Source organism: Tripterygium wilfordii, chromosome 3, assembly GCF_013401445.1.
Source record: "Tripterygium wilfordii isolate XIE 37 chromosome 3, ASM1340144v1, whole genome shotgun sequence".
Classification (NCBI taxonomy): Eukaryota; Viridiplantae; Streptophyta; class Magnoliopsida; order Celastrales; family Celastraceae; genus Tripterygium; species Tripterygium wilfordii.
Genome location: NC_052234.1, coordinates 7,890,308 through 7,962,396, shown reverse-complemented (window position 1 = coordinate 7,962,396; position 72,089 = coordinate 7,890,308). Strand labels below are relative to the sequence as shown.

Sequence of the window (72,089 nt, the reverse complement as noted above, 5' to 3'; positions counted from 1 at the left end):
GCACAAAAAAAGGGATATCACTGCTATCATCCTAGCACGAACCGGACATACATAACTATGGATGTCACTTTTGTGGAATCTGATAATTTTTTCTCCTCTCAAAAATCTGATTCTCCTCTTCAAGGGGAGATCCGAGATGAAGAGAAAAATCAGAGTTGGTGGAATTGGCCTAGTGAAGAGTCAAATATACCGACATATCCTCAAGAATATAAGAGTGAGGGTGGATCTGATAGCAATCTGAGTATGAACAAAAATGAAGAATCTGATGATAAATCTGGAGAATTTGTACAAGAAGTCAATACCCCCCTCTCTTCAGTATCTACGGACCCAGCTCCTGAGAATATTCCCGAGGTAAGTACCACTATCCAACATCTCACTGATAATTCTAATGACGTGGATAATTCTGTCAACTACAGCTTACCTCTTAGACATAATAGAGGCAAGCCACCAGATCGATACTCTCCTACTTTTGAATCAAGAAGGTCCAGGTACCCTATTGCAAACTATGTATCAACAACAAGGCTATCAGAACCTCTCAAGGCATTTACACACAATTTATACTCGGGTTACATTCCAAGTAATGTCCAAGAAGCCTTGACAAATTCAAAATGGGTTCATGCGATTCAAGAGGAGATGATGGCCTTGCAGAAAAATAATACTTGGATTCTTGTTCCTTTACCAATAGGAAAACGTACTGTGGGGTGTAGATGGGTTTTCACCATCAAATACAAGGCGGACGGTACCATTGAGAGGTATAAGGCGCGGTTGGTAGCAAAAGGGTATACACAGACTTATGGCGTGGATTATCAGGAGACTTTTTCACCAGTGGCTAAGTTGAACACCGTCAGAGTTATATTGTCTCTTGCAGCCAATTTAGACTGGCCACTACGTCAATTCGACGTAAAAAATGCGTTCCTGCACGGTGATCTTGAAGAGGAGGTTTACATGGATATTCCACCGGGATATACTACATCCACTGAGAATGGAGTAGTGTGTAAATTACAGCGAGCTCTCTATGGGCTAAAACAATCCCCCCGAATGTGGTTTGGTCGTTTTAGCTTAGCCATGAAGAAATATGGATTTCAACAGAGCAATGCCGACCACACTTTGTTTCTTAAACATAGATGTGGTAAGGTAACAGTGCTTATAATCTATGTTGACGATATGATTATTACCGGTGACGATGTGGAGGAAATTGCAAGACTTCAAGAACAGTTGGCGAAATAGTTTGAAATGAAAAATTTAGGAGGACTTAAGTATTTTCTGGGCATTGAAGTACTAAGATCAAAACAGGGTATATTTCTATCTTAAAGGAAATATGTGCTAGACTTACTATCAGAAGTTGGCTTGTTGGATTGTAAGCCAGAAGACACTCCAATTGCACAGAATCTCAACTTAAGGGAACATACAGACTCAGTACCAGCAAATAAAGAGCAATATCAGAGATTAGTTGGTAAGTTGATTTACTTATCCCATACCCGTCCTGATATCGCTTATGCCGTTAGCTCTGTGAGTCAATTTATGCACTGTCCACATAAAGTTCATATGGAGGCTGTATTAAGGATTGTACGTTACTTAAAATCCTCACCAGGAAGAGGATTGATGTTCTCAACGAATAATCATTGTAATATTGAAGGATACACAGATGCAGATTGGGCAGGAGATATTGACAATAGAAAGTCCACATCGGGCTACTTCACATTCGTGGGAGGTAATTTGGTGACTTGGAGGAGCAAGAAGCAAAATGTAGTAGCATTATCAAGTGCTGAAGCTGAGTTTAGGGGGATGGCAAAAGGGTTGTGCGAGCTTCTTTGGCTTAAAAGACTGTTAACTGAAATTGGCATGGCTCCTCGATCTGAGATGAATCTATTTTGTGACAATAAGGCAGCTATCGCAATTGCACACAATCCTGTCCAGCATGATCGTACAAAGCATGTAGAAATAGATAGACATTTCATCAAACAGAATCTTGAAGACAAAGTCATTAAGTTTCCGTTTGTGAAATCAGAAGACCAACTTGCGGACGTTCTTACTAAGGTAGTTTCAAGTAAAATCTTCTTCAACTCACTTGACAAATTGGGCATTAGAGACATCTATGCACCAACTTGAGGGGGAGTGTTGGCATGAGTTGAAAAGAAATTATGGGCATTGACTTGATTGGAGGAGATAATGCAGAAAAAATATTTTATAATGCAATTAGCCTTCTGTAAACACGTAGTTCCTACCTACCATAGAAAATGTAGTTTATTTGACTATAATGCATTTAGCTTCCTGTAATCACGTATTTCCTACCTACCATAGAAAATGTACACATACCAAAAATAGTTTATTTGACTTTCACTTGTATTGATCTATATATAGGTATGTAAATCATTAAATTGAATTAATGAATGAAAAGAAAAGATCTCCTCCCATCTTCCTCCCATCTTCTCTGTTTACATTATTATGGCTAGTATATATTGAAATTTATTTATACTAAATCTACAATGTCGATAAATTATAAACACTGCAGATAATTTTTATCAACGAGTGATCTTGTTTGAATGAGTTTTTTTTTTTTTTTTTTTTTTAATTCTGATTGAGAAATGTAAGAGTGCGTTTGAATGAGTTTTCATTTTCGTTTTCAGTTTCTATTTTCTATTTCTATTTTCTAAGGGGTAGAAAACAGGTTTGGTTTAAAGTAGTGAAAAATTATTTTCTATTTCTGTTTTTATTTTCTATTAATCATATCATTTTTAACTAAATGTAATAAATAAATAAATAAGACTTTTTCTCCCTCATTGACACTTAGTACTATATCAACATTATTTTGTTAATGATAATATGAATTGATGACGTGAATTTATCATTAGTTTATTTCTCGGAGTTTGCGTACGTCTCAATTAATCAAATAAGGAATCTTTGGTTGATGTTCGCTGCACAGATAACATACGCGAACTACGGGATCCCCGAGGTTTTCCTCAGGGGAGACACTCTGAGGAATACCTGGTTAGACCGAGGTAATCTCCGGCTTAGAATTTTGTAAAATAGATACATGTTGTCTTATTGAAGGGGTATTTTGATATTATAAAAAATCATTATTAAATGTTTTGAGCGACATCACAAAGACATTTTCTAAAATGCTAGCCTAAAATAAAGTCTATTTATATATATATATGTACACTAAAGGAAAATAGAAGTTAATTAAAAACAAATATATATATTTGGATGTTCTTTCTTTGATAATTGGAAAGGAGAGAGGACATCAGATGTGTCTCTTTTTACATCGCCATATGCCCATCCAAATGCCTCTCTTGTTCTTTCTCCGTTAATGGAAATAGGACAATGGATGTGTCTCGTTTTCCAAGATATGCCCATCCAAATGTCTCTCTTGAATATTCTTTCTTCGATAATTGAAAAGGAGAGAGGACAACGGATGCGTCTATTTTGCATCGTCATGTCCATCCAAATATTTCTCCTGGATGTTCTTTCTCCGTTAATGGAGAAAGGACAACGGATGTGTCTTGTTTTCTAGGATATGCCCATCCAAATGCCTTTCTTAGATGTTCTCTCTTCGATAATTGGAAAAGAGAGATGACAGCGGATGCGTCTCTTTTTGCATCGTCATATGCCCATCCAAATGCTTCTCTTGGATGTTCTTTCTCCGTTAATGGATATAGGACAATGAATGTGTCTTGTTTTCTAGGATATGCCCATCCAAATGCCTCTTTTGATGTTCTTTCTCCGATAATTGGAAAGGAGAGAGGACAGACGATGCGTCTCTTTTTGCATCACCATATGCCCATCCAAATGCCTCTCTTGGATGTTCTTTCTCTGTTAATGGAGATAAGACAATGGATGTGTCTCATTTTTCGGGATGTGCCCATCGAAATGCCTCTCTTATATGTTCTTTCTTTGATAATTGGAAAGGAGAGAGGACATCGGATGTGTCTATTTTTACATCACCATATGCCTATCCAAATGCCTCTCTTGGATGTTGTTTCTCCGTTAACTTGAAAGGAGAGAGGACAACGGATGTGTCTCTTTTTACATGGTCATATGCTCATCCAAATGCTCTCTTGGATCTTCTTTCTCCATTGAAATTGCCATTTAGCATAAAAATTGACTAGTTATTGTGGTAATAAATTTGATACCAGTGTTATATAAGTATTTATTTATGTCCAAAGTGCTATTTTGGTAAACAAAAAACTCTTATGTTCAATATCCAATACTGCCTGATTTTGACACAATATTTTCGTCGGCCGAGAATTTTGGTGACCCAAATCTTTTAAGGATAATGCTTAAGACCCCTATTTAATGTGGAGTGTTAGATGTAAAGTGAACCCTATATGTGTGTTTTTAATTAATGACTATTTTAGTGCCACATAGATTTGGGGGTCTCTAGCATTGTCCATCTTTTAATTGATTTTGAATCTATATTATTTCACAAATTCCCAATGCCATTCCATGGTACTCTACTTCTGAACTCTCGATCGTAGGGATGACAATGGTTCGAGAACCCTTTCAATTAAGGAATACCAAAACCATTTTCATTTAAATTGCCTTATACCAAAACTGTTTAAAAAACATTTAAATTTTCAGAAACCTAAAACCGTTTACCACTGGATATCCGTTTACCATTTAACTTTTACTATCTTTTTAAAATTTTTTCATAATTGGTCGAATAACTGTGTCCAAATCAGCAAATCCAAACCTAATCCGTCCCAAACTTAAACCCAAAATTATAATCATGCATTAAAAACAGTCAATAATTTAAAATAAGTTTACAACTAAGCAACTACATTTAAATTACAATCACCAACAAAACAATATGATTTGTTACAAACAAAAATGAATATATAACTCGATTCACTTTTTATGATATAGTTTGATTTATCATGTTATTATAATAAACTCTCTATTATTCTATTATGTTGTTTTACTTAATATGATTTATTATGTTATAATTTACAATTATAACAATGTACTTATATAGGATGATTTAGAATATTATTACTATAATTAACTTCTTTTATAATATATTTAATAAGATATTTTATCATTAGTACAATTAAATGTATTTATTAAATGATTCGAGTACCCTAAACCCGACATCCAAAACCGACCCTGAATCGTGACGGGTTTGAAAATCAAAACCAATTCCAAACCCTACAGAATCGGTTTTCAAGTTTTAACGGATCAAGTACCCTACAGGTATTGTCCAAATCAATTTGTTTTGCCATCCCTATCACATTTTGGTTCTTGCTCCTCCTTGTAACTAAGTTACCTCCCACAAATGTGAAGTAACCCAATGTGGAACGCCTATCATCAATCACTCTTGCCCAATTAGCGTATGTATATCTTCAACTCGTAGATGGCCATTATTCTTGAACAATATGCCTTTTCCAAAAATTCCCTTCAAATATCTCAATATTCTCATCAAAGTATTATGCATGAATTGGCTAACCATTCCCAGAACATATGTCAAATCTGACCGTGTATGTGCCAGATACATTAGTCTACCAACTAATCTCTGATATCTTCCTTTATCCACTGGCACTTGACTTGGATCAATTCCAAGTTTTAGAACCCCCCCCCCCCCCCCCCCCCCCCCCCCCCCCTCCAATGGCATATTGACTGGCTGGCAAGCAGATATACCAATTTCACGTAATAGATCCAAGGTATACTTCTTTAAGAAGGAAATATTTATGATTTATTTTGGGATACTTTAATGCCTAGAAAGTACTTCAATGCACCGAGATCTTTCATCTCAAATTCTACAAACAAATATTTCTGAAGTGCCAATCGTTCCTCGTCATCTTCTCCTATGACCACCATATCGTCGACATAAACTATGAGTGCTGTAATTTTATTTCCTGTTATTTCATAGCTTGTGTAAATCTTCCAAATCACGCTTAATGTGACTGCTTGATACCGTACGCACTTCTATAATCTACAAACTTTCTTGCCTTTTGAATTCTGTACACTATATCCAGGAGCAAAAAAGTCCATACAGAATTTCTCTATCAACCCTCCATGCAGGAATGCATTCTTCACATCGAACTGATGTAAAGGCCAGTCAAAATTTGCCGCCAAAGATAATAAAACACTAACAATATTAATTTTCACAACCGATGCAAACATCTATGTATAATCAATCCAATACGTCTGTGAATATCCCTTCGTCACCAACTTTACTTTATATCGATCAATTGATCCATCTACTCGATACTGCACTGTAAAAATCTATCGGCATCCTACTGGCTTCTTATTGCTAGCAAGTCAACTATTCGGCATGTAGCTTTCCTATTTAATGAATTTAACTCCTTCATCGCAGCACTCCATTTAGGATCGGCCAAAGCGTCAAGGTTATAAGGCAAAAGATTCATTAAGATAAGATCTGGTCCATTTAGAGTAACCTACTTCAAGGTTACTTCACTGCAGATAGAAAAAGAAAAAGATAAAGATAGTAACCAAGCAATTGTCATTCACAATTAGAATTAAGAATTCTACAATCTTCCCCTTGACAATTGCAAGGTCAAAACCAAAAGATCAATCTGATGTCATCAGACACTATCCGGCAGACATAATGTTCAACCTCTCACACAACCTGATTAAATAAGCAGTCAAACCACAAACTTTGTGGTCAAGAAAGAACCCTGCAGAGAACACACAGATCAACATACATACCTAGACAGATCATACCATAGTTTAAAGACCAACAGTTCAGTTCAAAATAAAATGTCAGAACTTGTTAGAAGAACTAGAGGGGTGTACCTCTAGAGAGAACCAAAACCATAATTAAAACAAATTTCCCCTCAGTTCAAGCAATAGTTCAAAAATAAAAACCAACAAAAAGACAAAAGAAACCAACACCACTTCAACACCAGATAAAGCTTCAGACAATATAACATCACATCAAAGCCACTCCCCCCTTTTTGATCCCCAATTGTCAAGCTATCATTAAATCTTAGCCTTCTTGGTAATGGCCTTGAGAATCTCATCACCATCCTCCTATGTGCTCCTAATTACAGTAAGTCTTCCTCGAGGATCTTCATGTTGTATCTTTTGTAGACTAATGCCTCGGTCTACCTGTGCAGCAATATAATCCACGGCAGTGGCAAACTCCAACCTAGCAGACTGCAAATCTTGGAACTTTGTAGTGACTAGAGTATGAAGTGCATTAATTGAGGTTTGAAAAGTCTTGAGTTGAGCAGTCAAAGCAAAGATGGCCTCAACATTGAATGTAGGAGGGATAGGCATAGAGGATGAGTGGATGACAGAGGAATGCCAGATATACCAGGAGCCTGTTGTTTGCTACGCAAACCAGTTTTGACATCAATGGGTGGCCTTAGAGGAATAATTTCCTGGGCTTCAGAAGCCCCAGCAGAAAATCAACATTTTGGTTAACAGAACCCCCATATGGTAAGTTGATCGGGCGTGCTTGGTTTTCTTTAACACTAAGACCAGAATCCAAAAACATTACTCAAGAAAAGCCACTCAATGCTGTAAGAGTTTCAGTAACTTCCAGAGTGTGGAAGTTTTAATCAAGTGTATCAAGAGAATGTGAAACTTCAAGATCTAGCCATGTTAATCTCAAGTCTCGACCAACTGTACCAAAGACACGAACAGAAACCAGCAATCTTCAAACCAATATTGGGGGTAACGTGAGGCTTGGATAAGGTAGGCTCAGCTTAGGATGAAACTGGGAAAGTTTCAAAAATTGATGTTCACTCCCAAAAAAAAAAGCCTGAACATCAACTAAAGAAAATATTTTCCTTAAATATAAAATTAAGAGAACAGACAAAAGGAAGTCCACATCCAAGTTAACCTTGGCCTAAAAAAACTGGCATCTCTCAAGGAAAATTAAACAAATCAATAGATGCATATGTGATATGAGTGACTGACATGGTAACAAATTACATTGAGAATTGTGCTTATAGATATTTCATGTTTGTCACAGAAAATGAATGTAAGTTACTACACTCACCGTAACTCATCTGAACCATGGTGGTCCGTCCACACAAACTCAGTAAATGGCTCAAGTAATGTAAATTTAAATAAAGCTGTATGAGAACATCAAAAAACAAGAGTATTGAGATGAAGTGCCCATCATTTTCTCTCATATCATTTTCCTTGAGTGAAATGATTGAAGGGATTTTCAGAAAGGGATAAATGATTATCTATGTTTTCCCTTAACATGATAATAATGACAACCTTGAACATGACAAGAATATAACATAATACGCCAAAGAAAGCAGCCTATTTATAACAACTTAAAACATAATGAATTTGAAAAATATAAAGAAGCAAAATTATTGAGATACCACTAAAATACATTTAAGATGTCTCAAGTGTCTAAAATTATTATGTATAATGATCATTAAACAAGAGATCAGAGGGGATGCCAAAAGAGTTTTGTATAGATCGAGACGCAGTACTTGATTCTTTACTCATTCCATACTGGTAAGAATTGAAGGGGGGATCATCCAGCTTGTGGGCATGTGAGGCTACCTAAGATTTTCAATATAATTTGTGAAGGACTGTTTTCCTTTTACATTCTAATATATTGTAAAGGATATTGATTCATTTTAGGCCATTAAATAAGGGCAGATAGTTGAATTGGCTGACCTTCAAATAGAAAGAAATATATGGCTTCTGTAGTTAAATATTAAGTTACTCATTATAAGCATATAACTAACCCAAAGGAATCACCACCACTTATTGTTACACGTTCCGACTTCCTAACTGGAATATACACTAGTCACTAATTGACAACAAATGAAGCATACGGAATATAAATTGAGAGCAATGTGTCAGCATTCAGCAACACATTACTTCCATATTGTAGTTTATGGATTCGAATACAATCTCTTTTGGGATAACATTCATAAATCTTTATTGCTATACTGCAACCTGGAGACAATAGAAAGTTAATTCAAATTTCCCACATAAAGTCAAAAAATTACATAGTGCCATATTCTTCTCCTCTATAAGTGACATAAAACTAGGGCCTAATCCAGAGAATGGGAAGCTTTGCAATCAATTATACTTATGCAGGTTTCAATATCAAATAGAAACACAAGGACTCATCCCCAGATATAGAAAAAGAAGGAAGAAGTCCCCCTGCCTTATAGTAATGACACATTGCAATTGATTTCCTTCCACAACTAACAAATATATCAAACGAGAAAAATAGACAGATGCATTAATCTAGAAACACGGTATGGAATGCAAAACAAAGCTTCCCAACGCCAAACGTCCAAAAAGAGACAAATCTTCCCACTAAGATTCATCTCCCCCATATCAAAAACATAATTATCAGAAATAATACGCTCGCGTGATGAAGCTAAGTACACTCTTGTTCGACATCGAAATTAAACATCTCAGTTAACTACACAATCATAAAACACACATTCCCAATAATCGACGCGATCAGTATTGATCATCAACATATAAGATCTTAACAAACAAAACGCACTTATCTGAGACAAGAACCCGATCTAGTCCCGATTTTTAAGCCTCTCCACGCGCTGATTTAGCTGCTCGATCCTGACCACCAGATTAGTAATTGAATACAAGAGCCAGTAGAAAATCAAAGCGGAGGCGATCAGTAACGCGTTACGCTGGCTTTTCATGATTGACTTCTGGTGGCGGAGATGCTCTGAAGGAGTGCAGGAGTCACCCTCGCAGCTCGGCCGCGTCTCGTACTTCCAATAGATGTCCATGAGAAGAAACAAACAGAACGGCACCACCGAAAGGAACGGCTTGAGGAGGTTACGAGTAACAGCTGTGAGGCCCCTCCGGAGGCCGTCGAGGCCAGGGATCGTGAGGAGGAGGACCATGATGGCCTCTGCGGCCGCGGCGTAACCTAGAACAACCCACTCGAGAGCCATTAGTGTGAAATGGAATCTGAAAACCCTAGATCTGCTTTTCTTAGCAATTTCTTAGCAACGAAGTAGTAAATATTCGTTCGAGGAGACTCGGGAGAAATTGTGGGGAGAGAGAGGGGTCGGGGACGGTCATACGTGGCAAAAGCTCGCTGTTTGTATATTTTTTTATTTATAGTTCTTCGCAAATCGCAAATCGCAAATCGCAAATCTTTCATTGGATTTGGATTTGGTTTCTCTTAGATCCATATCCAGGCGAAGCCCACGTAAATCTTCCATACAAACACAGGCCCAAAGAAGTCATGGATCAATGAACGAGAACTCCTACCCAACAAAGTACTGCCCAAGACCCAGTGCCCACTTAAGTCTTCCCGAGAGATGCAGGCCCAAATCCCAAAGAAGTCATGAATCATTTGAGAATTTAGAAGGCTCGGCCCAATAAATAGAAGGCAAGATGTTTTGGGTTTCGTTTATGTTACTTTCTATCTGTTTTTTTCCTTAAAATTTTTTTGGCTTCTTAACCTTCTTAGTACTTAATAGAAGATGGAGACTAGTTGCACCCCAGAGTTAACTAAGTACACCCCAAAACTCAAAAAAACCTCAATCTAATAACACCCCAACTGACCCTACCATTATGCCCCAAATTCTTTCTTTTCTCCTTCTCTCCCTCATCTTCTTCCCTTACATAAAGACAATGATCCCATCTCCACTCATCCTTCAAGAATCCCAGTTCAATCAATGATCCTACCACATCTTCTCTTCTTTCTCCTTCTTCCCTTCCACATAGAAAGGGGTGAATAGGGAGTTTCTGTGCAGCAACAGGTACTCACCTGGATTCCATGTTCAAGGCAGTAAAGCTCCCAACAAGCGTTGCCGACTTGGATTCTGGCTTGACCGATGTGAATTGAAATGCACTCTCTCATTTTTGATATGTTTTCGAGTAGTGATGGTGGTGTTCAGATTGAATGGGGTGCTTTTTGATTGAGCTTAGATTCGAAGGGAAATTTGGAGAAGAAGTATGCAAGAGTATAAAGGAGAAGAAGTATGCAGGTGTAGGAAAGGGATTGTGAATTAGGGTTTAAGGGGTGTAGATGGTATTTTTGTGAAAAAACACAAATTAGGGTATACTCATAAATGTTATGTTTTGTTGGGATTTATTTAGAGTGTGGTGTGATTAGTTAAATAAGGGGTTAAATAAGGGATGTAAATAGTCTTCATCTAATAGAATGTGGGATACCGAAAGATTTGACTTGTTTTAATTTGATCACCAAATGTTCAAATGTTCCAATCATTTTAAGGACATGCAATTAGTTTTGGACTCTTTGCCGTAGGGAAAACAAAAATTACTAATGTCGCATCGGATATATTAGGCGAGTTCACATACTCTGGGTCCATTTAGGAATGCTTTGTATTTGACCAACCGAGGTGAGGTGTTGTCAGGTAAAAAGAAATGGTGCTAAACCCCACATGTTCTTTTCTGGAATAGAGTTTTGTCAAACTACTTTCATTGTGAAAGTAGCTCTTCAAAGCTTATACTTGGGTCGAGATTTGGTGGGGCGTGACCCCACCGAAACTGATTGCCAAACAACTTAACTCTTAACGTGGTGAGCTCAATACCAACACGTTCGGTAAATTTGTCTCAAACGGGCCCTCAATCTCTACTTTCACGCGGCCAGAGGTCACCAAAGATTTACATGAAAACAAAGGAATTCGTCCAACTAGAGACAAAAAGTGATTATGGAGTGTAAGATAATGGAATTGAGTAGGAGCAAGACTACATGAATAGGGGCGGAGCCAAGAAATGATGTTGCAGTAGGTTAATATTAAAATAATTATATCACCTTCTTTCTTTCTTTTTTCTGAAGAGAACAATGGATTTTCAACTGATTTTTTTAAGATGACTTTATTTTTATGTGTCTAAAGTTCGATTTCAATGAAAAAACATATTTTTTCAACGGTATTTTAAAAAAAAAAAACTTCCATAATCAAGTTGACTTACCACAAAGAAGGCCTTTTTTTGCCTCTTGGGCTCTTCTCTAGAGTCTAGACCCGAAATATCCTCTCTCTCACTACTTATATTACTTTGCATCTTTCATAGGATCCTTTTTAGCTCTTTTTTTATATATAATTTATTTATTTTTATGTGAGCATATATTATTATTTATCACATAAATAGTATAACTTTCTGTCCTCACCCTCCATTATTTAGTTCTTGAATAGTTAAATTCAACAACCAGAGACCAAAAAGAAAGAAATGTCAAAACCTAACCGCTATTATTCCATCCTTTTCCCTTATATCTTAATTGGCCATCATCACCCACCACAAACTATTTATATTTAGTGCTACTTTTCAGAATATGAAAAAAAAAAAAAAGAAGAAGAAAGAAAAGTTGTTGTTGGCTTGCTGTCATTTTGACATACAATGGTGGTGTTGAGTACATTGTTTAGTGCCCAATACCTTTCTTTTTCTTGATTTAACAAAAAAAAAATGCTATAGAAAGACAAAACCACCATTAATAAATAATAACCCCACACATAAATACAAAAATTAAAAATATAGTTCTAGTAGCTTCTTTGGTATCTGTCTCCTTTTTGGATAATTCCAACCATATTGAGCCAAGGCAATAAAAAGAAAAACTTTTACTATTCCATCAATCTTCAAGTATTGATTTAAAAGTAATATAATAAGGGTTTTATCAATTTTTAAATACAATTTTATTAGGTATTTGATTAGTGCATTTGCCAATTTGAATATTTAGCTACAATCAGTATACTATTCATATAAATAAGATTTTTTCTCTAGATAAATTGAAGGGTTATGTACTTGTGTTATTAGCTTTTTAAAAGTAGGGGAACGACCACTTTACTTCTCTAGACGAACCACCACTGCAAGAAGTAAATTAACTTGCAAAAAGAGTGTTTATGCCACAAGATTTAATTTTACAGGACCCTATTGTATGTTTTCAAATAAAATAAAACCATATATTATCCTGAAATCACCCAAAAAAGGGTGTTTGCCACTTATGAGATGGCAATTAATTTAAATTTTAAAGAAGGAAATTTTTTTTTGTGGGCATAATTTGAGCAACCTAACAATATTTGTAATGGGACAAAATTATATCATTCAATTATATAAAGTCTTGGGTTCAACTTAACATATTGAAAATGATCTTTACAATTGTTTTTGCAATATTATAAGTGTCCTCCTTAATCTGCCCCACAAAAATTGTCTTGTCTCTTGTCACTTGCATGTGCATGCAATCATACCCACCTATTCTCTTCTCTCATATTTCTTAGAAAAAAATAGGTAGGCTTTTGGGTGAACGTAAGTACTCGAACTACAATCAAGGGAAAGTTGAGGTGGACTACCAACAATTTATAGAACACGTAAATAAAGATGATCGAAAATCTCTTGATACCAAAAGGTACTAGCCAAAAAGACATTGACCGTCAAGTTAGTAGGGGGAGAAAGCCAAAGTATTTGTTTATGAATGAAAGTGTGAGGGTCTGACGGTGTTAGAATGATAGACGAAAGATAGTGTTTGGGGATTGAAGGTCTAGCGTGGACTTCGTCGATCAAGATTGTTTGAGTAAGGGTAGTGATAGAAAGAGTTTGGAGTTTTTGTCAGAGTAATGAACTTAGCTCTTTTAGTAAGGAAGTGAGCTATTTATAGGTTATGTGAAACAATGCTAATGATGTAAGGTGCTGTAAAGATGAATTACGAGGATGGGCTCAATAATGATGATTTGCACGTGGCGTGTGTCAGAAGAGAGATCTAACATGATTGGTTAGTATGGAAAAGTCCATAAATACAAGCGTCCCTGGAGATGGAACGAGTTTAAGTCTCAAAGCAAGCTCAAGTTGTGTGACAAAATAAATATACGATTGAAGATCAACTTGTGATTGGTCAAACTTAAGGTCGAGACTAAGGTCAATGCCAGAACAAATGATGCGGACGAGACGGGAGGAGCAAGCTAAGTAAAGTAACAAAGTGACAGAAGTAGACTATCTTGAGCAGAAGGACTATGCACGTGAAATGTCATGATTAATATTCGAAAGGGTGGGAATTGAGCTGTCATACCTGAGACGGGTCTTAGGCTTAAGCCGTGGGACCGCGGAAGTGGGCTATAATCTTGAATAATAGGCAAAGTTCCTGCATACAAATACTGGGCCAGGGACTTATTTAATGAAAGAAAATTGTCTGGGTTTCGTCATACATAATAAAGTGGGCCAAGAACATTTTTATCACTACAGTGAACTAGTGGACACCATATCTTTTGGGATATCAATATGTATATATGGTGCCGAGCCAGAAGTATCCGTCATTTGAGGAATGGCTCAAAAATTTGTGCTGGTCAAGTCCACAATCAAAAATTTCTTAAATAGAAGTGTGACTAATGGTTACTACAAAATTTAAAATTGCACAGAAAATTGAAACAATTGTGTTTGTTGTGAAATTGGGTTCATACTCCTTTGATTTGGATTCTTTTCACGCGTCATCATTTTATTAACGGTTGGAAAGACTTGATTTAATTTGAATTTGGATTAATTTGCCCTGCTAATGGTACTTGTTACAGACGTAATATTGGAGGGATTCATGGCCTTGAACATGGGTGTGGGTGCTGCAAACACTCAATTTTATTAGTGATAACTAATATTAGTTTCTTGTTTCAAGATGCACCTACTTTCGTTTTATTTCAAGTTGACTTGAGTGAATTGACTCTATGTGTAATTTGTTTCGATTTTTAGATCAAGTTGTATTGTTTGTAGGCGTTATATATGTAACGACTCGCCTCTCTTTGAGCTTAGTGAATATTGTTTGCTTTCTATTGTTTATATCTCTATTCATATATCGAGTCTTGTGACTCCCCTCTGTTTGTCGATATGTTTTATTTCAGATACAATATCTTTTTTAAAATGCCCTCTGATTTTGGTGAGCATATTTTCAATAATTCCTTCTACTTTAAGACTCTCTATCAAACTCTGTTATTATAAAAAATCTACATTTCTGTACATGCTAAAATAATGTCCAATAAGATCGAATTGCTCACACACCATATTAGAAATCCACATCCTATATACGCTAATAATATTGTCCGCTTTCGGTTATCCAACTCTCGTGGATACATCAGGCCCTGCACGACTTTGTTCCTCCTTAGCTCAGCTACTACAAAACGAAACCTAACACACAGGGTCAAAGTCCAACTCACTAGATTAGGAAAAAAATTTATTAGTTAGTAAGGAGGTGAACTTAGTTTATTAACTCATTCGTTGGGATTTGGCCTCATGGGTAGTTTTAAGATTAGTATTGATATGAAACTTATCACTTTAATCGAAATATACTTCTGTTTTGTTAGGCATAACCCAATTAGTTTGTGCGTGTAATTAAATTAAAAATCTAATTAAAAATTGACCAAATCAGCTTGATATCTACAAAGAGATACGCGGAGCCAAATCCTAAATCACAAACTTGGATGCGGGACCTCCACATTTCGTTTAAAATTATAGAATCTAAAATTTGAATCTAATGGTTTAGGAAATGTGTCAATCACATTCACACCACATTTTTTTTTTCATTTTTAAAACTTTTTTTTTTTATTATTAGATGTGAATTATAGACTTTTTTTTTTGAGTACAAGGACAAACATAATATACGACACACCACCAGATCAAGCCTATGAAAGTACAGGTGTCAACAGGCCCCACGCAGGAGGCACAAATCAAGCCCACGCAGAGGCAGACTATCAAACCCACGTAGGGCAGACGAAGCTCACACACCTCCTTGTAAATATTCGGAGGAGGTTAGACTAGAACCCACGACCTCAGTCAGGGACATGCAAAGTCATTGCCACTCAACCAATGACTCATTTGCATGAATTATAGACTTTAAGGAATTGCGTAACCTCCAAATCCTATAAACTCTCCACATATGAGAGAAATAATATGAGTTTTTCTTTATGAAAGAGAGAAATAATATGAGTTTTTTTTTATGAAAGAGAGAAATAATATGGTATCCACGATTTTGAGAGGATTAAAGTAATAATGGGCCACGTTTATGGATATATAATGGATGAGAGAGAGAGAGAGACGTGAATATGTTTAGTCACTATAGTATGGTCGTCATTATTGAATTTTAGTCCATTCCCAAGTGTCCCCTTTAGGCACCAATCAGCAGTAACTTTACACATATAGCGTACAAATATAGAGAGAGTATTGGCCAAATCATTGTAATCATAATCCAACTACAAAGTGCTTAAAATACTATGTTCAGCAGTAGTATTATTCATTCACTAATGTATCTCCCTTGCTTTTCGGTCTATCAAACAATTTAGTCAAACACATTAGTTGGCACCGCTAATCATAGATTAGTAGACCTTACAACTGCTTAATTTCAAGCTTCTATTATGGTTTGATATTGTAAAACTTGATAAATTTAATTAATTGTTAGAAGATGTTAAGACATAATATATATCACATCGGTAAAGATATAGTCTTCCAATGGGTAGATATATGTAAAGTCCACTTCTAAACACTAACTAGACATTTTTCTTAGTTTGGTGAGTTGGGCTTAGCTTACTTGTTAAGTTATGAAGGAACAAAGTCGTGCAGGCCTGATGTATTCACGGAAATCGCACAATCGAAAGCGAACAATATAATTGGTTATTTACGGTGTAGATTTCGGATAGAAGAAAAAATAAAATAGAATCTATGAACAAATTATGAAATTATCTAAGCCTGTTTGTGTTTTGTTGTGCTAAAAAAACAAAAGTACGATCATAGACTAGGTAATTTTAATGCAAATACAAATTAAAAAAAAAAACATTGAATTGACATGAAAACTATCATATAATTTTTTAGGATCTAATCAAACTTTGCCAACTCTAATAAAAAAAAAAAGCATACCAAAAGCTTTGACAACACCCCCCATCAAAGGCACTAACTATATATATATATATGTAGAGTCACAAGCATCACCTTTTTTTAACAAAAAGTGTTCACTATTTGTACAAAAAATAAAAAGACAAAGCAAACAATGTTAAGTGGGTTCATGTAAGGATGATTGTGGAATCTCTAGAGCCTTTTCTTTTCTTAACCCTTTTGCTAGTTTCAAGGTAACTTTGTCCTGTCCATGAACATGATCATCTTTATATCTTCTCTTTGAGGGAAGTATTGATAAACCACTTAAAAAAGGGAAAGCAAAAAGGCCACCAATTGAAAAGCCAATTTGATAGATGCATGACTATTTACCTGCAAAAATGAAACCCACATAAGAAAAACCCATAATTAGAGTATTAATTCAATCTTTAGACATGATTGTTAAAAGAAAAAGACAAAAGAAATATTGTTACATACCTTTTCCTTTCTCACACAATTTTCTTAGGCAAGAGAGGAACACAATGAGCAATGCAACTGCAACAATGAGTCCAATTAAGATTGCAAGTGTCTTCTCAATCTCATCATCATTGTTGTTCTTGTCTACACATCAAAAACAAACCAAAACAAATATTACCCAAATAATGAGAGACTAGCCAATATATGATAACAACGTGGTTTTCATAAATCGTTTATATCTCTTTTACCTAGGAAATTAAATAATTAACTTATCATTTGAAATAGCACCTAACTCAATTAGCATTGGATTCTTGAATGTGGGGCCTTTATAGACTATCCATAATTTTCTAACCACCACAAATGTAGCTAGCTTTTCTTCTGGAAAGGAAAAAAAAAATATAAAAGTGAATAATCATCAATTTCAGAAAGTTAAGGGGGTATTGCATAAACAATTTAGGTATTCCATCTTTTCTTTCCTTCTTTTATGGGGTTAATTTCATATTCATCACATTTACCATAATAATAAATATTAATTAGAAGATTTCACAACATGCATAATTACTTAACATATAGATTCTCTTATATATATTGCAAAAAATAATTATTTGAGGCAAAGCAATATTATGCACTCCGGATCTAGCAATTAAACGTAGGGGTGGTCACACAACCAATATTTTGGCTAGGCTTGGGAAATTAAACCACACAAAGGTGATATAGCTAGCTAGATTACCATAATTGAAGAGAAATCTACACTCAAATCCTTCACTTAATATACACAAACAATGAAATCATAGATATAAACAGAAAAAAGAAAGCAAACCCATTAATCTACAGACTTTCACATGAGGGTGGTAGGTAGATTTCAAGACTATTCATGGCTAATATCTACTAAAATTCAATTAATTGATAATTTAACAAATACAGGCCACCACCGCCCGTCATCCACGGTGGCGACACCACTTACCATTTCCGTCGTGCGAATGAGAGCCACCTTCCGAGAACCGCACGTAGCACTTAGCCAAGTACATGTCCCCCGCAGCAGTGGGCCCACAATCAGTTTTTAATCGTTGGATCGCCTCCGACAAGCAATCTTGGCACTCGCTCCCGCTCAAATCCCCAAGGCACTGGGCGTAACCGTACACGTCACCGGACCCACCGTTCTTGTACGGTCTGTAAGATCCATCACCCGCCGCAAGATACCCCAACAGCGCATCACGCCTGGTCAACGCATCAGAGTCATATCCGATCGACCGCCCACATTTCTTCAACACCACAGTCTTGTCCTCCACGCCTAAAAAGGTCGCGTTCTCGTATTTGACGAGACAACCGTCGAGTTGCAAGACGCCCCCTGTTGAGTCGAGGCAGAGTGTGCCGAGCTGAGTCACGGCGCGTGCGACGCAGCGGGAGCAGTCACCGCCGCCGACGTCTCCCCGACATTGGAAGAGGCCATAGAGGGTGTTGTCTTTGGAGGAGGGGGATTGGATTGTGAAATTGTTGTAAGTGGTGAACGAGGCGGAGTTGACCAGGGAAGCGAGGAGCGAGTTGAGGTTGTTCTCGTAAGGTGAGCTGGGGTTGAACTTGACCTGTGAACAGCCACCGTAGACGAAGGAGTCTATAGCGGAATTCGATGGTTTCGTGTAGATTGTGAGTGTGAATACGAGAAGTAGAAGAAACAGAGTGACTGCAGACATGGTTGAAGAAATTGATATTGGTGGAGTGTCTCTGCTATGCCTGTGTGAGAGAAGGAGCAAGGTCTCTGTAAAAGAAGAAGGTTTTGCTTAGAAGAGACAATACGTCAGGAACTCTCAAGTGTCATGATCATGTCTATATATGATGGTTTTTTTTTTAATTTCCAAATTCCATTATTTGTATCTGAGTTTTTTTTAGGACAAATTAATGAATTATAAAATGAATTGAAATTTTCATTTTCAAAAACTTTTTTTTTTAATAAACATTTTCAAAAATTAATGAAACTAGTTATATGAATTTGGATCCAAAATTTTGAAATTAAGTATAAATATATATTATGGTATTGGTGAAATTATGTGATGTTTTTAATTGACATAAGTACCTTGTGTTTTTGTCAATGTTTAAATTCCTAATTAAATATTTGAATTGTTCCAATCTCCTACATCTAAAGTTTTTCTCCCCTTAATTTGATTATTGATAACCATTTTTTCTTCGTAACCAAGAACAACTCAACAAACATGTCATTTGAATAGCCCAATAAATTTAAACTCCAACTGGACTAGGCAACAACAATCAACAAATCTTTTTGACAGATTAGTTGGGTTGACGCCCAACGCAAACTATTTAAAAATAGTTACGTTAACCTAGTATCAAACTTCTTCTGATCTCGGTCAAGATTTTTTATGCACTAAATCGGGATAGATAACCAATAAGCTATTTGTGAAGTGGTTGATTATTGACATCCAGCCAATGATACAAAATGTTCCTCCTCCATTGACTAGGCACCACCTTAGTCTTCACAATTTAATAGTATCCGGTAGTTCAATATAAAATAATATATTGAGGAACTAATGCACATATTCTCCTACTAGAATGGCAAAAATAATTCCTGATAAACAAAAAATGGTAAAGCTAATTGAAATATACTTAATTTGCAATGGTTCAGTTTGGTATTAGTTATTTTACCTTTTTTTTTATTATTTTCTTTTAAAAAATATTTGATATATTAAAAAAATAACCAACCCTTCTGTATTTTTTCACCAGCCGACCATAGTTGCCAGTCTTTGGAGCGTTTGAATTTTTAAGTAGCACAACTACTTTAGTTGACCTAACTTTGTTAAATACTATTGCAAGTCATAAAACATTGGCCTACACAATTTGAACAAGAAGAAAGTAATGGCACCACAAAATCTCAAGCCAATGAAGATTGGTCAGATCACTACATGATATAAGTGTTTAGTAACTGTGGTTTTTTTTTTTTTGGCTCAAAATTGGGCTATCTAGAGGTGTTGTCTGGACAGTATACTTGAAACAAGTGACTCAGTTCTTTTTCTGAACTAGACGTTCGAGAAAGCCCAAGACCTGTACGTCCGAACAGGACTCCTGCTGTCCGGACAGGATTCACAGTTAAGCTATGGAACATTTACTTATAAATAGTTTTATTTGTAGGGTTTCGTGTCAAAGTGTTATATTGAGTTGCAAACATTAGGAGAGTGTCATCGAGATTTAGAGAGGGGTTTGAGTGTTGAAGTCCGAGACAAAGGGATTTGTGTTAGTTATTGAGTTCAAGAGCTCATCTCTTTTATAAATCTTCTTTATATTTGTGGAATTCTACGTTGTTCTTCGCCCGAGAACATAGGCAAGTTGTGCCGAACCTCGTTAAATCTTGTATCTTGTTTCTCTTTTTTTTTTGCAGATTTTCTATGCTCGAGTTTTGTCGTCAAATTCATAATAGTAACTTAAGAAGTTGAAAACTACTTGGATGATAGTTTAGTGGTGGTGAATCTCTATGGGGTCAAACCATATAGATTCAGAAGGTCCTGAGTTCGATTCTCACTAGGAATAATACTCTCTTGGCCAAAGTCCAATTTATCCTGTCGTTGTAGTAAAGTTATGTGTGTAGGTAATTCTCGGATAAAATTATATGATGTAATCGTCGGTTACTAAAAAACCGTAAGAAATTGAAAAATAATTAAAGAAGAGAACCAAACAATAATACGCTCTAAAATATGTCCACAAAAAAAAAAAATGGTTTCGGAATATTAATGGTTCCCTTATAATTACCTGTTTATAGTGTCAATGGTAGTAGCTGGAAACTTGCATATATCCAATAACAACACATTTACATGCACCACAAAGGAACAAATTGAGAAAGCACACAGATTTATAACTTATGAATTGGGTCAATTGGTGACCAAGACTTCATTTCTAGAGACATAATTGAGATATTGATTGATGCTACTATATGTGAAGGTTCTAGGAAATTTTACTTCCCTTTAATTTTTGACAAGTGTATAGCATACACATTCCTTGTTAAGATGGGTTGATTGCATTACAATATATACAACTTGTATCATGTGGAGTCAATATAGTGTTAAAAACTAATTAAATACATTTGATTAATTAAGTACTGCCGTAATGGAGGAGATAAAACGCAACAAGAGTTAGATTAGCTATCGTCACCATGACAATCCAATCATACTACCACCCACAAAAGTCTCGATCAAATTAGGAGAATAAGAGGATAAGATCCTATGAACTACGACAATACAAATAAAAGTAAAATAGATTTAATTAATTTTTAATCTTAGCTATTGTTTTAGGAACTAGACAAAAATTAATTAATAATATTCAATTTTATATTAATAGTTTATTGCATGTTTTGATTGTGAAAGCTCCACCTCTTTAACCAACTCTCTCCATCTATATAGAAAAAGCACATAAAGAATATATTGTTTCAAGCAAGACCTATAAACACTTATCCGACATCACCAAATGGTACTTTTTTTTTTATTAAATTTCTTTCTTGACAAGGGAAATTTCTTGGTTCCTGCATGATTCCCACTTGTTTTGTTTGCTCTTCTTATGTAGAAATTATCAATTTCTAGAAAACTTTTTTGTCAAGGAATTTAGCAAATATTTTCTTTCTAATTTCTATTTTCAATCCCATAAACGTTGTGACATTCTAATCCAAGACCGAATGATTTTCTTAATAAAAGCTAGTGATTTGGGATTCAAGAAATTGTAACAAGATGATATCTAATTAACAAAAGGGTTCTGAAGTTCTAGGTTAGAAACTAATGCCTGTTACGATCTCAAGTCTCACATCGGATGTATGAGATTCCTCTATGAGGTTTATATGGGCATTCGGCTATCCAACTCCAACCACAAAAACTAGATTTTTTTTTAAAAACGGAGAGGGGGATTCGAATTCTTGTCACCAAGATGATACAAACTATTTTTGGGGGTGTGATCTAGGGTTCAAATAATACTATATCACAATTTGCAAAAACAAACTGGAATGGAAGATCCCTAGGTAGGAGGAAGGATCCTTCAATGCTCTCTTGAGAAATAATACAACTAATGGCTCCATTAGAGCTGCCAAAAAATACACACACATGTTCTGGTTGGAGGGCTTGGGTGATATGTTGTGGAAGGTCACATTCAATGATATAATGATTCTTGTATCATACACATATAAAAAAAATGTCATGTAAGAGCTGTTTTTTTGGTTATATATATGTGTGTGTCTGTGCCCACAAACACACTATGAGGCTTCTACATTGCGCACACACACACATATATGGCTTTTAACTTCCGACCAAATCTTTTGTCATCTTGCTTTTCGAAGATAAGGTTTTATCTCATGACCACCGAATAAACAAAACCTCGATGGCCTTTTTTGTTTTTGTGAGTGGATCATATGCAATGTCTGGTCTATGATTTATATGAATTGGGGATGGCCAAGAAATCTATATTAGGCTTCTCCATCACTTCATGTTTTGTACAAATTATATATTGACAATAATTAGTTGTAATTATAGTCGTGGTGGAAAAAAATTCCCCACAATATACACGTCAGTCCCATTTCCATTTAAAGGCATCTTGAGACTCTACAACAAACAGGTGATTTTTGACGGAATTATCCGTCACAAAATAAGAAAATTCTGTCAGAAAATGGATTTGTGACAGAAAAAATTCAGTGACAAAAATCCTCGTCACAAAATATTAGTGATGACTTTTTGTGACGGATATTTTGTGATGATGTTAGTGAAGGATTTTGTGACGGAAAATGTTAGTGACAGACTTTATGACGGCGGATCATGCTTAATTAAATAATAAAAAATACATCTTTCAAATTAGTGACGACGAAAAAATTCCGTCACTAGTAAAATAATATTTTAATAATTATTTTTTCATAACATTTTATTTAATTATCAATTTTTATTTCTTTATTATTATATTAATGCAATATTACTTTTTAATTTATATAATTGTATTTAAAATACAATAAAAAGTAATTATATAAAAGTTTTAGCAAGATGTTTGACAAAGTTTTCACAAAAGAATACAACCCCAAAATCTACTCCTCATCGGAAGTGTGTCCACCATCTTCGCTATCATCGTCAATGTCATCAATAGGTGGTTGTATCCCAAGCCGAGCAAAGAGTCCCTGCATCATTTGATTTTGTTTTTGAATCATCCGATTATGTTTCTCCAACCTCCGGTCTTATCGCTTTATCTTTTTGCTTTGTGTGTCCAAGGACAGCTTATAGAACTGCAACTCCTCCTACAATGTACTAATCGTAGTGCTATGTGATGAAAACTGATCATGTAACTCGTAGCTTATTCGAACCACGCGCTCCTCAATCTCCTGCTGCAAATAATCAGGACACGATCCAGATGGTCTGCTATAAGAGGATGAAAAGCGCATATGTGACGCCTCTGATCCAAGACCGTAGATATGACATTTCTTATTGACCCACTTAGTCGCCTCCATGAATATGGAATCATCATCCTGAGGTGACTCTCCAGAGGTCAATGCTTGACTGGAACGGGCTTCCTTAAGCTTATTGTAATCATCTTGTATCAATATTATAAAAGTTATATATCAACTATCATGAATGACGATTTAAATATCATAGAAATTTTTAAATTTAATAAAATTTAAATTACTTACATATGTAGTGGCTGCTCGACATTCAACGAATTCTTGGGTAGCCTTTTTGATATGGCAATGACGAAAGAGCTCAACCTTAGTTGGAGGCCGACCCAATTCTTTTTCCTACATTCGTGTATACAAGACAAGTTTCAAGCAAATAAACAATTCAAGAGGTAAACTTGATTTAAAAATATAAAAATTTACCAATTTCTTCTTATGTTCTGAGTGTGGAATAGAGCCACCAGCATTAGTGCATCCGCCAGTCTCGGATGCTCAGTTTATCTTTGGCTTCTCCCTTTTCCTCACATAATCCGATTCCGCCCAAAGCTTTTCAAGCGCAGCTTTGGCTTCCTCTTGAATCCATTCACCATCATCCTCCTTCTTTGGAACCCTTTGCATAATTTTCTGCAATATTTCTCCATTCTTCTTATTCCATAATTTTTTTACTGCATCATCATCAGTGGGGTCCAACCTAAATTGATTCTATAAAATATAAATATAAATTTATGATAGGTAGCAATTAAGACATTTTAAATTTAGGAATATGGTAAAGAATATGAACTAGCAAGTTTTGTTCCATGAGTAAGAGAAAGTAAACCTCTGCCTCACCATTTTAGTGTTGAGTTCAATGCATTGTAACCCCTAAGTTCTACATCACACAAAGAGCACATAACATTGCTAAACATGCAAAGAAAACACCCAACCATTATCATCGAAGCCTTTTTCCAAACCAACGAAACACTCAATAAGTGACAACTGACAATTAAATTCCTACAATGATTTCTCAAAATCCAAAGATCAAATGAAAAATTCAATAATAGAGCTCCATTCTAAGCAGTCAAATACTAAAACTACAATGCAACCATAATAAACTCCATTCTAAGCTCCATCCATAGCATTGCAACAATAATAATAACTATAAAGACTAATGCGGCATTCGATCAGATAACAAAATGCATAATCTAAGAATTCGACTTAAAGAAGAATAACAATTCCAATAGAATAGTATGAGAATAATTTATCCATATGATTGAACGAGATTCAACGCCCTACCTCAAACTGCGAAAAATAAAAGTTCTTGGCTGACTTAAGAACACTCTTCCATGTATAAGCGACGTGCTCGAACTTGGACTTAATGATTGAAGTCATCTTCCTGTGAACGTCATAAGGCTCGAATCTAGGAAAATATAAATAAGAACATATTATTGACATATATGTTTATTTAATTAATGCATTTAAAATAATAATGATGAAAAATGCACTTACTCTGAGTTTGAATATGGTCGTATCCAAGTTTTGTTGGCCTCCGCATTGGTCGATGGAATTTGCTGGGACGATTCCGATAGCCTGCGTGTCCCTCATAGGGATGTTCGATGTGGATGTAGGTGGGGTATTGGGCAAGTGAGTAGTGTTCGGGACCATCGAGAAGAAGGGCGATGATGAACCTAGTACCCACATCTCGCGATAATATTGGGGAGGTGACATGATGGGTGGCAGCACCTAATTGACAGACGAGAGGGATGAGGTTGCGTTGTGAGGGGATTCTTGACTCTCTATAACTCTGTTGCCACCAATTCAGACAAGTAGACGTCGATGTCTTCCTTGACCTGATGTAGTAACATTATCTCTGCTCGATTGATTACCAGACATCTACCATTTAGGCAATAAAGACAGATAGCAGTAATGATAGCCAAATGATATCTAAAAGAATCAGCACTCTAACAAGAATATTTTCCAATAAAAATCAACTTCAAAATAGCCCAAAAACTTTGCTCAAAGCATGCCCAAATTCAATAAATATTGCCCCAAACACAATCCACAAAATTGCACTAAAACTGTCTCCAAAAACTGCACATATCAGACCCAAACCAGCCCCCAAATAAGAACCAAAACAGCCCAGCATAGGCAAAGTTTCAGCAATCAACAACCATTAAAGCAGGCTTCAACCTTAACGTAGGCTAGCAGTATAAAGGAATGAATCTTGCAAGGAAATAGCTCTAAAGCAAGCATAAGAAGAAAAACTGCTAGTTCAAACATGGCACATGTGTACAACCAATCATACAAGACCAAATCACTTATCGCATGAGCCAATTAAGTGGTTCAAAGCATTAGAATACCACCAACGTTTCAAGAAACAATTAAGACAGACTAAACAAACAACTGGTGTAAACTGTCAAATGGTAGCATATTCTAAAAAAAAAGCCACATTCTTGCCCACATTTATATAATTGTAAATACTCGAGCCTATCCAGTACATACACATCTAAATGTAAAAAAATCAGAATTCAATCAAGAACTGACATCAGATCAGGAAACCCCACCTTAAAGCAGTAATGAAGCCAATTTGTTTTGCAGCACCACTAATGATACCATTAGGATTGCAATTCGCATAGATTTTTTTAAAACAAATTGCAAATAAACTTAATACAGAGGGATACAAGACTAAAATTAGGGAAAACAACATGGGAAGATGCACAATCTAGATAGTTGGCTAAAATAGTAGAGCACAAAAGGACCAATATAATATTGTGCATCCAAGTCTTCTAGTAAAGCGAAGCTCAATTTCCCAAACCTAGATACCCAATACCTAAAGATTTAGACTAGGAAAGAAATTTGGATGCAACCGACAATAACCCATAATCTGACTTGTTTGTGTCAAAACCGGAACTTGTGATCACGAATTCGATATAATCTCAATTGAGTTCACAAACACCATAAGAAGAAGAAAAAGAAAAAGAAAAAGGAGACAGAGAGAGCACCCAACGGAGTAACCATGATGAATATATATACACTCAACGAGTTCACATTGAGATCAATAGTCGTAGATATAATACATAATAACCCAAATTACACATACCTTAACCTGATTCCTTCGATTCGCAAAGCAAACACAGCAATCAAGCGTAGTCTCCGAGATCAAGCGAGTAGGGAAAGACTAAACAGAGAAGGAAAAGAAGTTTCTCTGTCACGATTTAATCGAAAGAAGACAAGAGAGCAATTTTACCGTTGGAGGCAGAGCCGCTTGGAGTAGCGTTGTGGAGGAGTACCATGTGGCACACAAAGAAAGAAAAGTAAAGGAAAAAAATAAATTAGGGTATTGTGTAGTTCAAATATTAAACGCAAATTTTTTTCATTTTGGCGCAAGTTTTAAGTTTCCTTACTATTTTTCTTTTATTTCTCTATTAATTACCTAAATATTTACTTTCTAATTATTTTCCCTTTTTCTATTTATTGTTTTCCTATTAATTAGTAAAATAATTAATTTCTATAATTAGTTTCTACTTATTTTCACTATTAATATTATTCTACTATTAATTAGAAAAATAAGCAAATATGGTAATTAATAAGATTTGTACATAAATATTAATAATCATCTTCATTACATTAATCGTAGTCTCCGAGATCTCCCTTTCTTTGAATCATACGATTCAAATTCTTCGTCGTCATCATCCTTAGTATCGTCCTCGACCATTAGTTCTCTTGTGGAGTTTTCTACAACTACTTCCTCGGGTTCAACATCATTGTCAACTAGAGAATCGAGTTGCTGATCAGTATCTACTCTAACTGGCTCAAATAAAACTTCGTTCTTTTGGAATGCATCATCTACCTTTACTGATTGTGCAGTAATTATGTTCCTCGTTTTGTCTTAATCACAACCAACCAATCTTGTCGATCACGTATCCCTTCTGGATAAGGAGCAAAATAGACTTGCTTTGCTTGTTGTGCTATTATAAATGGTTCATACTTTTTGTACCTTCCCCTACATTTAACCACAACAAGCCCATACTTGTTATTGATTCATGTACCTTGATTAGGAGTTGGGTCAAACCACTCACAATTGAAAAGAACAATCTTCTTTATCGGTAGTCTTGGGAATTTGAATTGTACAATTTCTTTTAGTATTCCGTAGTAGTCACTTTCTGATTGTTCGTAATCGGTCCCCCGAATGTATACACCAATGTTGATTGTTGACTTGCCTCGCCCACCTCAATCTGATAATTGACATCATCATCATTCAATGTTGGTGTTGATGCTCTAACATAATCTGTGTACAGGCTGTAACATATATACAACTATCATCCGTTAGCCTCAAATAATTAAAGTATGATTATTTAACAAAGTGTGTCAAAATTTGTAAACTCTTACTTTATAAACGGTTGGACAATGTTGCAATTCAAACACATACAATGTGGTAGCATCGTATTCTCTGTCAGTGAGGTAACGCTTATCGGCAACACCAGCAAGATGACCAGGTTATTGAATATTGAAATTCTTGGGATTTTCGTGTTGAATGTACCCCAATTATCATTTTGAGGAACTTTGGTTCATTGAGAGCTCACATGTGGTCGAAAATAATATGAAGTAAATGACGATGTCTCTTCGACTATATATGCTTCACAAATAGATCCTTCCATAGAGCTTTATTTAACCTTCTTCTTCAGGAAATGAACGAACCTATTGCTTCATTTAATTGAACGTGTTATTAAATAACATAATTTATATTATAACAGTATTATAGTAATAAAGAATACCTTTCAAAGGGATACATCCATCTGTATTGTGCTGACCCATCCATCCTTGTTTCGAATGATAGATTGTCCATCATGATACTCAATTAATTCTCCCTCAAAGTAGTCAAACATATATCTTTAAAAAAGTGACTGAGCTCAGTAATTGTAGCCCAAATAGGCTCAGGTAATGCCCGAAATGCAACCGAAAGTAGTAACTACATGAAAACATGACAGTCATGGCTTTTCATCCCAAACAACTTTCCTTCTCTCATATCTACGCACCTGCCTAAATTTGATGCATAACCATCTTGCAACTTCAAATTGGAAACCCAAGAACAAACAACTCTATTTTGCTCCATGGTGAGGCAAAATTGTGTTTTCAGTTTGAAGGATTTGTCATTGTCATACTCCAACTCTAAAGCTCTACGCTTACAATAATGTGAAAGATTCAATTGAGACTTCGCATTATCCTTTGTTTTTCCCTTAACATCCATACACATATTGAAAATATTATCAAACACGTTCTTTTAATATGCATGACATCCAGGTTATGTTTTATGATATTGTTGCGCCAGTAAGGCAAATCCCAGAAGGTGCTCCTTTTTATCCAATTATGTTCTTGGTCATATCTGGGGAATGATAATGGACATGTCTCAATAATCTTTGGAAAGTTCCAAACTCGTGTCAACACTTCTCTCCAGACAAACGTGGAGGAGGTTGTGATTTCTCCAATCGATTCTTGAAAAATGCATCCTTATTCCGCCAAAACGCATATGTTGTAGGAAAAAGTTGTCTATGACAATCAAACCATGAAATTTTTCCTACCATTTTTCAAGATAAACGCCTTTGAACACTCCATGCAGTAGGGACATGTTAACTTCCCTTGTGTCATCCATCCAAATAGCATACCATAGGTAGGAAAGTAGTTGATAGTCCACATCAACGCAGCTCTCATAACAACATTTTCTTTCATGAACACATCGTATGTATGACACCTTCGCAGCACAATTGATTGAGCTCGTCTATCAGTGTTTAAAGACAAACATCGATTATGCTCTTTGGATTATGAGGACCCGGAATTTGTCAAAAACATAAACTCTCTTTTCATGCAAATCCCAGACAGTAAATTATAGGGAGTCAAAATGACAAGCCAACATGAGTAGTTCTTACCAGATTGTCCGAAAGGAGTGAAACCATCTGCACACAAGCCTAATCTTATATTACATAGGTCTGAAGCGAAATCTTCAAATATTCTGTCAAAATATTTCCATGCTTCTCCATTAGATGGATGACACAAGAGGTCGGACTCACTTTGATGCTCATAATGCCACCTTATCTCATTTAGTGTAACTGTTGAACTAAATAACCTTTGAAGCCTGAGAATTAGTGGCAGGTACCACATACATTTAACCAGAATATCCTTCAAATTTTCACGTCCAATTCTCCGAGGTTTATAACGGTCTATCCCGTAAAATTTGCATTGCGTCAAATTTGCGTCATTCTTATAGTATATCATACAACCGCCTGTACAACAATTGATTCATTGATATCCAAGTCCAAGTTTAGACATTGACTTCTTGGCTTGATAGAAATTTTCAGGCATACTATTATTTGCAGGCATCATCTCTTTTATAAGTTGAATGACGTCATCGAAACAACTCTGCGACATATTATAGTCAATTTTAATGCTTAAAATCCTCAGTGTGGCTGACAACTTCGAGTATGACTCACATCCATCCCACAGTAGAGCTTGGGCAGCCAACAACATGTCAAAGAAACCTTGTGCATCGGAATTAGGTGGTTCTGGCACTAACTATTGGTTGTAATTTTCTTCTTGTAAGAGCTCCTCTCTAATCGACGGTCCAGCAGCGTCCATTACCATCTGCTCGTATGGATTGAAATTAGTGTTATCACTGCTTTGCCAGTAATAATTTACAGCATTTGTTTGCACATCAACAACCGCCATATGGGGAAATATTCGACATTTCTTCACCATGATTGGTCCAGTAGTGATATCTAGGCTGAAAACCTTTTTGGTATAAGTGCATCCTTCTATCATCCGACCGACAATATCTTGTGCATTTGCACCTAACACATGAACACCTTATTTTTTTTGTATTTTGAAAATTTGAACTACTTCGACAAGCAAATTCAATGAAATCCTCAACCCCTTTCAAAAACTCTTCAGTAATTCCAACTCGATTGGGGTCAATTTTTTTTGTACATCCACTTACGAGACTCAGGCATCTCCATTCTGAATAGAAACAAAACCAAATGTGATGGAAGAAGTTGAGAGAAGTAGCAAGAAAGATAGAGTAGAAGTTGAAAGAGGTAGCAAAAAAGATAAGAGTAGAGAAATGAGAGAATAAACCAGGGAGAAGTAAAAAAAGTGAATTGGGTCAAAAAAAAGGTTGCAAAGTAGAAAGTTTTTATTTTTTATTTATTTCTTTAGTGACGGAATTTGTGATGGAAATGAAATTAGTGATGAAAATGAATTTCCGTCGCTATCAAAAAGTTGAGAGTAGACCCGTTCTGTAAAAGGCGTTTTGTCAGAAACTTTAGTGACAGAATTAGTGACGAACCTTTCTTTTCGTCACAAAAAATTAGTAACTAGTGATGGAAGTACATTTTTGTCGCTAGCAAAAAGTTGATGATTAGATATTTGATGCAGAACTTTTTGTCAGAAAACTTCGTGATGGAATTAGTGATGGAAATAAATTTAGAGACGAAAACTATTTTCCGTCACAAAAAAGCTACCCCTCTGACACACTACGTGGCAGGCGGTCTTCTCGGAAATATTAGTGATGGATTCAAGCACGAAAATTTTATTGCCACTAATATTAGTGACGGAATTACGCTACCGTCACGAATCCGTCACTAAATTATGTCACTAATCCAGCACTAAATTTGGTGGGATTTTGCGCTAAATTGTGTCACAGAATTAGTGATGAAATATTTTAGTGACGGAGACTTCCGTCACTAAATCCGTCCCAAATTGATCATTAATAACACTGTCACTAATTCTGTCATTAACAAAAAATATCAGTGATGGAATGAAATCCTTCACTAATTTCCGTGACAAAATTAACAGTTTCTTGTAGTGAGACCTACAAGCATAAATAAGAGACTTTGAAGGACCGTCTTTGATGAAGGCATTCTCTAATGCCTAACTAAGACAAAATTCAAAGAGAACTTGAAAGAAGTAAGAGAGACAATTATATTTCATTTAGAGCCACTTCACCTATAGAACTCTTGATGCAGAGCACGGTGAAACAAAGAGATTTCGAAATCAAAGACAAGGTTCTACTTGTTTAATTTACAAATAAACTAAACGAAATAGAGTTAGAGAATAATCTATGGTTTTCTTATTAAATCAATCAAAAGTCCTCTCTTTAGTGAGAGTTTACAACCTTAAACTGACGATTTTGATTGACCTGCATCAAAATCATTAATTTTTAATCCTGACTCTCACCGTCTTGGATCAAGATTTATGACTTGTCTCCTTTCCCTTGCGCCCACTTCGCCAAAAATGGCTTGAGAAGACTTCGTCATATTCGGCCTTGTGTGCCTTCTATAGATTCGGTGGTGGGTTTTTGGTGGAGATGCAGCGTGGCCTCAAGGCGTTGCACGAAAAACTTCATCTGTCTCGTAAATCGACCTTCCAATCTTTGCTCCAACTACTCACAGGGTTGATCCAGATTTTTATTCTCTATTGCATACACCTCCTCTAAAGTCGTGTGCTTTCCGACACCTTATCTCTTTGGAGGCATAACTACGAATGTGCAGAGCTCTGATACCAACTGACGCATAGCATGGTGGAACAAAGAGATTTTGAAATCAAAACGAAACTCTAAGGAGATAAAAAGTAAACTCTTATTAAATAAAAAGAGATCGCAAAAATGTTAGCCTTTCTCGAGGAAGGGCAATTTGCTTTCGTCCAATCTTCCTCGAGCTCTTCCTCCAACAAGAGCACTCAGATCGCATTGCATCACCTCTGGGGTCTTATATACTGTAGTCGTGTAGTAGACACATTCTTGAACTATAATTTTGTTTTAATTACGAAATACATGTACAATACATAGTGTTGAAAATGAAAGTATGCATATAATAATATACAACCATTTATAGATACATCTACATATAATTACAGTACATCAGCAACATAAGATATAATAAAATTGGTTGGAAATAACAGTATAGGGTTGGAATGCGCTTACATAAATAAATCAAATGGAGAATAGATTGAGGCAAGGTTTACATCTTTGGCCTTAATACGATTTATCGCCTATCTCTGGTGCTTGCGATTTGATTACGATATTGTCTCCTAGATCTACTCAATCTCTCACCCTTGTAGCACAAACAAAGATGAACTACAAACCAATTAATCTTATGACCAAGTACTCTCTCAATCACAAACAAATTGACAAGGAAGAAACAGCTCCAACGAAAAACTCTGTTTTGAACTCACATTTTGACTCTCAAAAAGACTCATTTTCTAGGATTTTTAAAACCTTTCACAACATGTAGTTTACACCCTTTGTAACCACCAATCCATTTAACATTATAATAAAAACCTTTGCGATTACAACTTTTGTAACTAAATTTTTGAACAAACAAACCATGTTGGTCCATGGTCAACTAATGACTAAATAGTCAATAGACTCGTAACAAGGCCCAAGACCACTGCCTGACCTGACTAGACCACGGTCCAGCCCAGCGTGCAAGTGTGGTTTGGTCTAACCTAAAGATTATGTAAGTCTCTCTGATCCACAAAATTTGGATGCTCCTGGGCCAAAGTTAATACTGTCAAGAAGGGAGCTTGTAAACTCACTTTAGAGCTCATTTTCTTTCAATGTGAGATTTGATTTATTTAACCAATGTATCCTCACTGCCCGACACGTTTGAGAACAATTTCTCCTTCATCCGATATCGGATTTTTAAATGTACACATATTATGATCATCTACTTTTAAAGATGAGAATTTTATAACATGGATCCGTCCCTAAGGACATGTGAATTCCATCTCGATTTGTGCCCAAAGTAAGCCCATTGCGACTCTGATATCCAAAATATAGTTGTGTAGTTTACGTTAAATATAGTGAACTTGATAAGTTGTAAGATCTTCAAGTAATGGGATAGTAAAGTAGGCACTTCACATCTTCATAGTTATTGAGAGTAGTGAAAGGCTATGTAACAAGGACATGGGACACGGATACGAAACTACGTAGACACGCGGATACGTGATTTCTCAAAAGTATAGGATACAAATACATTAGGGACAAATTGAAAATAATTTTTTTATATTATATATATATATATATATATATATATTTCATTTCTATCAATATATTCCAAAAATAAGACATTAAAACCTAGCATATTTCAATCAAGAATTCAAGATAGTCCAAATTCCAAAACACCAATACTTTAAAACATAACATAATTCAATCTGTTCTGACTGTTCATGAAGCATACTGTACCTCTTATTTCCGTTAATAACATCAGATTGTTTCTTTTAAAAGAAATTTGTTCAACATTTTAACTCATTCACACCTTTAAAATATACGTCAAGTATTAATAATGTGATAACTAAAAATAAAATTGACAAGATTTTAAAATGGGCCACAAATTCGATGTTCTTTTCAATGTTGGCCCAAATGGTAATACCCTTATTAGGGCTGCACATCGGGTCCGGGTTTCCGGCCGGACCCGACGCTTATCGGGCTGACCCGGACCGGCCCGAATATCACCCTGGTTAAACCCTGCCCAAGCAACACTTAACAGGGCATGGTTTCAGGTGCTTTTTTTAGTGATTTTCGGGTTATCGGGTCACCCGATAACCCGAAAAAGAAATTGTTTTATTATAATAAATATATATTATATTATAATACTTGTATTATAATAAATTTATTAAATGTTAAAAGTTAAAAATATATGTAGTCTGTCTCTGACTCTCTGGTCGACCCTTAACTGCTTCTTCGTTTTCAACTCTACGATAAAGACGTCTTCATCCTCGCAGTCGCCGCCTCACCGAAGAGGGAGAGAGCATAAGATTTACTCGATTCCAATGGGTCTTTGATTTGGTATTGCCTATTGTCTTGGAGAGTTCCACGAATTTATAAGGTTGAAATTAGGGTTTCTGCCAGATCTTCGAATCGAACAAATTTCTTCTGACTCTCTGCTCTTTCAGGTAATTGATTTTCATTCTTTCTTTTACATGTTGTCATGAACTCTTGTCCTGTGAGTTTGAGATTTTGTTTGCTTTTTATTGATTTATTAAGTTACTCTCACGGATAGTATGGCAAGATTTCCAACTTTTTGAGTATTTTTTTCACAGTTGTTGTAATGCTATTGATTTTGTGTCAGTAAGACATGATTCAACCCTAATTTTGTTTGCTTTTTATTGATTGTTGTTAAATATTTTTCTATTATTGTCTTTGCCGATTTAGAGCATGAACATCCTGCCTAAGGTCAATTTAAATTTGTGAATTACTGACTATTCAACATGTCTTTTAGGGTGTAATCCTTGGTCAATTACCTATTGTTGAAAAGTATTGTACATGTTGGTTTGTTTAATATAGTTGAGGGATGAGAACTTGATAACCTTGCTGTTTGCATGCTGCTGGATGAATTGCCTTTCCAATGTGCATAGTCTACTCTTAACAGGGGGGAAAAACTTGAGATGGGAATAGGATATTAAAACATTTATAGTTGCTGCCCTGTTGTTTTTCTTCTCTGCTGGTTTCTACATATGTTGAACTGTTGATATTCATAAAAAAAAGATTCTTTAATTTTAGGTGTGCGAATTTGACCATTAAATTGTTCTCTTTATTCTTTGCAGAAGGCTAGAAGCTGGGAGCTCACTGGACTTTGTTAAGCCTGTCTACTGTCTACTAATCTATATTAGTAATTTAGTATATTAAAAATTTACAACCTTTTTTTGTGAAGCCATCAACTTCTTTGTCTAACTTAGTCTTTAATGTATCGTCAATTGTCAAGCTATTTTGCTAAATAGATGGATGCTGCTATGCTGGTGTTTGAATATGTTTGCTTAATTTTGTTAAGATATTTTGCTAAATAGGTGGACGATTGGATGCAAGTGTTGTTTGGGTATTGAATATATGTTTTGCGCCTTTGACAGTTTTGCAAAGCTCAAATGGATGCTTTTACTTTGTTTTTTTAAAGAGAATTTAAATGTGAGCCTGTGGACAATAGGTTGGGCCTACACCCAATTAAAGGAACCCAGACCCAATTAAAGGAACCCGATAACCCGAGACCCGAACCCGGTAATCCGGTGACCTGGGATCCGATAACCCGGTAATCCTTGACAGGGTTACCGGTCAGGTGACTTACCTATTAAAAATTTTCGGGTCAGGTCAAACCCGGCCCGATAACCTGAGACCTGACCCGATGTGCAGCCCTTACCCTTATAAACTGAGTATTAAAATCCAATCCACTTTCTATTGATTAATCCCCTCGTTTCCTGAGACAAAACAAGGAAAAAGAACAATATTGTAATATTTAATGGACAAAGTAAAAAAATTTAAATTAATGTCTTCTATTTTTCAATATTATATTACTATAAAAACGACACATAAAAAGATAAATTAGACATAATGAAAATATTTTTAAAAAAAAACACAAAGGTACCACCTCCAATATATGCAGAAGGGTACATTTAATTATATATTCTACTTAATTTTCTTTTTTATTGGATTTAGTTTCCTCCTCCATACGCTGAAAGAGACTTCCATCATAAACACCCCTGATTGTGTCCTTGTGAAGCAAACCCTTCTTGTCCTTGCAAAGAAAATACAAGATTTTCCATTCAGTCAGGCCACCAATCCTGCATAACATATTTAAGCAACAATTAAAACTCTTAATCACAACATTTAGAATCATAATTAATAAAAAAAAACTGATTAATCAGATTAAAATCATGTCTTCTTCAAGAAAACGAACCATCCGCCGTAATCTTTTGGTTCTCTGTTATACTTCAACATTTGCTCCAGTTCATCGGAGGTCAAGGCGTCAGGGTGTGTGCGCGCATGCTTTATGAATATCTCTTCGAACTTCAATGGAACAAACCTGATAATCATACAATTACACTAACATCCTGTTTGGTTTCAATATAGTGCAATTATAATAGAAATCCTATTACGCGTAATCAGAATATAAAGTTTTGGAAGGTATTGTGAGTACAAATTTATAATATATGTCAAGTAATGTGACTACCAAAAATTAAAAAAAAAAGTTAAAATTAAACCAAACATTATCATGTAATGTGAATACAACTACAATTCCAATGCAAGGATAACCAATCCTAAACAGAATTTTATATTAAAGAGAAATATATATATATATATATACATTTTCTCTTCATATATCATATACATACCTTCCTTCAGTGTCGTAGACACCAGAATCACTCCCATGTTTGCCTCTCTGAATGTTCTTAACCTCAATTGGGAATAGTGGGGAAGGGAACTTTCCCTGCACCAGATATATAATAAACTACACCAATCAGGGACAAACATTTCAAACATATGTCCCCAAACATGCTAAAAATTTATAATATGCCTTTCCTTAATTAATTTCACTTTAATATGTATTGATAATGGAGTCTACAAACTTGTAAGCAACATTTAACACCAAATATGCTTGTTGTAATGGAGTCTTGACGTAGTGTGGAAGAACAGATTGATTGGCTAATTCACTTTTAAGCCAACATAGCTTGGATTCCACCGAGAAAATTGACAAACATTTCAAAATATTATTAATTTATCAATCCTCTTTTTTCGTTGAAACGGTTATAACCCTTTAAATACTAAAAATCAAGAAATCCTAATTTGACCAAAATTCCTATTAACTATTAAAATTCCTAATAATTCTATTACAAATAAACTTCTAATAAGTAGATGCAATAATTAAACTAACTCTCCTAATTAAAGAAAACTAGTAAGTAAATATTGTCGTATTGGCAACCTATGATGTATGTGAAACACGTTTGGCATCCAGAAATACTTGTTGATGAGGATTAATGCTGTATTCTTGTGTTGCTTACAAGCAACAAAAGTTGGTTCCCAATTTTATTCACATTCTAAGGTTTCGTTTGGCTTAGAGTTTGGATTTCCGCTTTTCATATACTGAAAGTTTAATTGTTCTAAGCTTCTGCTTGATAGCGGATCGGAGGGATCATCAAGAATCATCCCTTACAATAAAAACATAATAACTCTTTTCTAAACCCCTCAAAATCGAGTGTTCGAATAGGTTTAATTTTACACAAACACCTCTAAACCCATTACTCTACCAAGCAAGGATTTGTACTCATAAACTCAACTCCTCCAAACCTCTCCTGACCCTATTTCTCCTTACCTAGCCGTCAACCAAGGCCTAAGTGACTTTTTTTCTAATAACCTGAGAAATATCCCGTGTAACGGTCACTTTATGATCCTTGAATCATATTCAAACCCCGGGCCGCACATTGATGAAAACTAAAAAGCAGAAGTAATTCAAAAACAAATAAAAATTAAAAGAGGGTTAGAGAATTACGGGGCGAGTCTTGTGGCTAAGTCCGACATTGATGAAAATGGAAGCCACAGTCGATAACAGAACACCACATCCTATTGCACGAAATCCTGCTTCATATTCCAACCCAAAATAAATAATTAAATAAATAAAATAACCATGTTATATTTATTAAGAAAAAAGAAGAACAAATAAAAACAAAAAATTAGAAAAAAGAAAAGAAAAGAGAACCTTCATAGGTCTCCCATGGATAAATCAAGCCATCGTGATTCCGATCAAAGAAGGCGACGTGCTTTTGCAGAACATTCTCATCAGACGATGTATATTCAATACCCTTCGCTGCACCCACCCACACCAAATCAAGCACAAGAAGAAGAAAAAATTGTTGGCAATACATACGTATACACATAATTATAAATTGAATATATAAAAAAAGACATACCATCTTGAGGATTAATATTGCTTGTAGAAGCCATGAGAATAAAGGAATGAATTGGATATATATGAGCAAACGTACAAAGCGTACTGAAAGTAAAGGAAACTTCGGGTTTTCTTGTGCGGTTGCCGCCCAAAGGAGAAAACAACAACTAGTGCAAAGACTCAATAATATGATAAAGAAAACCAACCCCACCCACGGCCACTATATATATATATATACTATTTGGGTTGCTTCTGTGTGCTGCTTTATATTGTGTAAACCGGACACCTAGTTGATTAAGAAAACTAAAGTTTGATCCTTTTTCTTAGGGATTCTAGTTTCACACTTTATGCTAACATTCAATGATTTATGAACAAGTTTTTCGGAAGTATGGTGTTACAACTTTAGGGTTCAAAATTTTTTGAAAACAAAATTGAAAAAAATATATTTGTATGTTGATCGGTCTTAATAATCCGACGATATATTTTTTTGTTCGAAAAAAGAATCTAATTTAACATGAAAAATGCATGATAATTCTGGATCGTTAGATATAAAACAAATAAACATTTTATACACTTTTCATGTTGAATTTGATTTTTGTTTTTACAAAAAATATATCATTGGGTTCATAAAATCGATCAAAATACAAATAAATTTTTTTCCCAAATTTTTTTTAAAGAAATTTGAACTCCAAAAGTGAATACTAAAAACTTGTTGTGCAAATTTGAGAGTGTACGAATCGAACAAAGAGTAATAGTGAAAAGTAGAGTGTCAAACCCACGAGGATTGATTGAAATTTACTAAGTACCTGTCGCAACCGGGGTCACGACGCGGACCGGCGTTTGAGGATGAAAAATGTTTAGAGTCGCCACCAATTGATTTAAGGTGCAATTGGACACCGAAAAGACCTGCGAACCAGAGAAAAGGGTACGGGGATCGATTGAGTGTGGGGAAGGTGTTAGGCACCCCACAACTCCCGTTTGAAAACGGTTACCCGGATTAATCTAATGGCTATCTTATGGAAACTTGCTCTTTGCAAGGTGTGATTGTTAAAGTTTGAATTATTACTTTCAACACACTTATCAACTTATGATAGTGTTTGAAAAAAAGCTTGGAATATTACTATCAATTTATGATGATTTTTATTTGGAAATAGGTTTGAAATAACACTATCAACTTATGATAGTTTTGGGAAAAGATTTGTAAGAATACTATCAACTTATGATAGCATTAAAAAAAAATTGTAATATTACTAAAACTTATGATAGTTTTTATTTGGAGCCACACTACCAACTTTTGGTAGATTTAATTTTAAACACCAACTTATGGTGTTAATGATAAAATGTCCTACCAACTTTTGGTAGGTTTAATTTTAAACACCAACTTATGGTGTAAATGATAAAATGTCCTACCAACTTTTGGTAGGTTTAATTTTAAACACCAACTTATGGTGTTAATGATAAAATGTCCTACCAACTTTTGGTAGGTTTAATTTTAGATACCAACTTATGGTTTATTTAATAAAATGTCCTACCAACTTTTGGTAGGTTTAATTTTAAACACCAACTTATAGTATAAATGATTATTTGGAAAAGTGTCATCTATCAACTTAATCTATTATTGCCAACTTATGGCAAATTAATAAATGAAATCAAATAAGGTCCATAATTCGAATAAAGGGAATCAACTCATGATTTTCTTAATTGAAATGACCTATATTCAATTTTAAACTCATATACTTATAATAAATAAATAAAAATCCAAATAATTAATGTCCAAGTTATACATGTTAATGGGGGTGATATACTCAACATAAGGGCCAAATATACATACTTAAACAAAGAATAAAGAATATCTTAAGCAAAATCCTAAAATTATTCAAGTTCTCCTTGATCCCGGCCCAAATAATGTTCAACTCAATCCAAACCCAACAAATAAACACAAAAATGGGGGTCAATATGGGTATTCAAATATAATATCAAACCAAACACATACTTAAAGATTTACATATACATATAAACATATATACAATATATGCATATACACACATCCAAACCATGTATGAATACACACATACCGTACACATATAAACATAAATCTCTAAAAAAACCTATACAACTTATTCCTAATGTTGCCGGGTTTTGAACAAAAAAACATATATACAAAACATCAATTATACTCAAACCGGACATCAAAATATACTCAAACAAACAACAAATATATTCAGTATATTAGCATGCCATATTGACTGATTATGAATGAGTCAAATCCAAATCCAGTATTGCAAAACCAAGTCCAAATCCCGTACCAATACCACCGATTATCATTCTATATAGAACTTGAAAATTACAAGACCAAATCCGGCACAAAAACCAGCAAATCTATTACAACTAGCAGGGTAAAAACAAGGAATAACCTTAGTCAATCATCATCAATATCGAACAAAACAAAAACCCACATCATGAACCAAATCTATGAGCAAAAGGTTTGAACAATAACGTAAACATATTGGCAACGAGTCCGAACAAACACATAGAATAAAACCAAATTTGAATCAAGGAATTTGAGTCATTACCTTCTCAAGGAGACAAAGAAAACCAAACTTCTTCTCTTCTTTTGCTCGGTTGCTTCTCCAAATCTCCTCCTTTCTTCTTTCTCTTCTTTTTTGTTTTTGCTTCACCAAAAAAACCAAAGTCTCCTCCTTTCTTCCTCTCTCTCACGCCTCCTCTCTTCCTCTCTTCTTTTTTGGTTTTTTTTCCTCATCAAAGTCTCTTCTCCCCTCTTCTTATTCTTTTTCTTTCCCTAATTTGTGCCACATTTCTCTCTTTGTCTCTTTCTTTTTATTCTTTTTCTTTCCCCAATTTGTGCCACATTTCTCTCTTTGTCTCTTTCTTTTTTTTCTTTCCCTAATTTGTGCCACATTTCTCTCTTTGTCTCTTTCTTTTTATTCTTTCCCCAATTTGTGCCACATTTCTCTCTTTGTCTCCTTCTTTTTATTCTTGGCTTTTTCTTTCTTATTTTTTACTTTTCCATTCTTCTAGCAAAAACAATAAAAAGATTAAAACAATTATCTTATTTTTAGATATTTTCTAAGATTTGATCTTATTGGGTCAAGATTTGAGTATTTAAGGATCCAAGAAAGGGATTATGAATATCTATGTGCTTATAGGTCAAAGAAATGAGCTTTTGCATTTTTTGTGTTCTTTTCCTATTTTTTCTTTTTCGGATCGGACGAAATCCGGTTACTACAACTGCCCCCCTTTGTATGTCCTTTATGACATAAAAGGCAAACAAAGGCGTAGTCAACCGAGTTTCGTACGAGAATTGAAATACACGGGATCACTATGGCCATTCCTGGTTTGGCCAAATGTTTGTTCAAGAAAATAAAGGGGCACGGGATCACAAGGCCATTCCCGGCTTGGCCAACTGTTTGTGCAAGAAAATAAAGGGGCACGGGATCACGAGGCCATTCCCGGCTTGGCCAAATGTTGGTGCAGAAAAATAAAGGGCACGGGATGACGAGGCCATTCCCGGCTTGGCCAAATGTTTGTGCAGAAAAATAAAAGGCACGGGATCACGAGGCCATTCCCGGCTTGGCCAAATGTTGGTGCAGAAAAATAAAGGGCACGGGATCACGAGGCCATTCCCGGCTTGGCCAAATGTTGGTGGTAGAAAAATAAAGGGCACGGGATCACGAGGCCATTCCCGGCTTGGCCAAATGTTGGAGCAAAAAAATAAAGGGCACGGGATCACGAGGCCATTCCCGGCTTGGCCAAATGTTTGTGTGAACTTTATGCAAGAAAATATCCATGAGTGTATGAATGTATGAAGAGAAATTGTATTTTATTTTTTCATTTTGAAAATTCGACTTCGGTTAATTGTCGTCAGCACCATCACCCCTATCATCCTGCCATTATCCCTCATGAGAAGACTGCATCTTTTGATTCCATCCTATCTTCAATCTGCCATGTTACCCTTATTCTTGTATCTTTCATTCTCTTTTGTCTGATCTTCCCATCGATTTTGTCACGCCCCTCTCCCCTAAGGTATACCGAAGTGTACCTATACCACAGGAACGTGACCGGCAGGGGACACCCCGTCCCCCGAACCTGATCCCAACTCATACAATTAAACTCAATAAAATAAATTGTAATAATAATAATCATACTAGCTCCCACAATGTATAATACCCAGTACTGAACCCAAAATATCATACATACCACCACCTAAATCACTTGAAATACCAGAGTATGAATACATCAGCGGAATAATAAAATATATCTACCCGATATCAAACCCAGTAATATATACAAAATACAATATCAAAAGTCCCCACACCCACTAAAGAGTCAGCCCAAGGCTACACACCAGCTCACGCATCCCGCCGCTGACCGCCATCACCTACATCCAACTCACCTGAAAGGGGATAAAGAAGAGGGGTGAGCCACAAAGCTCAGTAGGGCGTAGAGAGGAAACGCCAATATCCATAAATAATACTGATAAACCCAGAAATGAAATGCATAGTATGCGATACAGGAAATATACATCCATCAGTAAGTTAACCAAATAGCACAATAGCCGATAAGGCCAAGCAACACTGGAACCACCCACACTGGTCTCCAGAAATCCATACACCAATCCAATCAAGTGAAATGGTAGCCGATAAGGCTATCCAACACTGTAATCACCACATCAATCTCCAACAATCCATCACCCCTGGACCCACCCTAATCCCCGTAGGGTGTCTCAATCCAGGTCTACGCCGAAACTGGATGAGGATCGGGTATCCCGATAGCATAGCCTACACCAGAGGGCGTCCCCTGTGATGCACCCCATCTCAGACGGTCCACCGGTATATATCCGGTCTGTATATGTATATATATCATCCATCAGAAATCCATATCTGATCATTTGGGCGCCTATATGGGCCCACAATCCACATCCACATCCACATCCATATCCACATCCACATCCAACACCTCCAATCACCTCACTCTCAGAAAACATACCAACAGTGATATATATATAACAGAGAATATAAATCAACATGCAAAATAGGTCGTATTTCCACCCCCGGAAACCGACAAAACCATAATATCACCAGAGTCCGTAAACCGGAACTCTAAAGTCACATGCAAGAGTAAGGAAACCCCTACCTGGAAATCAGAGTGCTAAAACCAAGCACGCGTCCCAGACAACCCCTACCTCGAAAAGTTAACCCGCTCCGAACGAAAAACACGATATATGAAAATACGGTAAAAATACGGTCGGTCAACTATGGTCAACGGCCAAATAGTACTGGTCAAAGTCAACGTATAAATAGTAACCGAGTCAAAGTCAATAGTCAAATAGTAACCGGGTCAGTAACCGGGTCAAATAGTACCCGACCGGGTCAAATCGGGTCAAATAGTACCCAGCCGAGTCAACTCACCGGTCAACCGAGTCAACTCGCCGGTCAACCGAGTCAACTCGGCCTGACTCGGTCAACTCGCCGGAAACCCATTTAACCCCATCGCCGGCGATCCGACCACCCAAACCTGTCAAATCTTATATCAAATTGAAGAACTCGATGAGATAAACTCATAGGTACCTGAAACACGTCAAACCGTTGCCGGAATCGGCCGGATCGACCAAAAGAAATCCGAGGAAATCGGAACTTCAAACTCCGATATCTCCCTAACCACAACTCCGATCGACGTGATTCAAGTTGGGTTATACTCGTCTCGTCAATACGCTTCTTTTGGTACTGGTGGTGTCGCTCACCGTCGTCGGACTCGGAAAATGAATAGTAACAAAGATGTACGGGAGAGAGAAAAGGAAGAAGAGAAGAAACTGCGTAAGAATTTTTATTTTTTTTTTGATTTTAAGTTTTCTTTTATAATAACTTTGACTTACCAAAAACACCCACCTGTCAAAAACGCCCCTAACTAAATTGTTATAATTAACTTCAAAAATTCATAACAAATCAAATTTAAATCCGATTTAAGTAATTCTTACTTTAAAAATTTTCCTTTAAAATTCCCCATTTATTAAAAATATTTTTATAATTTTATCACAATTTAATTTTTTACTCCTTCAAATACCGGTTCACCAACACAGAGGTTCCCTCCACCTCAACCACCACGAGAAGATACTATGAATAGTGTAAAATTAGACCAGGATATTACATCCTTCCCCCCTTAAGAAAATTTCGTCCCCGAAATTAAATCATACGTAGGTAGTAAATAAATCCGGAAATCTAGTCTGCATATCCGACTCCAACTCCCAAGTCGTCTCCTCCACTCCATAATGTTGCCATATCACCTTAACCAAGGGTATGGTCTTCGACCGTAGTCGCCTCTCCTGTCTATCCGTAATCCTAATAGGACGTGTCTCGAAAGTAGCGTCCTCACCAATCTCCAATGTAGACCAATCTAATATATGAGAAGGGTCCCTATGGTACCTCCGTAACATAGACACATGAAATACCCCATGTACTCCTGACAATTGTGGGGGTAATGCTAATCGATAAGCTACCGTCCCCACCCTTTCCAGAATCTCAAATGGCCCTATAAATCTAGGGGCTAATTTCCCCGCTCTCCCAAACCGCTGTACTCCTCTACGAGGACTAACCCTCAGAAAAACATGATCCCCCACCTGAAACTCTAGAGGTCTACGTCTCCTATCCGCATAACTCTTCTGACGTGACTGAGCTGTCAGAAGCCGCTGTCGAATCACTGTCACCACCTCAGTAGTCTGCTGCACCATCTCTGGACCCAATAATGGTCTATCTCCAACTTCTGACCAACACAACGGTGATCTACAAGGTCTCCCATATAATGCCTCAAACGGTGCCATCTGAATACTACTCTGATAGCTATTGTTGTACACAAACTCCACTAAAGGAATATGAGTCTCCCAATCTCCTCGAAAGTCTATCGCACAAGCCCGAAGCATATCCTCTAGAATCTGAATAGTCCGCTCACTCTGTCCATCAGTCTGCGGATGAAAAGCTGTACCGAAGTTCAGTTTCGTCCCCAGAGTATCCTGAAAACTGCCCCAAAACCGTGAAGTAAATCTGGGATCCCGATCAGATACAATACTCAACGGTACCCCATGCAATCGGACTATCTCTCGTACATATAATCTCGTCAACGACTCAATCGAATCTGTCTGACAAATAGGCATAAAATGAGCTGTCTTTGTCAACCGATCCACAACAACCCAAACCGCATCATGTCTCCGCGGAGTCATAGGTAAACCCATCACAAAATCCATAGTGATATGCTCCCACTTCCATTCAGGTAATGGAAGCGATTGCAATAATCCAGCAGGTCGTCGATGCTCTGCCTTTACCTGCTGACAGGTAAGACATCGAGTCACAGTCTGTGCCACATCTCTCTTCATGCCACTCCACCAATACTGCCTCCGTAAATCTCGATACATCTTAGTAGCACCAGGATGCATCGCAAATCGGGAGTAATGTGCCTCCTGAAGTATCTCCTCGCGTAACTCAGTGTCCTCTGGAACCACTAATCTGTCTCTGAATCTGACTCCACCATCAGTGCCTCTAACCCATCCCTCCATATCCTCAATGTCATCAAATAATGCATCCCCCAACTGTGCATCCAACACCCTCTGTACCAGGGTTGGACGAGCAATCAAACTCTGTAAACTCAGTACATCTCTACGCTCCCCCACATCTAGTCGATACTGACTAAGTGTATCCACTAACCCAAACTCCTGAATAGCCAATCGAGCTGCAATCAATCTCCTACTCAAGGCGTCAGCCACCACATTGGCCTTGCCTGGATGATATTGTAAGGTAAAATCAAAGTCCTCAAGATACTCCATCCATCTACGCTGTCTTTGGTTTAAATCTCTCTGTGTAAACAAGTACCGAAGACTCCTGTGATCCGAGAATACCTCAAACCTCTCTCCATAAAGATAATATCTCCACTGCTTAAGTGCGAACACTACTGCAGCCAACTCCAAATCATGCACAGGATAATTCCTCTCGTGCGGCTTCAACAAACGTGAAGCATACTCAACCACTCCCTCCTGCTGCATCAACACACAACCCAAACCAACTCCTGAAGCATCACAATATACCTGATAACCAATACCCCTGTCGGGTATCACCAACACTGGAGGTGAAGTGAGTCGAGTCTTCAACTCCTGGAAAGCCTGCTCACACACATCTGTCCACACAAATGGAGTATCCTTCCGAGTCAACTGTGTCATCGGTGCTGCAATCCGCGAGAATCCCTCAATAAAACGCCGATAGTAACCTGCTAATCCCAGGAAACTGCGAATCTCTCCTACATTTTTCGGTCTCCTCCATGCCACCACTGCCTCTACTTTCGCTGGATCCACCGCTATACCCTCCTGAGAAATCACATGCCCTAAAAATCTCACCTGAGTCACCCAAAATTCACATTTACTCAGCTTGGCATACAATCTATGCTCTCTGAGCGTCTGCAACACCATCTCCAAGTGTCTAATGTGATCCTCCTCAGTGGCTGAATAAACCAATATATCATCAATGAACACAATCACAAACTGATCCAGATACGGTCTAAACACTCTGTGCATCAAATCCATAAACGCTGCAGGTGCATTGGTTAACCCAAATGGCATAACCAAGTACTCATAATGGCCAAACCGTGTGCGAAATGCTGTCTTTGAAATATCCTCCTCTCTGATCCTCAACTGATGATACCCCGATCTGAGATCAATCTTGGAGTAATAATGACTACCTCTCAACTGATCAAACAAATCATTAATCCTCGGCAATGGATATTTGTTCTTTACTGTCACCCTGTTCAGTTGCCGGTAGTCCACACACATACGCATCGTACCATCCTTCTTTTTCACAAACAAAACAGGTGCTCCCCAAGGTGAAGTGCTCGGTCTGATAAATCCCAACTTCTGTAAATCTGTCAACTGAGTGTCCAACTCCTTCAGCTCTGCTGGTGCCATCCTATACGGTGGTATAGAAATCGGATCTGTACCCGGGTACAACTCAATCACAAATTCAATCTCCCTCTGCGGTGGCAACCCCGGTAAATCATCGGGAAAAACATCCATATAATGCTCCACAACCGGTATAGGGTTCGAAGAATCTTCCCTAGACGCCGAAGTAATCAAACCAGCTATAACACAATCGGTGTACTGAGGATTATCTAGAAAATGTGGACACGGAAGAAATCTCGTTCCACGAAATCTAACCCTCCCCGTAGGTGTGGTCAGTGTAATCCTCCTCTCAGCACACTCTATAATCGCCTCATACTCAGTCAACCAATCCAATCCAAGAATAACATCAAAATCAGTAAATGGCATCACAAACAGATCCGCTCTAAACTCATGGTCTGAGAAACTAAATACACAGTCTCTACAGATACCACTAATCACAGTGCCTGGTCCTAGTGGTGAATCAACTATAAATCTCCTCGCCACTCCCGTAATCTCCAAACCCAATGTCTCAGCAAATGATGCAGAAATAAATGAATGCGTAGCACCAGTGTCAAACAAAACACGTGCCCAAGAACTGAATAAGAGAAACCTACCTCCCAAGTGATCTCGCTCTGCTGGAACCACATCAGGCCTAAGTGCATACACTCCACCTCTCTGAACCTGCTGCTGCTGCCTCTGCTGCTGAACTAGTGGCCTACCCCGTCCTACAGGACCCCTCTGTATCGGAACCGGTGCTGGAGCTGGAGCTCTCTGACCTCCAAATACTGGCAGTGCAAATCCTCCACCCTGTGGACAATCTCTCCTGGTATGTCCTGGCAATCCACACTGGAAACATAACGGGTTGTTTGCCACAGGACAATTCCAACTCATGTGGCCCACATGACCACAAGCATAGCAATGCTGAGGCTGCTGGTCCCGTCTCGGAGCCTGTCTCTGCTGGTCTGATCTCTGCCCCTGCTGACCCTGTCTCTGCCCCTGCTGAACCTGTCTAGGACCCTGCTGTCCCTGCCTGGGTCCTCGGTAACCTTGCCTCCGACTCTGAGAACCCTGTCCCTGACTCTGCTGCTGCCCCCGAGTCTCAGTCCTCTGTCTATGCTGACTACTCTCGCCAGTAGCAGATGTAGAACTCTCAAGCTTCCTCTTATGGATCTCCCAGTAATCCTTAATCTCCACTAAAGTCCTCTCCACTCCGAGTGCCTTATCAATACACTCACGATAGGTGGTGATAGTCTGAGCCGCCAAATGAGGTGAAATCTTTGGCGACAACCCTCTCCTAAATCTCAGTATCTTCTTTTCCTCTGTGCAAATATACTCCTCCCCATATCGCCCTAACTCCTCAAAACGAGCCTGATACTGTGTCACTGTCATGTCCGGAGACTGAATCAACTCGAGAAACTCCTTAGCTTTAGCAACACGCACTGTCTGTGGTACATACTGTGCCAGAAAAGCAGTCTCAAACTCTGCCCACGGCATACCCTCCCTGCCCCGACTAACTGTCATCACCTCCCACCAAGTGAAAGCATCTCCCTCTAAAAACTCAGCAGCTAATAAAGCCCTCCTCTCCTCAGGAATCCGTAAGGAAGTCATCTTCCTGCGTAACTGACGAACCCACTCCTCTGCTGCCACTGGATCTATCACTCCTCTATATACCGGAGGATTCGTCTTTCGTAACTCGGCTAGCTCTTTGATCGACGTATCAATCGCCAAAGGAGCTACCTGTGCCTCCACAATCTGTCCTGTACCCTCCTGTAACTCACCCAAAGTCAGGACCTGCTCTGGAACCTCAACAGGAGCCTGTAATGCAGCTGGAACTGGAGCAGTCATCTGTGTCACAAGTCCTGTAACAGTTTGCCCAAGAGCTCGTACCAACTCAGTAACATCCCGAACCTCCTGTCGTAAAGTCGTAACAACAGCCTCTACCCCCTGTGGTGCTAGATATCCCTCCTGATCCTCCCCAATATCATCCACTGGATCTATATTCACTCGCCGCCTGCCCCCACCTCTCCCACGTCTTCCGCCCCTACCACGTCTCGCACCCCTACCTCTCTGTCCTCGCCCCCGCTCTAATGGAGCCAACTCAGGCATACCCACCTCATCTACCCCCTGAGGCTCATCCGCCTCGTGTTCCCCTCTACCCGATCCATGTCCTCGCACCCGAGTACTACGTGTGTCAACCATATCTGGAAAATATAACACATGTATACATAAATCTAAAGCAGGAAACATCAAAATAAAAACTCACCAGGTCAGTCGGGAAACGCATGATGTGTAGCCAACAAAATAACCTAGGTAACCTAACCACTGTAAGTTTTTAAACCTACAGCTCCGATACCAAACTGTCACGCCCCTCTCCCCTGCCGGTCACGTTCCTGTGGTATAGGTACACTTCGGTATACCTTAGGGGAGAGGGGCGTGACACATTTACTGTTTACATCTGATTTCCATCAAATCCGACGTATCTTTAATGCTAAACAAAATCTCCCTGGCCTCCACTAATGCCTTTTAACGCCATTTAATTTCTTTTAGCCCTCCTAGAGTTAAGAACACCACAATCTCTCCGACTCCCCCATGCCTTTTAGCGTCATTTAATTTCCTTTAGCTCCGTCATAGCCAAGAACACCAAAATCTTTCAAGTCCCTGTGAAGAACAATATCCTAATGCACTTGTCATAATTCTTTTATTACTTTACTCAATTTCAAATAAATTCAATAGCATGGCGATGCTTGTACTATATGAGAATTTTGCGCAAGCAATCAAAATTTTGATGAAAACAATCAATGAATTAGGAACTCAGAAATGAATGACCTCAGAGCATTTTATTAAAATGGATAGATAACAAGAGAAACTGACGAGGTACGTATATGATTCCAGAAGGTTAGAAACAAAGGAAATAGCAGAAATCTTTGCAAGATATGAATGAAATAATTCCGATTCCGCACAAAACTGCCCCAGTTTTGTGTGCCCCCATTTTGCAATTATTGAATCTGACTACTTCCATATCACTCGTCTCCTTCGCAGCCTCATCATGCATACCCCTGAACATAGCCAATTCACCTGTGTACAGCCTCGCCATCTGTCATTCATTGTATTTCCTTATATTCATCTCAAATCCTCGAAAGGCCTCTGCCTCATTCCCCTTAGTTGCTTTCACCACACCCTTCTGATCTCAATATTATTTGAAGCTCCCATGAAGGGTTTTCACTATAGTAGAGACTTTTCTTTTTTCCCTAATTTTTGCCTGAAGCGCCCACGGGGAATTTTCACTCCAGCGGGATTTTTATTGCTCTAATTTTTGCCTAGACTGCCCTTTCGGGTTTTCAATCTAGCGAGCTTTTTACTCTAATTTTTGCCTAGATCGCCCTTTCGGGTTTTCAACCTAGCGAGTTTTTTTTTTTTTTTATTTATTTTTTTTTTAGGGGTAATATTTTTTGATGGCGTCTGCATTCACCGGATTAGGCAATTCTTCTCCATCCATTCTTGTCAATATTAATGCTCCTCCTTCAAAAGCTTTTTTCACCACATATGGTCCCTCATAATTCGGTGTCCACTTCCCTCGGTGATCCTTTTGAGGTGGCAAAATCATCTTCAACACTAACTCTCCCCCCCTGAAGCTGCGAGGCCGAACTTTCTTATTATGTGCTTTCATCAATCTTCTTTGATACAATTGCCCTTTGCAAATTGCTCTTAATCTTCGTTCTTCTATCAAATTCAACTGCTCATATCTCGTTCGAGTCCATTCTGATTCTTCCAAACCTGCCTCCAGAACTACTCGAAGGGATGGAATCTCCACTTCGATAGGCAAAACTGCTTCCATACCATACACCAAAGAGAAAGGAGTCTCCCCGGTAGATGTGCGTATTGATGTCCAATAACCATATAGAGCAAAAGGGAGCTTCTCATGCCAATCTTTGTAATTCTCTGTCATCTTCCTGATGATCTTCTTGATATTCTTATTCGCCGCCTCAACAGCCCCATTCATCTTTGGTCGGTATGGCGTCGAATTATGATGACGAATTTTGAACTGGTCACAAAAACCTTTCACCATTTTGCTATTGAAATTCGTGCCATTATCAGTAATAATTCTTTCCGGGACTCCATATCGACAAACAATCTCTTTCCTCAAAAACCGAACAACCACGCTACTCGTCACATTAGAATATGAAGCAGCCTCCACCCATTTGGTAAAATAATCAATGGCAACCAAAATGAAACGATGCCCATTAGAAGCCTTTGGCTCAATTGAACCGATGACATCTAATCCCCACATAGAGAAAGGCCATGGTGACGTCAACACATGTAATGGATTAACGGGAACATGTGTCTTGTCTGCATTAATCTGACACTTGTGGCATCTATTTGCATAACTTATACAATCCCTCTCCATGGTTAACCAATAATACCCTGCACGTATAATCTTCCTTGCCATCGCATATCCACTAGAATGAGTCCCACATATCCCTTCATGAATTTCCTCCATGATTTGCTTAGCCTTAGCAATATCAACACATCGTAAGAAAACTATCCCATCATTCCTTTTATAAATAACATTTGCCATTTAGCTATCCTCCCTGAAAGAGAAGGTTTCTCAAAAATGTACTTGATAGGATCCATCCTGGAAATCAACCATGTAGTCTGATAAAGCATGTATTGTCTAAGTCGATGCGCAGCCCAAACCAACGAGCAACAAGTCTTCTCTAACATCGAATAATTTGCTTCACAACTGGTAAACTTCTTGCTTAAGTAATAAATGGCATGCTCTATCCTTCCTGATGAGTCATGTTGTCCGAGCACACATCCCATCGAACTATCTGAGACAGTCAAATAGAGAATAAGCGGCCTGCCAGCCACAGGAGGCATCAACACTGGAGGACTTTTCAAGTATTGCTTGATCTTTTCGAAGGCTACCTGACAATCTTCATTCCACTCAGTAGAGTTACTTTTACGTAACAATTTAAAGATAGGTTCACAAGTAGCCGTCAACTGTGAAATGAATCTGGCAATGTAATTCAATCTTCCCAAGAAACCCCTAACCTCCTTTTCTGTCCGAGGGGGTGACATCTCCAAGATCGCCTTCACTTTATCAGGATCTACTTCGATTCCTTTCCTGCTTACAATGAAACCTAACAACTTCCCCGAGGTTGCCCCAAATGTGCACTTAGCTGGATTCAACTTCAATTGATGCTTCCTTAATCGATCAAACAACTTCTGGAGATTCACAATATGATCTTCACCTTCTTTGGATTTTGCTATCATATCATCGACATATACTTCAACTTCTTTATGCATCATATCATGAAACAAAGTGACCATGGCCCTTTGATAAGTGGCACCGGCATTCTTCAAACCAAAAGGCATGACTTTATAACAGAAGGTTCCCCATAGAGTAATAAAAGTTGTTTTCTCGCGATCTTCTGGTGCCATCTTGATCTGATTGTAACCCGAAAATCCATCCATGAAAGAGAAGGTAGAATGTCTGGCTGTATTATCCACTAAAACATCAATGTGAGGAAGAGGGAAGTTATCCTTTGGGCTTGCGCGATTAAGGTCTCTATAGTCGACACACATCCGAACTTTGCCATCTTTTTTGGGGACAGGTACAATATTCGCCACCCATTTTGGATATCGAGCCACTGCCAAGAAACCAGCATCAAACTGCTTCTTCACTTCATCTCTTATCTTCAACAACATGTCTACTTTCATTCTCCTCAATTTTTGTTTCACAGGGGTACATTCTGGAATTAATGGCAACTTATGAACAACAATGTTTGTATCAAGACCCGGCATGTCCTGATAAGACCATGCAAAAACATCCTGGTAACTATGCAATAGATCTATCAACTTCTTTTTGCTTTCTCCTTCAAAGGCAGCTCCTACCTTGACTTCCTTTTTCTCCGTTTCAGTTCCCAAATTCACGACTTCAGTTAACTCTTGATGCGGCTGTATTATTTTCTCTTCTTGATTGACTTGTCTTAATATCTCAGGAAAAATCTCAATTTCTTCGTCTATTTCATAGTCAGATTCAACATTGCTAATGGGTGCATCAAAATCTGGGTCATTAAGTTCGTCCTCTTTATTATCATCATTTCCAATCCTGTTAAAGAAATGAATGAAAGTGGTTTTGAGAATGGAGAATAACACTTGAATGGAAATGAAGAAACATGAATATGGATGACTATCAAGAGATTTTCATTTCATGGAAAAAGGAAATGTGAACAAAGATAGAACATGCAATCGCCATACTATAAAATCTATTGAAAGCAAAGTAAAGCATGCTCATTACAAAAGACCCAAACGAAAGCCGTGAGCTAGGCCCACGATGGTAGTGCACTCGGGATTACTCTTGCAGGTTCTTGAGAGATACTGGGAGCTCCAAACTGGTCCAGTTGCTAAGTTTGAAATTTGAAGGACGCGAGATGACAAAGCAAGGTCTAGCAGCTGAACTCTGTTCCCCTTCCACCACAGCAACTTGGAATTTTTTCAAACTGATCACATATATTTGCCAAAATCGCCCTAGTTACACCAGTCAAGTTTTGAAATGACAGTTTTCCAAAAACTGCCCCAGTGTCAGTCAAACTTATCTTGTTTTGCATCCCTCCATACACAAAACTGTCATAAAACCAGGGAATCGGTTTCTTTTCAACTTCCAATTCCTTTCCTTCCAGACGGGCAAGCCTCTTCGCCTGTTTTTCTGCTTGCACACAATTTCTGTCAACCCTAGTTGGCTTATAACCCAAACCCCAACGTTCTGGATGTTTCACCATTTCTACTTGCTTCTTAATTCCCTGTCGATTCTTACCGAGTCCTTCTCCTGGGCGAAACCCCTTTTTCAACATAAATTTTGCTACATTCTTCGTAACCTTTGATATTTGTGGCTTTAGGGGAGAAAGTCCTTCCTTCCCGTAGCTAGCACTAGCAATTTCAAAAGATTGGAATGAACTCTGAATCCCCTCTGTCGGAGCATCAATAGGAGAACTATTAGACAAGCTGGCAACCATCCATTCTGACTGACCCTTTACTATGTAAACCCTTCCATCATAAACAAATTTGAGCATTTGGTGCAACGATGATGGAACAGCTCCCGCAGTGTGAATCCAAGGGCGTCCCAACAGGCAACTATAGGTTGGTGAGATATCCATTACCACAAACGGCACATTGAACGTTACACTTGCAACCTGTAAAGGTATTTCAATTTCTCCCGTGTTCCGTCGAATGCTCTCACTACCATTGGTACTTGTCTTAGATAAGATCTGTCAATTGGTAGCTTCTCAAAAGTCTCCTTTGGTAAAATATTGAGGGATGACCCATTGTCCACCAGGATACTTGCTAATTCCTTTCCACGGCACATGGCTGAAATATGCAAAGCTTTGTTGTGCCCCATCCCTTCAGGCGGAATATCATCTTCAGTAAAGGACAGCAAATGGGAGGCCAACACATTTCCTACAATGCCATTGAAAGAGTCTGTAGGAATCTTGTCTGATACATATGCCTGATTTAACATTCTCATCAAGACTTGTCGATGTGGTTCAGAACTCATTATCAACTCCAAGATCGAAATTTTTGCAGGGGTTTTCTTCAATTGATCCACCACCATGTACTCACTCTGCCGAATAATTTTCAGGAACTCCTGAACTTCCACGTCAGTTACCACTTTCTTTTTCTCTTCTGGGCGTACAAAAAGACCTTCTTCTGGAATAAAACCTGACTTTTCAACTTCAGGTATTGCTTTCCCTTTCCTTTTACGCTCTGCTTCAAGGTCCACCATTAGATTCCCTTCTGTCTCATTTCTCGTGTAACATCTTCCACTCCGGGTAACTCCACCGACGCCAGAAATATTATCTACCACTTCTCCTTGCTTTCCACTAGCTCCTGCTTCATAATTCCATGGCACAGCCTTGTCATTCTTGTACAAAGGATCTATTTTTGCAGTCACAGTCATTGGCTTGTCCTCTGTAGAGTATTGTAGAACAAAAGGTTTCACACAATTCGGTCTTGGTCCTTGGTAGTAACCCCCTAAGACATTGATATGGCCCTCTCGACTTTCTCCTTCTTCAAAAATAATTCTCCTCCAATCCATCAACTCTTGTACGTTCTCTCGAAAATCATTGCATTCTTCAATAGTATGACCTTCCATTCCACTGTGAAATTTGCAAGTCTTAATTGTGTCAAGTTGATTACTTTGGCGGAAAGAACTCATCATTTCAATCATCCCTTGCTCCTTTAAGATGTCAAATAACTGGCTCAATGGCATCGTAATCTCTGACACCCATCTCTTGATAACACGAGACTCACCAACACAATTCACACCCTCATTTCCATGGTTTGGCAGCGGATTGTTGTTAACATTTGGTTTGTCCACAGCATCCAAGTTGAGCCATTTTGCTTCAATCATCCCCTGAATTAACCTCTTGAAAGTCAAACATGCTTCAGTTGAATGTCCGGGTGCGCCCCCATGGTAAAGACATGTAGAATTTGGATCATACCAGGTAGGATATGGAGGCTGGTGAACTCTTCCAGGTATTGGTACTACCGCCCCTTGGGCTTGTAGCTTAGTGAAACACTCCGTATATGTCATAGGTATAGGGTCAAAACGTTCCACCGGCCTTCTGGGTCTTGGATTTTGGAAATTTGGACGAGGGTTTTGGTAGGTATTTGGGTTCTGAAAGTTTGGGTAAGTGTTTGGGTTTTGCGAGTACTGATTGGGTAGCGGTGCATTGAATCGGGGTGGGTAAGGATTTCGGATGTGGTGTTGGTTATAGTAGACTTCTGGGTTTGACATCCTTGGGGCATTGCTTCTAGGGCGATAGTCTGAAGTAAGCGCACCATAAACAGCGGGATCAAAATTTACAGAATGCACTTCAGTCTTTTTGCCTTTACTTCCTTTAGCTGGGTCCGGTTTATCAAGGGTGGGATAATGCAGAGTACCTCTCTTCATACATCGTTCAACTCGCTCTCCTGCCTGTATCATATCAGCTAGGTTATTGTGGCCACCTCCTGCCAAATTGGAAGTATAAGGTTCCTGAAGAGCATCAATAAAAGCATTCAACAAATCCTTTTCTGACAGTGGTGGAATTATCTGGGCTGCCAAATCCCTCCATCGATGAGCAAACTCCCTGAAGCTTTCCCCACTCTTCATTGTTGTATTCTGCAGATCATAAATGGTAGGGATCTTCTCTTCATTGTGCTTATATTGCTTCATAAACACTTCAGCCAAATCCTCCCACGAAGCTACTGATGAGGGATTAAGGGTATTGAACCACCTTTGAGCTGCCCCAATCAGACTATCTTGGAAATAATGCATCAACACTTTCTCATTGCTTGCATATGGCTGCATACGTCGACAATACATCGTTAGATGATCCAATGGAACTCCAGTGCCATCAAACAAACTGAATTTTGGTAGTACAAAATCATGCGGAATATTCAGATTCTTCACAAGGCACAAATTGGCCGGATTCAACATCCCTGAAACATTAAAACCCTCCATGGCTCTTAATCTCTTTTCCAACTTCTTAATGGCAACTATTGAGTTATTTTCTTCATTCTGAACTTCCTCATTCACTACTCTGGCGGTTACAGCTTCCGCAATATTAGCGTTGACTGGGAAGGGATTATCATGCGCATGGGTCTCAGCTGAATGAATATATGTCGGGTTCTGAGTGGTTGCCTGTTGGGAAACATACTGATGCTGATGCAAACCAGGCAAAGGCTGATTACGAATAGGAGTAAACCCGGGTGGGTAAGTTGGTATTTCCTGGTGCAGATGATTCTCAGGAATCTCTAGTGTTTCAGAATTTTCAGCTACTCCCTTTCCTTTCATCAGCAACGCCATATTCTTCATCAATAAGGCCATCTGTTCTTTGATTTCAGCTATATCCTGATTCTGACTATGCTCACCCATTTCCTGCTCCATATTCTCAATAATTCTTGATTGTAGGCGAGTCTGATAGGGGTGACGATGTTGCTTCTTGAAAGCTATGATTAATGATGCACTTAAATCCCCTGATTTGAAAAAAATGTAACAAGGTTAGTTTTCTTGTTTTGTTATTTTTCTTCTGCATGCTTGTGTGTGAATCCTATATAGTCATTGCAATTTAAAAAGACAATAAAAGCAAAACATCATTTCATTAAAGCGAATTTTATTTTTACATGATAGCCTTGAAAATAAAATTAATCCCTAGTTTGGAAACCCTCCATGCCGGAGCACTCCAATCATCTCTAGGTCCTTGCGAAGATTGGCCAAGAATTGTAGGACTCTCCTGAATTCTGGCCCCTGAAGCACTTCATCTTGGCTCAATTTTGCAGCTTCTTCCTCAAAGGCAATAGCCCATGCAGACAACTTTGTCACTTGGCACATTGCTATCTCAATTCGACGGGTAAGCGTAGACCGTGCCTCACGATTCTCTACAAGTCCATCAAGTAATGCCTCATTCTCATCTGCTAGCCTGACCATCTCAGTCCGATTATGGTTTAGCAACTCTTGATGTAACACTCTTAGCCGCTTAATTTCTTCATTCATTCTTCTCATGGCTGCTTCCATTGTGACATTTGCTTGCTCAATTCTTTGGTGTTGGGACTTCCACGCTTTAAGTTCCTCTAATGCATGTGACATCCCCACTTTTGCCCTTTGGAGTTCAAATTGTATTTGTAGGTTATTTTGTTCCAGCTGCTTCCTCTTCTTACTCACCATTTCCAGTTCTTTCATTTCCTCCATCTCTTGTATCTTTGCTTGAGAGAGCTCTTCTTGTGTTAATTCATACTTCCTTTTATAGCTTTCGGCTTCTTGAGTCATCCTCAGTAATGCTTCTTCCAAATTCTGAATCTTCTTCATAGTTAAGTCCTCGACTTCTTCAGTGTCAGGCCCTTTTCTTCTGTGACCCGTATGCTCATTTCCTTGAAACCTCAATTTATTTTCCCCTACTATATTCTGAGGTATCCTTGTTCTTTCCTTATGGGTATTTCCTCCTTGGATATGATCTTCAGAAATAGTTTTGCCCCTCTTCTCATGCCATTTAAAGTAAATTAGGGTACCATCTGATGTGTGCTTGCCTCGATTCGTAATCTTGAGATTTTTCCATGCCTGAAGTATTTTTCGTACCGTAGGTACAATCAACTCCAAATCTTCTCCATCATCATAAGAAAAATCAAGATCTAACAACCCATGTGTTGCTGGAATACAAGGATTAGACCCTATTTGCCTAAATACTAATGATGGTGCTTGACTGACAGCTCCCCACGGGCCTAAAAGAGGGACCCAAGGAAAATCTCCACACCTATATAGAAATGTGTCAGGCAAAAACCAAGGTGCTTTTCCTTCTACACTGCGAACATCCAGGGATTGCAAGATCTTTTCCCATTTTCCAATATTCGGGTGGCCAGGTTTCCACTTTGCCTCTGTGAACTCCAATATCGGTCTCCTTTCTGGCCGCGTATGATCCTTAAAGCCAATCTTTGGAAAATCAAGCTCCCTACAATACTTAATGTGACTGTGCCTATGTGAATTTCATGGGAAAGGAAACCAGTAATGGAAATTACAATTAAGAATGTGTACAACAAAACATCAGCCGCAAATGAATAAATCACACAAAAATAAAACATGCCATTATATGGGGTAACCTAACTTTCTGGAGGTTTCGGCCATGGATCTAGGGCTTTATAAAGTGCAGGGGTAAGTTTATCTAACTACTCCGCGAGGTCCCAGATCATGTTGCTTTTAAAATCCCAACTATTGGGACAAAAGCTCCTCCCTTAACTTTTAAGGGAAGTCGATCCGGTGAGGATATCTTCCACTATCCATGCGGAGACGGAATCTCACGAGAATAGTGGTCAACCCTCTCTAATACTAAAGGTAGAGCCCGGGTGGTAGGCTACAGTGAGTGTAAATGTATGAGATGACAAATACTTTACCACAACAAAATAAATCAACATCTCTAACATATAAATGAAACAAACAATTAATCATACAAAAAGAAGTAACCGTAGCCAATCAATTTAATCATATGGGCTTGACCCTCTTAGGTTTAAAAAACCTGGATTCCCCAGCAGAGTCGCCAGTTGTCGCAACCGGGGTCACGACGCGGACCGGCGTTTGAGGATGAAAAATGTTTAGAGTCGCCACCAATTGATTTAAGGTGCAATTGGACACCGAAAAGACCTGCGAACCAGAGAAAAGGGTACGGGGATCGATTGAGTGTGGGGAAGGTGTTAGGCACCCCACAACTCCCGTTTGAAAACGGTTACCCGGATTAATCTAATGGCTATCTTATGGAAACTTGCTCTTTGCAAGGTGTAATTGTTAAAGTTTGAATTATTACTTTCAACACACTTATCAACTTATGATAGTGTTTGAAAAAAAGCTTGGAATATTACTATCAATTTATGATGATTTTTATTTGGAAATAGGTTTGAAATAACACTATCAACTTATGATAGTTTTGGGAAAAGATTTGTAAGAATACTATCAACTTATGATAGCATTAAAAAAAAATTGTAATATTACTAAAACTTATGATAGTTTTTATTTGGAGCCACACTACCAACTTTTGGTAGATTTAATTTTAAACACCAACTTATGGTGTTAATGATAAAATGTCCTACCAACTTTTGGTAGGTTTAATTTTAAACACCAACTTATGGTGTAAATGATAAAATGTCCTACCAACTTTTGGTAGGTTTAATTTTAAACACCAACTTATGGTGTTAATGATAAAATGTCCTACCAACTTTTGGTAGGTTTAATTTTAGATACCAACTTATGGTTTATTTAATAAAATGTCCTACCAACTTTTGGTAGGTTTAATTTTAAACACCAACTTATAGTATAAATGATTATTTGGAAAAGTGTCATCTATCAACTTAATCTATTATTGCCAACTTATGGCAAATTAATAAATGAAATCAAATAAGGTCCATAATTCGAATAAAGGGAATCAACTCATGATTTTCTTAATTGAAATGACCTATATTCAATTTTAAACTCATATACTTATAATAAATAAATAAAAATCCAAATAATTAATGTCCAAGTTATACATGTTAATGGGGGTGATATACTCAACATAAGGGCCAAATATACATACTTAAACAAAGAATAAAGAATATCTTAAGCAAAATCCTAAAATTATTCAAGTTCTCCTTGATCCCGGCCCAAATAATGTTCAACTCAATCCAAACCCAACAAATAAACACAAAAATGGGGGTCAATATGGGTATTCAAATATAATATCAAACCAAACACATACTTAAAGATTTACATATACATATAAACATATATACAATATATGCATATACACACATCCAAACCATGTATGAATACACACATACCGTACACATATAAACATAAATCTCTAAAAAAACCTATACAACTTATTCCTAATGTTGCCGGGTTTTGAACAAAAAAACATATATACAAAACATCAATTATACTCAAACCGGACATCAAAATATACTCAAACAAACAACAAATATATTCAGTATATTAGCATGCCATATTGACTGATTATGAATGAGTCAAATCCAAATCCAGTATTGCAAAACCAAGTCCAAATCCCGTACCAATACCACCGATTATCATTCTATATAGAACTTGAAAATTACAAGACCAAATCCGGCACAAAAACCAGCAAATCTATTACAACTAGCAGGGTAAAAACAAGGAATAACCTTAGTCAATCATCATCAATATCGAACAAAACAAAAACCCACATCATGAACCAAATCTATGAGCAAAAGGTTTGAACAATAACGTAAACATATTGGCAACGAGTCCGAACAAACACATAGAATAAAACCAAATTTGAATCAAGGAATTTGAGTCATTACCTTCTCAAGGAGACAAAGAAAACCAAACTTCTTCTCTTCTTTTGCTCGGTTGCTTCTCCAAATCTCCTCCTTTCTTCTTTCTCTTCTTTTTTGTTTTTGCTTCACCAAAAAAACCAAAGTCTCCTCCTTTCTTCCTCTCTCTCACGCCTCCTCTCTTCCTCTCTTCTTTTTTGGTTTTTTTTCCTCATCAAAGTCTCTTCTCCCCTCTTCTTATTCTTTTTCTTTCCCTAATTTGTGCCACATTTCTCTCTTTGTCTCTTTCTTTTTATTCTTTTTCTTTCCCCAATTTGTGCCACATTTCTCTCTTTGTCTCTTTCTTTTTTTTCTTTCCCTAATTTGTGCCACATTTCTCTCTTTGTCTCTTTCTTTTTATTCTTTCCCCAATTTGTGCCACATTTCTCTCTTTGTCTCCTTCTTTTTATTCTTGGCTTTTTCTTTCTTATTTTTTACTTTTCCATTCTTCTAGCAAAAACAATAAAAAGATTAAAACAATTCTCTTATTTTTAGATATTTTCTAAGATTTGATCTTATTGGGTCAAGATTTGAGTATTTAAGGATCCAAGAAAGGGATTATGAATATCTATGTGCTTATAGGTCAAAGAAATGAGCTTTTGCATTTTTTGTGTTCTTTTCCTATTTTTTCTTTTTCGGATCGGACGAAATCCGGTTACTACAGTTGAGTTTAGAGATAACTCTCGATTTTGAGAACAAGTCTTGATTTTTGAGAACAAGTCTTGATTTTTGTTTAATTTCTTTGATTGATTAAAATAAGAACAACTCTATCAGCTTATATATCCAAAGCAAACAATCCAAATTCTACTCAAACTAGAAGAGCAAAATTATATAAAAAAACTACTTTATACCTTAACAGAAAACCAACTCCTAAGCTAGAATAATTAAAAGCAAATACCAACAAGAATATAAATACTAAACAAATATTAATTGGAAATAAATACTAATAATAGTTTTGTCTTTTCTTGGTTCTCATCATTCCCTCCCTCTTCAAGACTATCCTTGTCCTCAAGGATGAAATTGCATCTTGAACAACTTTCGAACCACTGCATCAGTCTCCCCTTCTTGGAGAAAACTCGACCTCGAATTTTAAAGAGGAGGAGTAGTAGTAGTAAAAACCCTGTCTAGAATAGCATCATTGACCAATACTTCCTTGAACCCTTAACTTCAATTATCAAAGAGACCGAAAGATTCTTGACCTTGCTAAACCAATTGGGAATGACAAAATTGACAAATTCAACGGCACCATACTATGGTTAAGATTTGCTTCTTGAATGATGTGAGATTTCTCCTTCATTATTTCTTCTTTGATCTCCTCTTTCAGCAATAGATCTTCATCCGGATGGTCATCGAATACTGAGACTGTTAGTTCATCTATCTCCAAATCAATAGAATTCAAGTTCAAATCTTCCTCTTTTTATTCATCGAAAATAGACGTTGATAATTTATTTAGATCATCTTTGCACTTGACGAGTATGTCGTCAAGCTTATCTAGTTGTTGTCGAATTAGGGCAAACCGTTGTTGAATCTCCATGCGAAACGTTTGAAGGTTAGCTTTGATACGATTCTTGTTAGAACTCATGACGAGTTCTCTCAATGAAAGCACCAATGATGAAATTCTTGATTAAGAACAAAGTTGAGTTGAGAGAAAACTTTCGATTTTGAGAACAAGTCTCGATTTTTGTTTAATTTCTTTGATTGATTAAAATAAGTACAACTTTATCGGCTTATATAACCAAAGCAAACAACTCAAAACCTACTCAAACTAGAAAACCAAAACTATATAGAAAACTACTTTATACCTTAACAAAAACCCAACTCCTAAACTAGACTAATTAAATGAAGCTTCACTTACAAAAACAGTTGATTAAGATGTGGGGGTAGTTATAAGCCGTAGACATAATTGAATGGCAGGTGCAATTTTGACTAATTGTTGCCAAAAATAAGGATTAAAAATTCTTTTTGTTGCTGTCATGTTCCAATCTGCAAAAAAGAAGTATTAGGAATCATTTGTTGACCCCAATGAGCACTAGACTAATAGCCTGTGTGTGTTTTCGGTATATGCCAGATTTAGTGAACAATGATATCAAACCAGATATTAAACCAACTAGTCTCAAACAAGACATCATATGAACACAAACAACCCAGAAGAAATAAAAGTGCGTTTTGCTTTTGCTTCAAAGAAACTTACACCGACAGCAGAACCGAACACGTAATGCTTTTAGGGTGATTCCCACACCAACTAGGGCGGGACCCAGTTTCTTCATTTGTAGGTAGGATCATCTACATTATCAAAAATGTATTAGTGCTAATTAATTTCTAGAAAAGGACCAGAAATGAATTTTGCCTTAATTGGAAGTAGTTCTAAAAAATGGGGTATCAATATTAGAAAGTTGAAAGGTGATATTCCAAATCCACTATATTTTCTCCTCTCTTTATCAAAGTTTTAAAGCTGCGTCTTATAATTTAGCCCATCCCAATTAATCCACGAGAGATAATATTCGTTTCGGATTGTTCGGTTTCTATGAATATATTAGGCTCGCACGACTTTACCCTTTTATTAGAAACAAGGCGTCTCTTGATGAGAAGGTGATGGGCATATACTTATAAGCTAGATTGTGTGCCCATATATAGGCTCTGTTTGGCAGAGCGGAAATCTTGATTTTCAATGCTAGCGGAAATGCTGTGAAAAATATGCTGAGCTTAAAGCTGTGAAATATGCTGTGAGGTGTTTGGTGAACTAAAAACTGACGCTAGCGGAAAAACTGTTAAAATAAAGTATTATAATATTAGTTTTTTATATTAAAATTAATCTAATAAATATAATTCTGATTAAAATTAATTTTAAGTATTAATTAATAAATATTTTTAATTATTAATTGATAAAATATTAATATTTCTCTATTTTAATTATTATAACTGTTAAAATATTTTTATAGTATTATAACTGTTAAAATATTTTAAGTATTAAAATTATTTTAACACGTAATCTAATAAATATAATTTATATTAAAATTAATAAATATAATTTATTGTAAAAAAAATTAAGTAATATTAGAAAACTGTATATCATAAAAACTTAAAGACATAATCATTACGTAGGCCCCACGATTAAAAAAAATAATAATAAAAAAAAGTGTTGGCAGATCCGCCTATAGAAGCTCCTAAATGGAGCTTCTTATATTGCAGCGGAGCCGCTGCACCGTTTGGTGCAGCGGAAATGGAGACAGCGGGGTGCAGCGGATCCGCTGCACCAAACAGGCAGATAGTCTTTCGATATGGGGCCAGAGGCAGTACCAGGGGAGCTACGCTAGGCTGTAACACCCAACTTTTTTACTTTTAGTACTATATATATGCACTACATATATATATATATATATATATATATATATATATGTTTGTATAGATTTTTTATGTGAAAATATCTTTTTATATTTGAAAATATGTTTTTATGTGTATTTTTTAGTAAGTGTATATATATATGTTTGAATATTTAAACAACAATGCATAACAATATTTACTTGTTCTACCTATGCATTTTTATATTATTTCATTTATATAGTCTTTGATTAATGCTCATAAATTTTAATATATATTTATGTTAATCTTTTGGGTATGTTCCCGAGTAAATCAAAATACAATAACTCAGTTCAACATCAATTCCTAATTCTACCCCTATATGGGACACTAGTCCCTAACACTACGTACGCAGTAATGATTAAAGGACTTGTGTTGAGGCATTGAAGCATTTCTTGTGGTTGATGCTGTTCTTGTGAAGGTGATCTTGTGGTTTTTTTTTTTTTTGTTTTCTCACTTAAGTTAAAGTTGGTATTAGATTGTTTTGTAATGTTGTTTAGCTAGTCAACAAGTGTTTTAACTTTTTTTTTTAATTATTGTTTAGAGTCTTCTACATGTTCTATTAAGATCCTCATGTTTGTACTGTTTGCACCACTTGGAAAATTTAACTTCTATAACACCAACCACTTGGAAAATGCTTGTTGGTCTAAAGGAAAGCCTAGGCTGCAATGTTGGTTCTGTAAGAAGTTTGTTCATGTGGAGGAGTTCTGCACGCAAAATATACTCTAATTATATTAATCATCATCACTAGGATCATTAAGGGAAGTTGCTAGGTTTGTCGTTTTTTTTTAAAGTCTTTTTAAGTTGTCTTTATTGTAATACAACTTTTAGTTTTTATCCTTATGGATAAAAACCCCTTTTAAAAATAAATAATATAAATTCAATGTAGTGCCTGTTTGGCACAGCAGAAACCGGAGCGGATCCGCTAGCGGAGCCGCTTCCGACTTCCGCTGTGCCAAACAGCATAGCGGAAACAGCGGATCCGCTTGCCAATGGTCAGCGGATCCGCTAGCGCTTTATAAGCTCCCAATTGGAGCTTATAAAGCGGAAACCGCTGTCAAATTTTTTTTTTTTTCAAAAAGTCGAACATGGGGCCCACACTGGCCCCACATATCATTCTACTTTATTAGTTTTTTATAAAAAAACAGTTGGGACGTACAGTCCCATTAATATCTTTATTAATATATTATTAAAATAAATTCTTTATTAATATATTATAACAATTTATTACACAGGGGACCCATGTAATATTAACAGTTTATTCATTTTCCTTTAAAATTTATACTTCAAATTTAAGTAATAAATTACATTTATTAAATTAAATTTAAGATTAAATTATTAACAACATTATTTTAAAATAGAAATTTTAACAAATTAATTATTTTATTGATAAAATTAATTGTGCTTAAAATTAATTTTAATAAAATTATATTTATTATATTCATCTAATATTAAATTTAATAACAAATTTTAATATAAAAATAAAAAAATATAATATTATAATACTTTATTTCAACAGTTTTTCCGCTAGCGTTAGTTTTTAGTTCACCAAACACCTCACAGCATATTTCACAGCTTTAAGCTCAGCATATTTTTCATAGCATTTCCGCTAGCATTGAAAATCAAGCTTTCCGCTCTGCCAAACGGAGCCGTAATAAATTATATTATTAGTTACCATATTTAACTTGTTAATTTGTAATATCTCACATCGGAAAACTTAAAGTCCCACATTAAATAATTGACAAAGTAAATGTCATTTAATAAGCTTAATTGAATACATATTCAACTATCAGGCCCAAGTAAGTAAGGAATATGGGGAGAAAATGCAATAAGTTATATGAATTTTTGGTATGAAATCATAAAAATTAATGTGAATATCTAATTACACAAAATCTGCATTAAAGGTGCATCGGTGCACTTTTTTTGCCCCCTTGGGTGGACAGGGACAACCAACCTTGGCAATCCCCGAGCATGATCATAGGAGATTTAAGGGTTTCACAATTCCTTCTACAATTTGTATCTAATGGTGAAGAAAAAATCAGACAAGTTTTAAAAACAGATAAACAAAAATGTGATGTAATGTGACACACCTGACAAACCATTATATTCAAATTATGGACTCTATAATTTTAAACGAATTACGGGGTCTCCATATCCGATCATGGAGGTATTCACTCGCTAAAAAAGGTATGATTTGAGACATAACTACTGCCAAAAGAACGACCCCGTCACTATAACTCCACACCAAACTACCAAAGTGCAACATCAATACACAAGTTAATCAAGTGATGCTGGATCCGATTCTTTTATACGACTTGAGGCAACGAATCAATCTAATATTTATTTATCAAAATCTCCCGTATTCTATTTATCTATAAATATAATCAAATCCCACATTCATGGATCGGGGATAGCCTATAGTACTTTTACTATATAGTACTACTACATATTTTTGTATACTACATAAATGTGTGTGTATGTTTGTATAAATATTTTTATGTGATATATATATATTTTTACGTGTATTCTTTAATTAATAAGTGTATATATATGTTTGTATATTTTGACTATTATGTTTGAAAAGTTTCATTTTTTTTATTATCTAATAGTAACAATACATAATAGTACATGTGTGTTCTAATTATACAATTATATATTATTTCACCTTAATTTTAATATGTATTTGTGTTAATATTTTGAGTTATTTTATGAGACTAAATATTCAATAAATTGTATTATTGTAAAATAACCAAAAAAAAATTCCGATAACACTATCTCCGAACCCCCACTAACTTTTTTGCACAAATCAATACATAACAGCCCACCCCATATATCATTAGTTATTGGTTCCGCACCTAACACAGAAGATATAAAGTGCGTTTTGCTTTTGCTTGCATCAAAGAAACTTAAACCCACCATTAATTCTTGGTTCCCCACACTAATTATTTATTAGTTGATTAAGATTTGGCCAATGAATGCTAACACTTTGGTTAAGCTTCAATAAAGTTGAAAGCTGATATTATATTCCACTATATTTTCGGGTCTCTTTACCAAAGTTTTACAGCTGCATATGCAGTAATGATTAAAGGATTTATGTTGAGGCATTAAAGCATTTCTTGTGGTTGAGGAGCGGGTTGAATTGTGTCCTCAACTTCTATTTGAAATCCCTTTTAACAATTTAAAACAATAATTACTAAGAATTCATTTAGCACACAAATTTTACATCTAATAATTATCCTAATCAAATTTCAATCGGGCGCAATAAGTGATAATATGTAGTGAATGCCAAGTATGCAAAGCAAACTTCCAAAGTTAGGTGGCCAGTGTACTATAAGATGCTGAGCTGATCTTGCTGGGCTTATTATAATTGTGCTAAAGTATCATGATTATTATTTGCTAATTATATTAATAATTATTAATATTATGAATGTATCTAATTTCGTATAACGCAAGGACAAAAAAAAAAGACTTGAACATGACATAGGTAGTACTTTCTACATATGCATTATGACAAAGATTACAATTATCTATTAATGCTAAAATCTTCAATTATGCTTTATTTTTTTTGGATTTAGTTTCCTCCTCCATATGCTGAAAGAGACTTCCATCATAAACAGCCCTGACTGTGTTCTTGTGAAGCAAACCCTTATTGTCCTTACAAAGGAAATACAGGATTTTCCATTCAGTCCAAGCACCAACCCTGAATAAACATAATTAACAGCAACACAAATTCTTAATTAATCTCAATAATAAGAATAAACCAAGTTAATTAGAATCAAATCACGAACCATCCCGGGTAGTCTTTTGGTTCTCTGTTAGATTTCAACAGTTCCATTAATTCATCGGAGGTCAAAGCGCCCGGGTGTGTATGCGCATGCTTCCTAAATATCTCTTCGAATTTCAATGGAACAAACCTGATTATACAATTACAAATGTACTTCATTAAGAAAAATAATGATAGATTAGGTTGTTACATTGTAATTAACTAATGACAGAAATAGATTAGGTTCAATATAAGACATATACCTCCCTTCTGAGTCGTAGACACCGGTATCACTCCCATGTTTGCCTCTTTGAATATTCTTAACCTCGATTGGGAATAGTGGAGAAGGAAACTTTCCCTGCACCGGATATGGAATAAACCAGATCAATAAAAAGTGAAAAATAATTTTAAACATACATCTTCAAACAAGCAAATTACATGAAACTTGACAACTCTGCTTATTACAAGCAATATTAATCAACCACCAAATATGGGTTGTGTAATGGTGTCATTAGTTTCAAATGTCAAGAGTTATAATCCCACGTTGGATTGACATAACCCAACCAAGTGGCATATAAATAACTCTCACACCACAAACGCGTTTTTTTTTTGGAACTAAGTACTACAGAGACGTCCTATGAGAATAAACCCGTGAAGGAATGTGATCTAAAATGGGCAATATTTGTTGACGTGTTTGGGCTTGAATTTCTAATATGGAAACATATGGTGTACGTGAAACAGGTTTGGCATCAAGAAATACTTAACGATGAGGATTGCTGTATTTCTAGTGTTGCTTATAAGCAACAAAAGTTGGTCGTTCCCTGTTCTAGTGATTCTAAAATCAACACATAACCCGATTTATATATTCCCATTCCAAAAGATTCTTTAAGTGAGGCATGCGCCAGGGTCTCAACCCTCCACACAAAAGGCACTTGTGTTTTGGTACTCATTTTTTCAAAACAAACTATGCATAAGGCCCACATAGGGCAATCTTTATCCCACCCACCCATGAAAAATGGAACCCAGACCTCCATTGTCCAGGGGTTAAGCCAATACACTTCTGAGATTTTGAGAAGAGTATTTGGGGGATTTATTTCTCTCATTGGCCTCTATGGTGGAATCAGTCGAGGCCTAAGAGGTGGTGCTTTACGCTGTGACAAATGTCAGAGGTTCGAATCTGCTTGTCTCCAACTAGTGAACTTAACTGTATATAAAACCATATGAGAGCACAAAATTGGGCTAATCCCAAATTCTCAAAAGTACAAATTATGGGCTTAAGGGGAGAGACTAATCACTTTCTTAAAACGCCAGAAGCAATTGAAAGACAAAAAATAGAAATTAAGAGAGAGAGAGAGAAGCAGAGGAGTACAGGGCGAGTCTTGTGGCTGAGTGCGAGGTTGATGAAAATGGAAGCCGCAGTGGACAACCCAACACCACATCCTATTGCGCGAAATCCTGATTTATATACCATACGCACCCAAAATAAATAAATAAACTTTCAATAAAAATAAAATTAAAAAAAAAATCAGAAAATTTAACCTTCAAAGGTCTCCCACGGATAAATCAAGCCATCGTGATTCCGATCAAAGAAAGCAACGTGCTTTTGCAAGACATTCTCATCAGAAGGTCTATTTTCAATACCCTTCTCTGCAGCCACCCACACCAAATCAAGAAGAAGAAGAGGAAGAAGAGAAGTTTTTGCATAATAACTTATTGAATAAATACGGCATACCATTTTGGGGATTATCGGGTGTAGAATCCATGAAAATGAATGGATATGTGTGTGATTGTTGATGAGTGTTGGAAGGGATGGATTAATTTATGACAAGTACAGGTGTTGGCAGCAACGGAAACTTCTGCTTTTCTGGTTTCGTGTTGTGCGATGGAGCCCAAACCACAAAATAACAACTGATGACTTAATTACATGTAACAACAAAATCAACCCCACCCATGCGTATATATAAGGGCTGTTTCGCCAAGCGGTTGCGGTACCACTGTGGCAAACGGAGTTTGATCACACATTCGCACTAGCGGTTCCGTTAACTAGCGTTAATGCTGCCAAAGTAACCTCTTTTTTTTTTTTTTTTGAGGTGGTCATAAACCTGATTGTATTCATTTACTCACAAATTTAGGTGAGATAATTTGAGGCGTATAGGCACTCGAGCCACCATATAGATATATTACATTTAAGAACTTCAAACAGAAACTCGATTACCCTCACACGATTACCCTAACACCAGAATATACCCAAGAAAATAAACAAACAAACAAAAAAACAACTTCAGCAAAGTAGATATGGTAATTGAGCGATCCTCCTGTGGATGCAAAAATCTGGACAATCGACACATCAATTGCTGGCACGGCTGACGCAGAGGCAAGTCTCCATGAATCCTGCAAGAACAAGGGAGAGGGCGACCCTTCGTGGCCCGAGGACACTCCGACGCTCAAGTCAGTAATCTTATTCATAGAATCAAATTAGAAGTGGAAGTGAAAATGAGTTTGTGCATTGTATAGCGTTGTAGCTCGTATAAGTTGGGATTTCATATCCCAATTGTTCACTCTGTTGAGATCTTGAGGTTGAGGTTATCATATGAGTTTGAGTTTGAATCTTCCCTAGGTTGTCGTTAGGAAGTTTTCCCTCTATATGCCACCTATCATGGTGGGTAGGATATGGAATGTCAAGGAAAGTAGGATCAAATCCCTTATTATCCTGATCCCTAATCTTCTTCATGTTTGAATGTTAACTTGAAGTATTATTCCTAAGAGTGAGATAGATCCTCTCCCAGCCTCTTCCCTAGTATGATGCTTCTTGAAAGCTGGACGTATATTTCTCTTTCTCCATCCTACGTGTCATGCTGACCTGACATGTGTCATTTTATTTATCCACACCTCCAAATAGATTTGGAAGTAGATTTAGATCTAGATCCAGATCTATCGAAATCATGCTTATCGATACTTAAACTTGAAGCTTCAAACCCAAAATGTGCTAAGGGATCTTCTATCATACACCGTTCTTGAAACCAAGTTATCTCCCAAATGAAAATTCAGGAGAGAATCCCACCATCTACCCTTATTATTGAAACAAACAAAGAAAAATATTTTAAAAAAGTGTTGGGGGAGAGCACCAGCTCCTCCTCCAAACGTGTATGGAGGCAGTTGAGAAAAGTTGAGAGAGAAGGTCGAGAGGATGGTTGAGAGGAAGCATTGGCTCCTCCTCTAAACGTATATTGTTGGGGAAAATCAATCTGCTTTTGTTCAAGGGAGACTCATCTCAGATAATATCATGGTAGCCTTTGAAGTTCTTTATACTATGAGTACTAAACAAAAGGGTCATACAAATTACATGGTTGTACAGTTAGACATGAGTAAGGCATATGATAGAATGGAGTGGAGCTTTGTGGAAACAGCAATGCAGTGTATGGGATTTTGTCAATGCTGGAGAAATTGGATCATGGCGTGTATATCGCTAGTGACATATGTGGTCATAGTTAATGGGGAAATAAGGGAGGTTATTGTTCCTACTCTAGGATTGCGTCAAGGTGATCCTCTTTCTCCAATGCTTTTTGTTCTTTGTGGTGACGTTTTAATCTTTTATTTGAATCAAGCTATGGAGAGAAATGATTTCTGTGGTTTCCCATTTGGAAGAGGTTTGCTGCTTGTTTCTTATTTATTCTTTGCAGATGATAGTCTCATTTTCTGTCGAGTATCAACGAATGATTGGCGATGTATTCGTCACATTTTAGTTCTCTATGAAAGACAATCGGGTCAAAAGTTGAATGTGGAGAAAGTAGCCCTATTTTTTTAGTAAACATACACCAATGGAAATCAGGAATCAATTGAAATATTTCATTGGGGTGAAGGAGATCAAAGCGTATGAGAATTATCTGGGGTTGC

General features: G+C 36.9%; 4 protein-coding genes across 4 annotated transcripts; all 4 read right to left on the bottom strand.

The window, feature by feature from the left end:
* Nucleotides 1-9,159: 9,159 nt before the first annotated feature.
* Nucleotides 9,160-10,018, bottom strand: LOC119985508. The gene has a single exon (XM_038829798.1). The coding sequence runs from the start codon at nt 9,873-9,875 to the stop codon at nt 9,483-9,485; it is 393 nt and encodes a 130-aa protein (XP_038685726.1). The 5' UTR covers nt 9,876-10,018; the 3' UTR covers nt 9,160-9,482.
* Nucleotides 10,019-16,780: 6,762 nt separating this feature from the next.
* On the bottom strand, nt 16,781-19,008 carry LOC119984403 (plasmodesmata-located protein 6). The gene is made up of 3 exons (XM_038828329.1): nt 18,167-19,008; nt 17,224-17,346; nt 16,781-17,118 (listed from the first exon to the last, which is right to left on the bottom strand). Exons 1-3 carry the CDS (start codon nt 18,891-18,893, stop codon nt 17,111-17,113), a joined length of 858 nt encoding a protein of 285 aa, XP_038684257.1. The 5' UTR covers nt 18,894-19,008; the 3' UTR covers nt 16,781-17,110.
* A 16,837-nt stretch (nt 19,009-35,845) lies between these two features.
* On the bottom strand, nt 35,846-38,472 carry LOC119995158 (probable peroxygenase 4). Its single transcript, XM_038841562.1, has 6 exons — nt 38,315-38,472; nt 38,104-38,211; nt 37,897-37,982; nt 36,743-36,837; nt 36,307-36,432; nt 35,846-36,190 (listed from the first exon to the last, which is right to left on the bottom strand). The coding sequence occupies exons 1-6, from the start codon at nt 38,346-38,348 to the stop codon at nt 36,040-36,042; spliced, it is 600 nt and encodes a 199-aa protein (XP_038697490.1). The 5' UTR covers nt 38,349-38,472; the 3' UTR covers nt 35,846-36,039.
* Nucleotides 38,473-67,888: 29,416 nt separating this feature from the next.
* LOC119995146 (probable peroxygenase 4) lies at nt 67,889-70,170 on the bottom strand. Its single transcript, XM_038841547.1, has 6 exons — nt 69,928-70,170; nt 69,735-69,842; nt 69,565-69,650; nt 68,459-68,553; nt 68,221-68,346; nt 67,889-68,132 (listed from the first exon to the last, which is right to left on the bottom strand). Exons 1-6 carry the CDS (start codon nt 69,956-69,958, stop codon nt 67,982-67,984), a joined length of 597 nt encoding a protein of 198 aa, XP_038697475.1. The 5' UTR covers nt 69,959-70,170; the 3' UTR covers nt 67,889-67,981.
* Between the last annotated feature and the right edge of the window lie 1,919 nt (nt 70,171-72,089).

Excerpts from the sequence above, each read along its gene's own strand:
- LOC119985508 (XM_038829798.1), bottom strand. The coding sequence starts at position 9,875 with ATGGCTCTCGAGTGGGTTGTTCTAGGTTACGCCGCGGCCGCAGAGGCC.
- LOC119995158 (XM_038841562.1), bottom strand. The coding sequence starts at position 38,348 with ATGGCTTCTACAAGCAATATTAATCCTCAAGATG. Across the intron at positions 37,983-38,103 it reads TCCATGGGAGACCTATGAAG|GATTTCGTGCAATAGGATGT; the intron begins GTTCTCTTTTCT and ends AATATGAAGCAG. Across the intron at positions 36,838-37,896 it reads TTAGCCACAAGACTCGCCCC|GGAAAGTTCCCTTCCCCACT; the intron begins GTAATTCTCTAA and ends TATCTGGTGCAG.
- LOC119984403 (XM_038828329.1), bottom strand. The coding sequence starts at position 18,893 with ATGTCTGCAGTCACTCTGTTTCTTCTACTTCTCGTATTCACACTCACA. Across the intron at positions 17,347-18,166 it reads TCATTCGCACGACGGAAATG|ACAAGAACAACAATGATGAT; the intron begins GTAAGTGGTGTC and ends TTTGATGTGTAG.
- LOC119995146 (XM_038841547.1), bottom strand. The coding sequence starts at position 69,958 with ATGGATTCTACACCCGATAATCCCCAAAATG. Across the intron at positions 69,651-69,734 it reads TCCGTGGGAGACCTTTGAAG|GATTTCGCGCAATAGGATGT; the intron begins GTTAAATTTTCT and ends TATATAAATCAG. Across the intron at positions 68,133-68,220 it reads CCAAAAGACTACCCGGGATG|GGTTGGTGCTTGGACTGAAT; the intron begins GTTCGTGATTTG and ends ATGTTTATTCAG.